At 34.0% G+C, this 54,293-nt stretch overlaps 6 protein-coding genes and 1 pseudogene across 7 annotated transcripts; 4 read left to right on the forward strand and 3 right to left on the reverse strand.

The window, feature by feature from the left end:
* The first annotated feature begins 3,984 nt into the window (after positions 1–3,984).
* Positions 3,985–6,936, forward strand: LOC143529004 (serine/threonine-protein kinase SRK2G-like). 2 transcript variants are annotated; one of them, XM_077024894.1, is made up of 9 exons: positions 3,986–4,350; positions 4,440–4,514; positions 4,762–4,863; positions 5,307–5,360; positions 5,454–5,546; positions 5,770–5,862; positions 5,945–6,049; positions 6,228–6,326; positions 6,431–6,935. In XM_077024894.1, exons 1-9 carry the CDS (start codon positions 4,009–4,011, stop codon positions 6,752–6,754), a joined length of 1,287 nt encoding a protein of 428 aa, XP_076881009.1. In that variant the 5' UTR covers positions 3,986–4,008; the 3' UTR covers positions 6,755–6,935. The 2 variants fall into 2 exon arrangements, with proteins under 2 accessions (XP_076881010.1, XP_076881009.1); XM_077024895.1 differs by lacking the exon at positions 5,945–6,049 and having other exon boundaries at positions 3,985–4,350; positions 6,431–6,936.
* A 77-nt stretch (positions 6,937–7,013) lies between these two features.
* LOC143529005 (20 kDa chaperonin, chloroplastic-like) lies at positions 7,014–9,293 on the reverse strand. The gene is made up of 6 exons (XM_077024896.1): positions 9,129–9,293; positions 8,812–8,988; positions 7,997–8,176; positions 7,760–7,915; positions 7,515–7,592; positions 7,014–7,315 (listed from the first exon to the last, which is right to left on the reverse strand). The coding sequence occupies exons 2-6, from the start codon at positions 8,977–8,979 to the stop codon at positions 7,142–7,144; spliced, it is 756 nt and encodes a 251-aa protein (XP_076881011.1). The 5' UTR covers positions 8,980–8,988; positions 9,129–9,293; the 3' UTR covers positions 7,014–7,141.
* A 4,298-nt stretch (positions 9,294–13,591) lies between these two features.
* LOC143529006 (eukaryotic translation initiation factor 2 subunit gamma-like) lies at positions 13,592–18,954 on the forward strand. Its single transcript, XM_077024898.1, has 9 exons — positions 13,592–13,777; positions 13,850–13,983; positions 14,102–14,163; positions 15,128–15,240; positions 15,327–15,429; positions 16,349–16,576; positions 17,069–17,287; positions 17,367–17,627; positions 18,524–18,954. Exons 2-9 carry the CDS (start codon positions 13,878–13,880, stop codon positions 18,824–18,826), a joined length of 1,395 nt encoding a protein of 464 aa, XP_076881013.1. The 5' UTR covers positions 13,592–13,777; positions 13,850–13,877; the 3' UTR covers positions 18,827–18,954.
* Positions 18,955–23,919: 4,965 nt separating this feature from the next.
* Positions 23,920–28,829, forward strand: LOC143529007 (NAD(H) kinase 1-like). Its single transcript, XM_077024899.1, has 10 exons — positions 23,920–23,993; positions 24,516–24,648; positions 24,740–25,047; positions 25,911–26,024; positions 26,159–26,253; positions 26,363–26,466; positions 26,586–26,659; positions 27,312–27,390; positions 27,725–28,032; positions 28,256–28,829. The coding sequence occupies exons 5-10, from the start codon at positions 26,246–26,248 to the stop codon at positions 28,562–28,564; spliced, it is 882 nt and encodes a 293-aa protein (XP_076881014.1). The 5' UTR covers positions 23,920–23,993; positions 24,516–24,648; positions 24,740–25,047; positions 25,911–26,024; positions 26,159–26,245; the 3' UTR covers positions 28,565–28,829.
* Positions 28,830–31,283: 2,454 nt separating this feature from the next.
* Positions 31,284–36,003, forward strand: LOC143529026 (uncharacterized). The gene is made up of 6 exons (XM_077024915.1): positions 31,284–31,646; positions 33,514–33,680; positions 33,897–34,000; positions 34,408–34,474; positions 35,643–35,735; positions 35,815–36,003. Exons 1-6 carry the CDS (start codon positions 31,358–31,360, stop codon positions 36,001–36,003), a joined length of 909 nt encoding a protein of 302 aa, XP_076881030.1. The 5' UTR covers positions 31,284–31,357.
* A 5,282-nt stretch (positions 36,004–41,285) lies between these two features.
* LOC143529027 (glucan endo-1,3-beta-glucosidase, acidic pseudogene) lies at positions 41,286–42,296 on the reverse strand (annotated as a pseudogene).
* An 8,041-nt stretch (positions 42,297–50,337) lies between these two features.
* LOC143637736 (glucan endo-1,3-beta-glucosidase-like) lies at positions 50,338–52,376 on the reverse strand. The gene is made up of 2 exons (XM_077105054.1): positions 52,132–52,376; positions 50,338–51,626 (listed from the first exon to the last, which is right to left on the reverse strand). The coding sequence occupies exons 1-2, from the start codon at positions 52,187–52,189 to the stop codon at positions 50,668–50,670; spliced, it is 1,017 nt and encodes a 338-aa protein (XP_076961169.1). The 5' UTR covers positions 52,190–52,376; the 3' UTR covers positions 50,338–50,667.
* Positions 52,377–54,293: the final 1,917 nt, after the last annotated feature.

Here is a 54,293-nt window from a genome sequence, read left to right on the forward strand (position 1 = left end):
AAAATTAAAATTCAGGGGAAGCCTAAAATATTTTTTGAAGCTAAGAGTATCCTAATTTTAAAAACAATTTATAGTTAATGAATCAATCTGAATTTTAAAACTTGAAAATTGTTGCAAATAATAGTTGAGGTCATTTTGCAAACAATATAGAGATATATCATCTTTGAAAATTGTAGTTTTGGAAGAGAAAAAAAAGAGGACACATGATTCTTAGCCCCGCCTGATGGCTACTCTGGTCCATTCACTTGATGTTTTCAAATTGCTAAATACAATGTACATAGTGGTTTCGTAACAATTAATGCTAGAAACCTAAAATATTGCACTTCGCCGACAAAGTTGAGTGGTAACCCGGGCAACCTCTAAAACCTTAGTAGATCCGTCCCTGAAAAGAAGAATAAATATTAATAAAACTTCTTTACATGCCGTAATTTCATAACCAATTGGTGCATCTGAATAATCAACGTACATCAAGTCTTGATCACGAGTTGAAGCACGACACGAGTTCGGTTATTTGTAATAATCGTGGTTGCTATTTTTGATTTTTTTAACAAATATTTCGTGTATGTATTGTTTGACCCGTTTAGTTAAGTGGGTCAACCCGTCAAACCAGTTAAAACAGAATAAAAACTTTAAAAAAGGGGAAATATCATAAAAAAACCAACCAACTTTCTCATTTTGCTCACAAAAGTCCCTCCACTTATTTTTGCATATTAAAGTCCCTAAACTTGTTGTTTTTAAACATATTTGTGATATTAACCTGTAATATAGCCTGTTTGTTGCTGACATGGCATATAATCTATAATATATATATAAACGAAAACCAAAAAATCCTAAGTGTCGTGATGTGGTCGTCCCTCTTTTTTTGAAGTCACCAGATTTGCTTGATTTTTAAATGGAGTATTCTCATGCATTTGACCCGAATTCATGGGTATGGGTCTTACCAAACCCAGATATTCCTTAAACGAGTTATAACATATCATTAAATAAAAAATTATTCTCACCAAATTATTGATGTAAAAATCCTATAAAATGGGATATACTAAAAATTAATATCTTATTTATTTTAAAAAAGATATATATATATATATATATATATATATTATTTAAATTAAAAAACCAATTTTATAGTAAAAAAAATAAACGGGTCTCGGGTCTTATCAAACCATAAGTATATTATTAACTTTCATAAATATTATTTATAATTAAAAAAAACAATTCTATAGTAAAAAAAAATAAATGGGACTTGGGTCTTATCAAAACCATATAGCTTTTAAACCGGGTTATAACATCTCATTTATTTGTGAAACAATTTATCATCAAACCATAAATATATTATTAACTTTCATACAATACAAAAAATATAAAATCAAAAATTAAATAAACATTAGAACAAAAAATATAAAACAACCCTCGTAATACGGGGGATAAAAACTAGTTATTATATAATAATTTAAGATCCAATTACAAATTTTGTCCTTTAAAATAAGACGAATTACGGTTCGTGTCCTTTTTTTAGTTTCTTTGCAGGCGGTGTACTTTAAACTTTTTTTTCCTACAAGTTTTGTCCTTTACGCTAACTGGGTTAGAAAAAGTCAGTTAAATACCCTCACGTGAGACGCATGTGAGGGCATTTTTGTCTTTTCGCCTGTACCTGCAAATTTATAACACATTCCCCCTCATTTCTTTCTTCTTTCCCTCTCTACGCCACCATCACCACACCATCACCATATCACAACCACTCCGGCCACCATACCCCCAACCACCCCGTTGCAGATTCCATTCCATTCCCACCGCCGCCGTCAACCACCCATCTACAACCACCACCACCCGGTCAACCATCTAAACCACCCATCTAAACAACCTGGTCGAAACCCGGCCACCACCACCACCGGATCTGGCCACCTCCAACCCATCCACCACCACCGGATCCGGCCACCTCCAACCCATTTCGCCTCTACCTCCACCACCACCAAATCATTAACCCTAGATCTCAAACCCACCAAATCACCCAATTTCTCTAACTCCGGCGACAATCCAACACTGACCCACGAAACCCACACCCCCAATTTTCACCACCACCTCCGCCGCCGCCGTAAACCCACCGGATACCCTGTTGGATATCTATGAGCAGATCCGCCGCCGTAAATCCACCGTAAACCCGCCGCCGTAAACCCACGAAATCCACACCCCCAATTACCGGATAACCCGAACCCATCAAGAACAAGCTCGGATACCCTGTTGGATCTAGGGTTATACCTAACATCACTGTGGTGGATCTGAGTCATGGCCCGAGATGCAGCAGCCTTTGTCCAGAAAATCATGGTGGTGTTGGTGTGGACTGTGGAGACAGGGAGAGGAGCAGAGAGAGAGAGAGAGTATATCTTTAATATATATTATTTATTTTTTACAATAATATATCTGAACCACCTCGTTGAAAAGACCAATATACCCTCACATGCGTCTCACGTGAGGGTATTTAACTGACTTTTTCTAACCCAGTTAGCGTAAAGGACAAAACTTGTAGGAAAAAAAAGTTTAAAGTACACCGCCTGCAAGGAAACTAAAAAAAGGACACGAACCGTAATTTGGCTTTTTTTAAAGGACAAAATTTGTAATTGGGTCATAATTTAAAATAATATACAAATTATAGCTAATAGGCGCTAAAAGTAGCGTTCAAATTTTGAAGTTTGTTGAATGGTTGTTGTTATCCTTTATGGTTAGAGATATTCTCTCCATAATTCATGGTCAAACTTGTGTATATATATTGTAACTATTTTTATGTAAATAAAAGTTTTATCCTTTCAATAGCCTACAAGTCTACAACAACTAATTTATTTATTATATTTAAAATAAAATTGTTTTTAATTTCTTGATTTCCTAGCCACAATCACCATTAACATTGCATCTCTAAACCAAGACCTGTTTAATTTCTTTCATTTGAACAAACACCTGGATTAGCAATGAAACACACAATCACGTGATTGACCCAGAATGAACGTTTACATTGTCGTTATGTTCCCAATCTCACAAACGCAAACGCACCGGCGGTGGAAATAAATGAGTGAGATGCCAAACGCCTCCCTTCTACCGCCGCCAAATTAAACAGAATCGCCGCCCTCTTCAAACGAATGTTCTTTTTTTTCAACAGAACGGAGGTCAAGTGAGGAGATCGGAAACCAAGATTCGGTGGCGGTAAAGCCTTTGAAGTAATTTTGGCGACGATTACGACAAGCGGGGATAGAGTCAGCAGCGGAAGCGCGTTTGATACACGTATCTCTTTCGATCACCATAGCCGTCCTATCATCACCGGACCACCGACCACCGCCGCCCCCGCAGTGCTATCGATCGTTGTTACACACATTCCGTAGGGTTTTGAGGCCAAGGAGGAAACGAAGAAAATCAAGAAATTAAAAATAATTTTCTTTTAAATATAATAAATAAATTAGTTGTTGTAGGCTATTTGTTTATTACTTGTAATTATTATATAATAATTATATGCCATGTCAGCAACAAACAAGACTTTAATATGCATAAAAAATTGGAAAGACTTTTGTGAGTAAAATAAGAAAGTTGGTTTGTTTTTATGATATTTTCCCTAAAAACTATATATTTGATAAGATCAACCCATATTTACAAACTTCTATCACGATAAGAAAAACCTGACTTCAGGGGGGTTTACCACGGTTTTGTGGGCTTCCTCTGAAACTATGTGACGCGATGGTGGTCATTGTACGGATGTACGAGCTTCCCATATGGGGGCATGCTAGACATTGCTAATGTATACCCCTTCGTTATGTTGGTGCAAGTGCAAGTGCAACTTACTCGTATTACTTTGTCGTTGAAAAAAAAAGTACTGTAAATCTATCAACTTGACACCAAAGGTAAAATGAATATTTTATGATTTTATAAAGCCAATCCAAAGGTTAATTATTTTGAACGTTGAAGTAACAGGCAATTTTAAGTTTTAGTATTAAAAAAACCAAACACAATAATTTAACGATTGGAGTCATGGGAGTTTGTGGAAGTCCATGTGAGTTCCCATGCCGACTTCATAATATCCAAGTCTCCTTCCCACGTGTTTTAGACCCCATCTTCATTAACATAGCGTGTATATATAGTTATATACACTACACATCTCAAAATACACACACACACACATTTGAGTATATACGCAAAGTATTGGAAGAGAGGGTTGTCATAGCCCGAAAGAAGCTCATCCAAATCGTCGCCATGGACAAGTACGAGGTGGTGAAGGATCTTGGAGCGGGTAATTTCGGTGTTGCAAGGCTCATGAGACATAAAGAGACTAAAGAACTCGTTGCCATGAAGTACATCATGCGCGGTTCTAAGGTATGTGTGTGGATTTTAATATTTCGTAAGCGAATGTTTATTATTAAGTTTTGAATTTTTGGTGTTAATGTATAATAATTATGATGTAGATTGATGAAAATGTGGCAAGAGAAATTATCAACCATAGATCCCTTCGGCATCCTAATATTATTCGTTTCAAGGAGGTATGTATGGGTTTGTATGTAACGAGTGGTGATGGATCTAAGAATTTTTTAATCTTTTTTTACTGATGTTATTTATGTAAAACAAAATTTGAGCTCAATATGTTTGGAATTACTCATAAATTTAAATTCAAACCCATTCTTTTGCTGTTACATATTTAAAAGTTTAATAATATATATTTTAATTTTCCTAAATAAAGTTCATATAGTTCATTGTTGGTTAACGGTTAGTTAATGAATATGCATAAAGGTCGTTTTGACACCAACACATCTAGCAATAGTGATGGAGTATGCTGCCGGGGGAGAGCTCTTTGATCGTATTTGCACTGCAGGTCGATTTAGTGAAGATGAGGTAAGCCTTTCTTATTTCAAAGACATGATATTTTACAAGCTTAAACCGAGATATATGAAATTACTTATTTTTATAGAGAAATTTCACATATCCCTTGAAATGTGTAACATATTATGTTTCCTTGAAAGGCTGAAACATTTAATTTGAATGATATTTTACAATACTCTTAAACAATGATTTGAGAAAATATAATATTTAGCTTGTTTAGATAAGATATATGAAACTCTTCTTATAGGAGCATTTCATAAATCAAGTTCTATACTTGTAAAATGTTGTATTTTCACATTAGACAAACTTTTGCACATATGTGCTCTTTAGTGAATGATTTACAAAAAATTTTAAAGTTTAAAAGATATATACATTTTCATGTTTTATGCATGTGTCTATAGATATGTATCTATATTTGTTGGGTTATTATTTATATTCATAAACAAATTTGACAGGCAAGGTATTTCTTCCAACAACTGATCTCTGGGGTCTCCTTCTGCCATTCCATGGTACATTAAAGTTCATATATTAATGCTCGATTATTAAGTTATTAACAACATTAAAGTTTCCCTTGCTTAAGGTTTTAATCTTGTTACTTGTAGCAAATATGTCATCGAGATTTGAAGCTGGAAAATACACTTTTAGATGGGAGTCGCGCGCCTCGCCTCAAAATATGTGATTTCGGTTATTCAAAGGTATTTTCTTATTTTGTTGATTGTCATCAAATACAACTATCAAAACATGTCATGTTGTTATACAGGTCGTGTTTGACATGACATGTTTATCTAAATAGTAAATACATCGGTTACTCAAACACTAACACAAACATGTTTAATAAACGGGTTGGAACTTGCAAAACATATTTAACATGATTATACATAACTAATGCAATAACATGAATGCATATATATGTTACAGTCATCGCTCTTACATTCAAGACCGAAATCAACGGTTGGCACTCCGGCTTATATTGCTCCAGAGGTTCTTTCTCGTCGAGAATATGATGGCAAGGTACAAAATTGCCAAGTTTTATATGAATAATATTTAGTTTAGTTCTATCTGTTTAAATTTAACTTTTGTATATCTTTTGTAGTTGGCTGATGTGTGGTCATGTGGCGTAACACTATATGTTATGCTCGTGGGCGCATACCCTTTTGAAGATCCGTCTGACCCCAAAAATTTCAGAAAAACCATCACTGTAAGTGTAACATTTAATCCCACTAGTGATGACGTGTCACATTTACAGATATCATAAATAAAAACTCGGCTGCTATTTTATTTATTTAAATCACAATCCCAAATTTTAAGGGTGTTTTGACTTTTGACCCGTTATCTGAGTCGAACCACCAGTTAACAACTTGCTCTTCGTCTTGCAGCGTATTATGTCGATACAGTACAAGATCCCGGACTATGTTCACATATCCCAGGAATGCAAACAACTTCTCTCGCGCATATTTGTCGCAAATCCTTTACGGGTCAGTAACAAACAAACAAAAATAATTTTTTTGTAAAACTTAATAAAAGAAATATTAGCTTTGTGCTTATTTGTGCTTAAGTTTTATTTCATTATGATGAACAGAGGATTACAATTAAGGAAATCAAGAATCATCCATGGTTCTTGAAGAATTTACCAAAAGAGCTCAAGGAATCGAATCAAACCAACTACTATCAACGAGACAATCCGAGTTTTTCGGTACAAAGTGTGGATGATATCATGAAGATTGTAGCCGAGGCGAGAAATCCTCCACCGACGTCTAAATCTGTTGGGTATTTTGGGTGGGGAGCAGAGGAGGATGATGAAAAGGAGGAAGAAGTTGATGAAGAAGATGTAGAAGAAGAAGAGGATGAATATGAAAAGAGAGTCAAAGAGGTTCATGCTAGTGGTGAATTTAATGTTGTTTGAGCAGCTTATTGATATGTTGTATCGTATTATGAATTTTAATACTAGTTTTTATACCTTTGTATGATTATTTAAAGTGATAAACTTTGATGATTAATGAACAAGTAATAAACTATGATGATTACTGATCAAACATCAGCCTTAACCATACACTTTAGATGACTGCTAAGTTTCATTTGTTATAAGAGCTATCACTAAATATAATTCTTGACACAAAAGTAGTTATTTTATAGCAATCACCAAAACATGAACACACATTGAATTCTCGCAACCGAATCTTGCTTGCTATAGAAAACAGTTGGATAGAAGTCTCAAAGGCGCAATTACATCACTGCAAAACTATGTTAACCTTTTTTTTAAGGAGCATACATTATAACAAAAGCCTAGTAACTATGAAAGAACAGCCATGACATCCGAAGCCGGAAGTGTAATGTACTCTGAACCATCAACCCCCTTAAATTCGTTCCCTGCATATTTTGAGTAAAGAACAATGTTTCCTGGAGATACTGGCAATCCTACTCTGTTTCCTTCTTCATTCAGCGGCCCCGGCCCAACTGCAATCACCTGTGATTCCAAAGCCCACAAACATCCAATAAGCACATTCAAGAGAATTGGTTGTGGCAACTTATTAAGTTATGCATGTTAAAGTTAAGAGTTTTTTTTCAACCCGTATGTGATAAAACACTGCACAACCCAAATGATGCAACTATTACATGTATATACCATCTATGATGCAACTATATGTAGAGGTTGTTTGACTAACCGTGCCAATAGAGGGTTTCTCTTTGGTTGCTTGTGTTAGCAATAAGCCACCAGCAGTTGTTTCCTCAGCTTCCTCAACCTTTCATTCAATGTCAAAATAAGCGAAAATAAGCAAAGTTTTGTCACTTGATGAGAAAGTCAATCAAAATTTTATTGAAATCAAACAAAATAAGATAAGTAATTATCTTGCATCATAATCCACAATCAAAAAGGCATATACACATCAAACCAGTGAACAAGGTCAACCTTGATAAGAACTCGATCATTAAGAGGCTTCAAATCCTTAACATCATCCATTTCAAGGATACCAACAATGTCATCCTCCTTCAATATGAGGTGGCTTGCTCCATTGAAGTCTACCTCAGTCCCAGCATACTTAGAATATACAACTGGAGTGCCAGTCTACAATAATACGCGTATCAGTCAATAAATTCACATCCGAAGTAACTATGTGTAAAGTTTCAAAATCGGTCAAATAATTACCTTCACGCCAATCTCCACCTTTTTATCTCCAATTGTTTTACCTTCTCCAACAGCAACAACCTCGCCCCCTTGAGGCTTTGTCTGTGCAGTTGATGGCAGAAGGATACCACCGACAGATTTCTCCTCTGCCGCCTTGATTTTGACCAGTACCCTATCCCCCAACGGTTTCAATGTAGTGTACTGCAGAATCAAATAACAATTCAAAACACATTCATGCATGAATAAGAATGAACATAAAAAAAACAACAGTAATTCAACCATTTATACATCCTTAAAGCTTGAACATGCTGCAGTAGCACAGTTAGGGGTGTTCACCGGTTCAGTTATCATAAATTCATAACATTCGGTTTTGATTTTTATTCGATAACTTGACAAAGCAAATAATAGAATTCTTTACCGAACAGAATTAGAATTCGAATACGGTTTCTGTTTCGGTTATCAGCTTATTTGATTCAGTTAATTTGGTCTTTACTTATATTCAGTTGTAACAGAAAACTTACCGAACAGAATAACAGGAATGTTAAACCAAACAGAATATGAATTCAGTTACAATTTCGGTTAAAAACCGAACTGATAAATATTACCGGAATGTTAACCAAATTAAGTAAAGTAAATTCTAAAAGTATAGTCAATAACCGATAACCAAATAACTGAATTAGAATTGAATTCAATAATTCAATTAGGTTTTCAGCTTAATCTGTTTGCAACATAATAACAAGCACCACTAACACAGTTAATTAAATTAACTTAACTCTAATAAATGTATAAGCAAATATATTGCAGAAGAATAAAACAAAATGAATGCAAAAGTCAACCTTTGGAGCAACGGTGGTGGCAGCTTTGACGACCAGAGCACGAGTTGACCGGAGAGTGAGGCTTCTGAACGGTGAAGAAACCATAACCGATGAAGGTTTAGAAGTTGAAGATCTTAGACCTTCAAAGGACGGAAGAATACATGTGGATGTCAATTGAGCAGCAGCCATATCCTACACCTGTATATATATATATATATATATATATACACACAAAACCACAAATTAGCAAAGGTTAAGTGGATAATGGATTCAACTGGATATGAAATGAAGAATAATAATGTTGATTTTGAAAGTGGATTGAGATTGAATTCGCATACCTTGATGAAGAGATGATAATTGGAAAGGATAACGAAACCCTAGTGATGATGGTGATAAATTGGAGTGGAGTGGGTGGGGTGTTAGTTTAAAACTATGGGAAGATGTTTCCAGAAGGTTTTGTCTTAAAACGGCCTCGTTTTGATGATAACACTTTCTATTTCTTTCTCAAATCTTCCAAAATAGCAATGATGATAATAATCGAATTTGTAACGGATGCTAACTCCCTTCGGGAGGTCGTCATAACGCCCGAGGTTTCGACGCAGGGAGGACCCGAGAATCAGGTGCTTCGTTATCACAAATTACTCTATAAATAGCAATAGAGGATTAGAATGTTATTACCATTAAACAAAGTGAATCTCAGTTTTATAAAGCACTATTTATCTTAAAACGATAGCATCTGTTATGTCTTGGAGGTTTGACGGTACGACCAACCGTTATATCATCAAATTTGATGACCGAAGAAGGATTATGGTCAAGACTTCAAAGGGCATACTTGTTTGCCTGAACCCATTCAGAGACAAATCTTGGCACTTGGTGTGCCGATGGCCAACAACTGTAAACAGATCGTAGAAGTTGTACACCGTCTGGAGAAAAAACTACATCCACCACAACTAGGGCTGTAAACGAACCGAACGAACGCGAACAAGGCCTTGTTTGTGTTCGTTCGTTAAGGAAATAATGTGTTCACGAACGGTTCACGAACACTTACTGAACAAGATTTTATGTTCGTGTTCGTTCATTAAGGAAATTAACATGTTCACGAACGGTTCACGAACATAAACGAACACAAATAAAATCGGCATATCCTAGAGATTAAAACCGATGTATCATCAGTGTAAATAATGAAAACATGTAAACGAATTGAACGAACACAAACAAGGGCATGTTCGTCTTTGTTCATTTAACTTTAGACGAACACGAACACTTAATCGAACAAATATTTATGTTCATGTTCGTTTATTTAAAAATGGACATTTGTGTTTGTTTGTTTAAAATCTAAACGAATATAACTGGACAAAGATAAATGAACATATATGAACACAAACAAACTTAAAAAACATAAATGAAAAACACTTAAATGAAGAAAAATTAACAAATATAAAACTTTTAGTAGATGACTCATCCAAACAATATTTAATTATTTTTTATTAATACATAAACAAACATAAATAAACAGACAGAAACAGACATAAATAAACGAACATAAACGAACGTTCATGAACATAAATGAACGAACGGAACATGTGTTCATGTTCGTTCGTTTAATTAAACGAACACAAACTTTTTGTTCATGTTCGTTAGTTTATTAAATAAACGAACTTCCCGCCGAACAATTCACCGAACGCTCGGTTCATTTACAGGCCTAACCACAACCACCGAAAGCAACTGAATGGAATTTTGATTAAAAGTCCATAAAGATTTACATTTTATGGGACAATGAAGTCGAAGAACCGTTCGATCTAAGTGAAGTCATAAATTCTGAAGATGTTCGTTTTCTCCAAGAACTTTGCCAAGTTAGATGTAGTAACAGTTACAGAACTTGTGAGATTATTGGTTTAGAGACTATGTTACAAGGTCGTTTAAACTGTCTTTTGGAGGATGGCTACACGGTTGAAGATGTAGTTCCAGTTAATTATGAGGAGGATAATTCTGGTAAAGATGGTTACTTCTCTGATGTCATTCCTAATGCTGAAGACTGGTTCCTAGATTAAACTAGATTCGTTTTTTGCAATCGTTTTTTGCAACTGCTATTATGTTTATGCTAAAGTCTATGTTTATGCTAAAGTCTATTAGACTAGATTAGTTTTTTGCAAGGTTGTTTTTCAAGCCAGGCAAGGTTTGTTTCCTAGCAAACTCCTGGCTAAACCAAACTGAAGAAACCAAGTACTTTGGAAGATCTAGCAAGTTTTATTATAAAACAGTGGTCCCAGCAAGCTTGAAGAATGTTGATAAGGAAATATCTTAAGGACTTATTTTAGCAAGGTTCAACTCCAGCAAGCTACAATGCTACCAGCTAGGGGTGAGCAAATTAACCGTCATAACCGTAAACCGAACCATAACCGACATACCGAACCGATTTTAACCGATAACTGATATAGCCGATGGGTCGGTTTAATGTATTTTTGAAAACCGCCAAATATGGGTCGGTTTTGGTTAATGTTAATTCCAAACCCGCCATAACTGAACCACCCCATTTATGTAACTTTTACACTTATTGTCGTTACACCTATTAAGATTTAGGCCAATAATAATAATATTGGTGATATTGGTTACCATATTCATTCTTATGGTTCATAATTGTTGATCTAAATTTCCGTTTCAATTATTTAATATGTCAATTAGATATGTATATTCCATAAATTGCATTACAAAAAAAGGAAATATATTTGAATTTCACAATACAATTAGCGGGTATTCAGTGTTCGCAATCATACGAAAGGATTGTTTATTTTAATCACGGTTAACCGACTCTATATAACCGTTAAAACCGATTACCAGAAAATGCCATGACGGATCGGTTATGGTTATGGTTTTCTATTAACTACTGTATCAGTTATGCTTATGGGTTCGGCCAAAAACCGCCCCAAACCGACCCATGCACACCGCTACTACCAGCACAGTCTATAGTGTTATCATCACACTTTGGTTTGTTCAATAAGTTATTAATTAACAGATAGTTTAAGGGATTTCTGAAGAACAAGTTTGCTTGTAGGACCATATCGAGCAAAGTTTGCTATGGTCAAGAAGATTGAAGTCTGCTATGTGAATATTTTCTAGGAAAATGACTTGTCTTGTTTGAGTTCGCTAACTTATCGACGCCAAAGAAAACTTTGTTTTCAGCAAGATCGGGTTTGCCATTCAAAAGGGGGTGACAGCGCAACTTGTTGCCCTCTACCCACCTCTCTGTTGTAATTGGATCCTTTTTATTTAGAGTAAACTACGGTTTTCGTCCCTGTGGTTTGTCCAAATATGTGGTTTTAATCAAATAGTTTCAAATATGCGATTTTCGTCCATGTGGTTTTATTTCACTTGCAATTAAACCCGACCCCGTTAACCCCGTTAAGTCTAGTCGTTAAATTCATTAGCGTGCCCCTCACGTGAGGGCAGTTTTGTCCTTTTTTTCTCCCCAAATAAACCACAACCCTAATTCGCAAGCCCCCTCGCGTGAGGGGTTGAGGTGTATTTAGGGAAAAAAAAGGACAAAACTATCCCTCACGTGAGGGCACGCTAATAGGTTTAACGATCAGACTTAACGAGGTTGGTGAGGTTGGGTTTAATTGCAAGTGAACAAGGACGAAAATCCCAAATTCGAAAGTATTGGACTAAAACCATAGATTTAGACAAACCCCAGTGACAATAACCGCAATTTATTCTTTTATTTAATATATGAAAAGTTTAAACAAAAAAATAATAAAAAAAATAATCATGTCATGTCAAACACAAAATGTTTTGCTCTACTCATCCCATTTAATGTGAGCATATACCACTATCAAATATGTTTACATTGAAATTCGAAATTGACCAAACTATCCAAACAAGCTATATCAGTCTGATTATAAATAATATGGTTTGAAAAACAGGGTTTTGTTGTTTGATTTACGGTTTGAGACAAAATAAGTAAACTGAACCTAAAAAACTTGTAATTCTCATCAACTAAATTTATCAAAACTTTACAACGAAAAATAGGTTCATTTTTGTTGTTTTACTTAACAAAACAAATAGAAAATTTATAACATTCAATCAATTCAAAAGACTTCAATCCTTGGTTTTTCACTTCTTGATCACAAATGACATTTTCAAACTATAGATGTATACACTAGTTAGCAAAGGCTGAATCTATTAAAGTAGGGATGAATACATTCGATACCAGTATCAAAATTTTGCGATTTTCAGAATTGGGATTTTTGGTTACGGTACAATACCGATCTCATCCATACATTAAAAACTTGAACCAATTTTAATTCATTACCACTTTCTAAAAAATTATTACTCATTAGCATATTTAATTTGACCAGACTTGTCTTTATTAAATCTAGTTAGACCCGAACCTGTTTTGTTTCATTACCAACTCACCCATCAGTTTAACCATCATACGTATGCATTTCATAATTGAGTTAAATAATATATATAAAAGGGCCTTGTAGAAAGAACAAAAATGATTGAATATTATAAATAAAGCGGGGCAACGAGATTCTCTAATTCGAGGAGTGACAACTTCCAATAAAGTTTTCTAGAGGAAAATCAAAGTCAAAGTGTCAAACTCTAAACTCTAAAGCCAGTTTGAGTTAAAAACCACATAATTTAGTTAGATTAATGCAACGAGACTCTTTGATTATAGCCTACAGGAGTACGTTAAAAATAAAAAAAGAAAGAACAAAAATGTAACCACCCGAATGAACTCTTTCGGGCCGGATTATTAAACCCACCCGGAACGTGGCGGCCAAGTCACAATATTGTCATACGCTCACTACTTTCCACAGAACCCTCAAACCCTAGCTATAGCTAAACTCAATATTATTATTATTATTATTATTATTATTATTATTATCCACCAACACCACCACTGCTACTGCCACCACCACCGCCGCCGGCGTCAAAGGATCACAGAATCTCTATAAGCGATTCGGTGCATCCTCACTGAACAAAGGTTAATTTCACTTCAATTTCAATCCATGTAAAATCAGATTCACGATTTGATTAATTCTGTTCGTAATTGCAGGTTGCGTGATATCGAATAGTGTTTCAATATGGCGCGAAAAGGTTTAATGGAGCAGGATTTGAAGAAGCTGGATGTGGCAACACTGCATCCTCTTTCTCCTGAGGTCATTTCTCGCCAGGCTACGATTAATATTGGTATATTAATGTGTTTGTTTAATATGTGTGTATATATATATATATGTATTAATGGACTGTCTTTTGTAATTGTGAATGTTAAATTGTGAGTGAAAATATATTTATATATGGTAAACAGGGACTATTGGTCATGTGGCTCATGGAAAGTCAACAGTTGTGAAAGCAATATCTGGTGTGCAGGTATATAATAGACTTGGAGTCATGCATTTGTTTTATATTGCAAATAAGAAATCACAGAAAGTTTTAACATTAGAAAACTAAGCTGAAACTGATCATTGTTGAAGTAGTAAGTAGGAAGTAGTAACAGATTATAGTTTTGTTGCTATTCTTGAGTGCGTGTGGTATGATTTAAAGTATAATTATTCTTTGTATATTATATGTTAACATCTGTGTATTGTTGTTTGCCAATTGCCATGCTTTGTGTTGACACCATGTGTGTGAACCACACAATAACTGCAAGTTATAAAAAGCTTGCATGAGCAATTGAATGATGTTTTCAACACCATGGTTATAACGAGGCCAATGAATCTGTTTTTTTTTTTTTTTAAATTTACGGATTATCGTAATTATTTGAAAGCGCGTGATATTTAATTTCAGTGTATAGCTTTTTTTCTTCATTATGCTTAACTAGCATTTGGAAGTGTGTTTGTTATTAGTTAATGTATCATTATCTTTCCTTTACTAAGAAGCCCAGATGTCTTTATCACTAATACTTGGTTACAAATACATTTAAGTTTTCATAGCAACAATAACTTAGAAGATTTTATATTTGTTCTCACAAGTTTTTTTTTTCACCTTATAAAGTTACATTTGGCTACATTCTAGTGATTATTTATGCATGTTTTAAGTATGTGTCTTAAGTAACCACTAGAAGGTAATTGAAGGAGACTTTATAAGGTAAATAGAAGGATCGTGTTGAAGATGAGTATTCAATGAAAGTTTTTGTTATTATGGTATGGGAACTGTGATGTATTTGTAATCAAAGTATTAGTTAGAAATAAAGTTCTCATTTATGTTTTTGTATCAATCAGTCATTAATACCCCGTCCTGTGTGGAGTGCGACATAGTTCTGCCTCCATACTCTTTTAACTTTTATACATATTTTGTTGACTTTTTTAATAACATGGTCATCATTCATTTCCAGACTGTTCGTTTTAAAAACGAACTGGAACGTAACATTACCATTAAGCTTGGGTATGCTAATGCAAAGATATACAAATGTGAAGATGAAAGGTGCCCTCGACCCATGTGCTACAAGTAAGAATGCAATTAAGACAATATTATTGTATCTTACCATTATCATCACCTAGCATGTTATTAAAGATTTGTTTGAATTTTCACAGGGCCTATGGAAGTGGGAAAGAAGATAGCCCTCCTTGTGATGTGCCTGGATTTGAGAACAGCAAGATGAAATTGGTTAGGCATGTATCTTTTGTTGACTGCCCGGTAAGTATATAACAGGCTCTGAATTTTTTCTTAAAAGTTGCATTAATGTGATTAGATTTGTATTTGGTTACAAAACATTCACAACTCTGTTTTGCTATACTTTAGAAATTGTTAGCGACTACCTTTTAGACTTTTGAATCATATCCCTTGAGACATAAATAGGCTTGTAAATGAACACAAACGAATCATGCTAGTGTTCGTTCGTTTAAGTTTAACTGAGCAAACGATCGAACAGGAACAATTAAACGAACATGGTTTTTTTTGTTTGTGTTTGCTTGTTAAGGAAGTTAATGTGCTCTTATGTTCATTCGTGTTTGTTTGTTAGCAGTATAAACGAACGCTTTGTGAACGTAAACGAACGTACATAGCTGAAATTAGATGAACTAACGTAACAGATAGTTATTAAAGTTAAACTAAATGGCAATGGTTCTAAAAGTTTTATTCAGTCCATATACGAACGTAAACGGACAAATTTAAATAAACGTAAACAAACGAACATAAATTAATTTAAATGAATGAACAAGACATGTGTTTAACTAAATGAACATAAAGATTGTTTGTGTTTGGTTGTTTATGATAAATGAAGTTTTCGCTAAACGGTTCACTAAACTTCTAGTTTGTTTCAGGCCTAATAAAAGCAGTGGTAACAGTTTCTGTCTTTCTGATATATGCTGCAACCAGTTTTACAAATTGAAGTATAAGTCCATAGGAATATAGATTATATAACATTAAAACTCATGCTAACATGTATGCAAGAAAAATTTATCAGGCTATTAGTGTATTTAAAACATCATCATGGCTGCATTCCCAGTGAACCCTTTTGCAGAACATATAGTTTACAACATGTCTCACTTTGTAGTTAAAACATCATCATGGCTGCATTTGAAATTTCATCTATTTTCTTTTATTTTTTTTACAGGGACATGATATTCTCATGGCTACTATGCTTAATGGAGCTGCAATCATGGATGGAGCATTACTTCTCATAGCTGCAAATGAAAGTTGTCCTCAACCTCAGACTTCTGAGCACTTGGCCGCTGTTGAAATTATGAGGCTTCAACATATTATAATTCTTCAAAATAAAGTTGATCTTATTCAGGAAAATGTAGCCATTAATCAACATGAGGCCATTCAGAAATTCATTCAGGTTATCTGCCATGATTTTCTTCTCTACCTTTTGTTGATTTCCATGAATTGGTAACAATTTTGGTTCATTTTCTCTTGTGGGTTGATTTGGGTATGTTGTATCAGGTTAAACTAGTTTAGAAAGTATTATTAGCTTAAACGTGTCAAATGGGTAGTATTTTGCTCTAAGTGTTTTTTAATTTCATCAAGCATCCTAATACTTTTGCTTTGAAAAGAATCTTGTTGTAAAAGTTTAGAAGCTTGGACAAAAACCAGTAGGCTGAACCGAACGAAAACATACGGGGCGTGTTTGTATTTGAACAAACGATCAGACACGAACACTTAAACAAATAACATACCCTTGTTTGTTTAGTTCATTGAGAAAATGAACGTGCTCTTATTTGTGTTCGTTAATGTTTGTCGGTTAAAAGTATAAATGGAAACAAATGTACATAACTGAACAAGGTGAATGAACATAACCGAGCGAACATTAATTATTACTTTATGATATCAGGGAACGGTTGCTGACGGTGCACCAGTGATTCCGGTGTCGGCTCAGCTTAGATATAATATTGATGTGGTTTGCGAATACATAATTAAACGAATTCCCATTCCTGAGAGAAACTTCATATCACCTCCAAATATGATAGTAATCCGTTCGTTTGATGTTAACAAACCTGGATCCGAGGTTGATGAGATTAGAGGTGGTGTTGCTGGTGGAAGTATCCTCAAGGTCTGTTCTTTCTTTACTTATTTAGTACTAATATTGGTATTATTCTTTACTTCTTTTGTACTAATATTCTTTTATACAGGGTGTGTTGAAGGTAAACCAGAATATTGAAGTGCGACCTGGGATTGTTGTTAAAGATGAGAGTGGCAACATTAAGTGCACCCCTATTTACTCTAGAATAGTGTCACTGTATGCAGAGCAGAATGAGCTTCAGTATGCTGTACCTGGGGGTCTTATTGGTGTTGGAACAACAATGGACCCTATGTTGACTCGTGCTGACCGGTTGGTGGGTCAGGTTCTTGGGGAAGTCGGGTCTCTTCCTGATGTTTATGTTGAACTCGAGGTAACCTTTCATAACATGTGGGCAATTGGTCATACAATTTTTTTTTCTTTTTGTGGGGTTGATATCTAAAGGTGCCGTTTTAAAATTTCAACACGATTACTAAGAAATGAGCTAAATATGGAATGGGCTAAATATGTTCGATGGGCAGAGTCTAGGAGGTGACCTGTAGTATATCTAACCTGGGTCCCAATTTTGATCAATTTTCTTATGAATTTATTAACTTATGTTAATTTGTTAGTATCAAGCAGGTCAAGTTAAAATTTTAGCTATAAAGGGAATGGGTCAAATGGGTTGTAAGCTACCCCTTGTTTGCACACAACCTAAAATCATTTTTATTTAAAATTTTAATTATTTTGTTTTCGTAATGGTAATTAATTATTTCAAGAAATGGACCTAAAGGGTTTTCTTGGTCAACTCATTCATCTTGCTACTTCTTGTATAACCTTGTAAGGTAGGTCACTTTATTAGAAATATGATTACGTGTACAATAGTATCCCCCCCCCCCCCCCAAACAATAATTAGATATGTAGACGAGCCATCATTTAAAATCCATAAAGGTAACCTCCCATTTTAGTCAACAAATAATGCTTATAAATAACACCAAGATGGGATTAAAGAGTTCAAATTTTAAAAATCACTTAAAAGATGAATAAAAGTTGTTGAATTTAAACGAGCCAAATGTGCGAGCCAAAGAGCCAAGCTTACCTTGGCTTGTTTAAAAACAAGTCAATTACTCATTTTCAAGCAAGCATCGAGTATTTTGAACAGCCTTGTTTGCAATGATATTTAGTGCATTGATTATTTGTGAAACTGGGAAAAAAATGTTGACGGGTCAACCCTACTCTTTTGACCCGGAAAAAAAAATGACCCATGCTATTTGGGCTCCAATTTGTCAGGTGAACTTTTTTCTTTTGCGTCGGCTGCTGGGTGTGAAGACAAAAGGAACAGAAAAACAAGGGAAGGTATCAAAGCTGTCAAAGGCAGAAATACTGATGCTCAACATTGGATCTATGTCTACTGGGGCCCGTGTTTTGGCTGTTAAGAACGATTTAGCAAAATTGCAGCTGACATCACCCGTGTGTACTAGCAAAGGTGAGAAGATTGCTCTGAGCAGGAGAGTCGAGAAGCATTGGCGGTTGATTGGTTGGGGACAGATTCAAGCAGGTCTAACTCTTGAAATCCCACCTTGCCCTATTTAGACACACATTTGGATTCCAGTTTTGTCCATCACTTCTTCCTTGATTCTTATTTCTTGTTTTTGGTTTACTTTACACTATTTGAACCTGTTTTAAACAAATACTTTGCATGTTTGAAGAAATGATCATAAGACTTGTACCTTTCACCTTTAGTTGTTTTTATAATTTTATGATGAGAATTAGACTTGACGATTTTTTTTACTTATGTGTGATGAATTGATTTAAGTTGTATTATAGGCTTGTAAGTTAGAAAGTTTAACAACTTAGTCTTGGGTATGTATTTGTACAACCGATTAGAAATTTATCACGAGTGGGAAACATTGCTATATGCTTAAATAGCCAAACATACCTGCAACAAGGTTGTATGAATACATACGGCAACAAAGTTGTTAAATAGTACATTGTGTTAGTAATTGAGTGGTATGATGTGAGGGGGTCACGCGTTAAGTAGATTTTACTATACTATGTGTTTAAATGTGACTAAAACACCAAACCAATCTCATGGATAGGAACCTGGTTTCAAAGTGCAACATTTGCCACAAAACTAATAAAGTATACATTGATTTCAAATTGGAGATAAAAACCTTTTATGCGTGAACAAAGTTACAAAGCCCTCGAAAATTAAATAAAAACCCATCCTAACTCCAAAATCAAAGAAACACACTTTAAAATCAGATGGCAATACAATATCTTCTTTTAAAGTTCTCCGTCTGTTCTTTTGGAAGCAGAATAGACATAAAATAAAATCACGTGAGATTCTAAAATAAAATACCCCAATTACTGGACATGTCCATTACTTGTTAACATCTAGATGGATTCCCACGTTATACATTAAATACATAAGATACTATTCCCACATTATACATTAAATACATATAAGATACTATAAATGTGGGATACAAAGAAACTATTCCTCAACACTTTTCACATATAGCCGTTTTTTATTGAAAATCATGCATGATACTTTCTCTGTGTTGTTGTCAAATAATGCCCACCGGAGAAATGAATGGATGATTTAAATTGAAGAATAATATATATGTTACTTTCCTATGGTATATGTAATATATTCAAATATGAAAAGGTGAAAATGATGTTATGCATTCAAACTTATATGCAAAACCCATGTTCTTTTTTATTCTTTTTAATAAAATAAAGAAAAATTACAAATTTTGTTCTTTTGAATTATCCAAATTATGGAATGGGTCCTTTTAAAAAATGTCTTTCACTCTTTATCCTTTATTTGCATGTTTGGCTCGGTTTTAGTCCTTTACACTAACGGATGTTAAGTTTTTCAGTTAAGTCATCTCATGTGTAATGAAATGAGGGTATTTTAGTCTTTTACTTTTAAAAGGGCTATTTGTGTAATTAAGTTAAAGATTTTACCCTCCAACTCAAGTGAGTTGATCTTTTATGTCTTGTTCTTAAGTTTTTTAACCAAGGAAATAAAAAGAAATGAGAGGGAAGGATAAGAAAGGGAAGAGAACAAATTTTTTTTAATTAGGTGTGCTCTTGAGTTTGAAGGAAATTAGAGAAAAGGAAATTATAACTATGTTATCCTTAGTAATCATCCTATTTTAAGGAGGATAACTTATTGGAAAAAACATCAAATTAATTCCTCCTAACTCCTCCTACTTCTTTCCTTTCCATCCTAAAAGAACATTTTTTAACTATCCTTAGTTTTCCTTTCCTTTTCTTTCCCTCGTTTGAAAAAAACTCAAGAAGATGAGAATAAGGTAGACAAACACCAAAATTCCTTACTATGGCAGAAACCCCAATTAAAATTAGGGTTTTTCTGTAATCGTTCTTGAAGCTAAATTGAACAAATCGGAGATGGTGGTTGAGTTAGGTGGTTCAGGTCGAAACATTGGTTCGTATTGGCCGGTGTCTATGCATATGACCGGAGAAGATGATCTCAAGTTGTCGTCGGTATTATACGGATGGCGGTGTGTGTATGCAATTGTGTTTATATATTGGAAGTTTATTGGCGATGATGGAAATCGGAGGAGCAAAACAGGGTTGTGATTTGAACGGAGTTTCAATGGTGGCGGCTAGGCCTGTCAATTTTCACCCGAACCCGAGAACCGAACCCGACCCGAATAGACCCGACCCAAAGACACATCCAAACCGCATAACCCGAACCCGAGATACCACGTAACCCGAACCCGATTGCAATAGTTTGGTCGGTTTTTGGATAGGATTTCCTCAATTCGGGTTAACCCGATTAACCCTGAAAGTAGTGATTTGAAATGCCGAAATTTTCTAGGTATGAATCTTTACCTTTTATACATTTATACCTACAATATAATTCAAAGAGAATAATAATATATGTCTGTTTCTTTATCAATCAACTTCAAAGTTCCAATAAAAAAGTTTGCAAAAGGTACTCTCTATCAATATTAAATTGAAATTAGTTGATTTTATATGAATGAATACCATTTATCTAAAAATCAACTTAATAGTATGGTTATTTCTTGTTGAATTGAATTGAATCAATTAAAATAAGAGCTTTTGTGCTGGGTATACTATTCAATTAAAATCAATTGAAACAAGAGTTTCGAAAATAAGAGCTTTTGTGCTCTTAATATTTCTTATTGTTCGATATAATTATTGTTAAATGCTATGTTCATACACGAGGTGTTAATAATACTATTTCAGTGGGATTGCCCACTATGATGATGAAAAAAACTCACCTTTTTTGTAAATCATTTCAGGCCTTTTACAACCTTCAGTTAACCCGAAACCCGAATCAAACCGACCCGATCTAACCCGACCTAATAAACCCGAAAACAGTAAAACCCGAAACTAGAATGGTTTGGTTTTCGGGTTATATTTCCGCTCATAAAAAACCCGAAAAACCCGAAACCCGACAAAAAAACCCGAAGAACACCCCTAGTGGTGGCCCGCAGATGAAGAAAATGGGAGGTGGGGAGTTGACGAGAGGAGGAAGAAGAGTGGGAATTGAGAAAGGTTATCTTGTGGTCCACTTTCCAAAATTTACATAAACGATCCTTATAAAGTAATATGAAAAATTACAACTTTTGATTATTTTACACAAGTAACCCTTCAAGTGGTGAAAGGATTAAAATGTCCTCATGGGCGGTGCATATGGGGTTAGTTAATGAAAAAATTTAACATCCGTTAGTGTAAAGGACTAAAATCGAGCCAAACATGCAAATAAAGGATAAAGAGTGAAAGTCATTTTTTAAAAGGACCTATTTCATAATTTAGATAATTCAAAAGGATAAAATTTGTAATTTTTTCTAAAATAAATTTTAAAAAGGACAACTTAACTTCCATATTTCTTTGATGATTCTAGTTCTTTTATTCTTCATATTTTCCTATTTTTATCCATAAGTACCTTTCACACATTTTAAATCAGTAACTCAACACAATTACTTTTGGTCTTTTTGATTAATTGTGTCCAAATATGAGAGTTTCACATGTTTAATAAGTTTTAATTGGGTGTTAATTAACGAGGCAACTTCACTTGAACTCCACCAACCTGGTGGTAACCGTCATTGTACCTAGATTTCATGTTTGACGTTCGCTGCTCAGATACTTTATAGTTTATACCTCTCCCCCAGGGGCGGACCCACATAGTGTGGATCGGGGTCCCGGGACACCAATGTTTTTTACAAATTTATTAGAAGCGGTATATTAAATTTTTTGAGGACCCGATAAGATTTAATACTTGGAACCCATACTATTAATGTTGATGTGGTCTGGTGGAAAGTCCCTTGTTTTATCTTTGAAATGTCATGGGTTCAAGTCTTACAAGTCTCAGTTTTTGGTTTTTTGTGTTAATTTTTAGTGTTAATCAACCATTTGATTGCTAATGTTGCAATGATAACTTTGGAAACATTCAAACACCTCTAAAATACATATCATTGTTTTCAACTTTATGCATGGTTTTCTTTAGAAACATTCAAACATTTTAAAATATCAGTTTTATTTTTCACTAGTTTAAGTTAATGGTTTTCAACACATGCTTATGAAAGGGTGGATCTAGGTTCTATCTCAAAAATGATTAAGAAAGGGAAAACAAAGTGTTTATGTGTCAACCCGACCCATTTTGACCCGTTCAGGTAGTGATGATTGAAAAGAAAGTTTTATTATGATATTGTTTTTTATTATGTTCTTCGCCTCGACCCGACCTGAACAACGACCGACCCGAAAAATTTGAACACCGAAAATATGGGACCCCATTGGCAAAAAATCCTGGGTCCGTCACTGCTCTCCCCGTCATATGCAAATTGAATTCATTTCAGGGTTTGTTTTGTAAAATGTAAATTGGTATGTTTTCTTTATCATGGTAAATATATTATATATCATGGGTTAATTTAGTTTCCTATAATAAGTTGTATTGTTTTCAAAGTTATGGTTTTAACATAAATAAATAGTTGGCTAGGGTTTATTGTTTTAGTGTGTCATGAATTTTTTTTCTTTGTAAGTTTGTTTAATTATATATAAAGAGTTGCAAATGTTAGTTTGTTTGATATGCTAAACATCGTCTATTTTTTTAACGGTAAGTCGGATACATTTTTCTCTTTTTACTCGTTTATTTTTTCAATTATTCAAACTTGTTAGGATGGCGTCGTTGATAAACAACTAGTTTATATAACTAACTATCCACTAGCTTGGTTTAATGATAAATGTGTATGTCTTACAATCAAATGGTTATGCATTATAGTCTCACTTAACACATAAAGTGTAATATGTGAATTTTTTTTATATAACTAACTATAAACTAAGGGGTATTCTAGAGACACACCATTGTTGCTAAAAAAACCCACAAATACGTATATAAGCCAAGTATAGCCCTATACGAGATGCATCCAATAGACCCCGAATAATACTATATGAGGCTATAGAGAGGTGGACCCAAAACTAACTAACCCATTGATTTGACTCAATAACTGAACTGAACTGAACTGAACTTGAAGCAAAAATAGCTAGGCTACACGCTCGCCGGAGTTGACGTTATCGATGCCGTCAACATCTACCGTAAGCTTCCTACATGTGCGGAGAATTAGTCCCCGATTCCACGTGTCGAAATCACCTACCCCGGTTTCTTTCCTCAAAGTCAATCTACCTGCTACAAATACAAAATCCCCAAATTATTTATTTCATCAATCCAATTCTCATGGCGCTCCACAATTCCAACCCTAACGTACGCTTACTTATTATTATTATTATAATCTGTGTTTTCTAATTGATTGAATATAGTTAGTGTTTATCAGTTTATATATTTGTCTTTAGATTTCAGTTCATTTTGGTTTGATCATGTAATCAGAGTGTACTGATTAGAGTTTTGAAATGGATTATATATAAATACTAGTTTTTAGGTTTTGTGTCATCAGATCACATGGATGAACAAGAGTATTATTGAAGTTGACATTTTTGGACATTACATTACTACTCATTGCTAAAAACAGAATAGCTGCAGTTGTACTGTACATAAAAGTTACAAGTTAAAAAGTTATTACATTTTCAGCTAAAAACATAACAATGGTTGTTTATGGATATTTTGTATTTTTTTTAGAGTAATAACATGTAAAAAGAGATTCTAACTTTCTACTAACTTTATGAAGAATGGTTTTCTTGAGATGCTTTTTTATCATTATTAATATTATACATATTATTACACTATTATTCCTATTTTTGTTATTTTACTTGTATGCTTTTTAAATAGGGTAATGCATCTAATTTGCCATTTGAGGACGGTCTTCTTGTAAACTCTGAGAAAGCTGCAATGGAAATGATTCAACAGCCTCTTGTTGATGGGATTGATGATCATCTTGTGGAGTTTTCAGAGGCCATGCGAAGTATGATACCGTTTTCAAATTATAAAGTTGTTAGAATAATATGCGGTAATGATACTTTTTGTTTATACATATTGCTTGGATTGATTTACAGCTGTCGGTAAGGCTTTGAGACGGGCTGCTGAGGGGAAAGCTTCTGCTCAAGCTGAGGCATCGGAATGAAAACGCAAATATGAATTGGAGAGAGAACGGAATTTACAGCTGGAAAATAAAGGTCTAAGACATGATAGTAACTGTACTGTGAAGAATGTTGACAACTCAGCAAACAGCCTTAAACTCGTGTCTGAAACCGAGGAACCGTCTCGATTGTTTTGTGGAAAAACTGGAATTTACTCTCATGAGGTTCTTCGGGACAGGGAGCAAAATGCGTGTTCTAATATTCATAGCAAGCTTATTCGCAAGGTAGTATGCATATATAAATGGGGATATACTTACATGTACCTGTGAAGCTCTTATTTTCTAGAGGTAGAAATTCGACTCGTCTATCTATGAATAAGTCAAATGGGTAAAATACGAAAAAACCTCAAACCGATCAAAAGTCATCCAAAGGGTATTTATAGTGATCATGCTATAATTTGTAACTATATTCGACATACAAACCTTTATTCAAAATTAAATATTTTTGGAGAAAAGAAATGGTGTTAGGGTAATCCCAATCCACTCTGACCTTGGGTTGCAAACAAGCCAAGCCTAGCTGAGCCTGAACTCGGCTTGTTTCGAGAATTCGAGCTCTATTTCTAAAGCTTGAGCTTGGCTCTTGAGTAGTTTTTCAAGCCTGAGCTCAGCTTGTTTATTATTTGTTGTTGATTTTTATATACATTTATTAAAGTTATATTTATTTATAATTATAACTTTTATATGTAGCATAATATATATTATTTAGTTATTTTTATCATTATATATTTATTATATTGAATAAAAATTGTATTAATGATACGTTTAGCTCACGAGCCACAGCTCGAGCTCAATAAGTAAAGCTCTGGCTCCTTTACTAAGCAACTTATTTTTAGACCCGAGCTTGTTTAAGCTAGACTTAATTTGAGCTTTTAGTGAATTGATCTTGAGTAACTCACGCCACGAGCGGCTTTGCTCGTATACATCCTTACTGACCCATATTAAAGCGACCCGTTTTGATCGGAGCACGTACCAACTTGCCATTTTGTCACCTCTCTAATTCTCTTTTCTGATACATCATGATCTTATTGTAGTGTATAGTTTTACTTTCTGGAAAGCATGACTGAAAGACAAATTTATCCCTGTCACAGGCATCATTCAAGCTACATTGGTATTGCAAAGGTGAAAAGAATGATCAACATAAACATGATATTGTGTCATTTGAAAAAGGAAATATAACAACAGCAGAACGTAGCAGTAAACAGGTATGACACACTCTAAGCGAGATGGACAATTAGAAAACTGTAATTGTCTACATCATAAATAATTCATAATTTCATATAGAATACTGATTTGTTTAAACATGCTCTAATTGGTGTTTTATTGTATTTTATTTCAGATTTGTTTGAAGTGGGAATCTCCTCCGCAGACTGTTCTCATCTTGACAAAACCAAATTCAACTTCTGTTAAAATCATTTGTGCGGAAATGGTCAGGTAGCATCCGTTTGACCCGAATCCTTTTAGCTATATTTATTATTTTACTCATTTGACTTGTTAATAGATATTACAAAACCCAAATCGACTCATTAATAAATAATTTCAGGTGGTTGAAGGAGAATAATTTAAATATTTATGTGGAACCAAGGGTAAGAACAGAGCTTGTAACAGAGTCATCATACTACAACTTTGTGCAGACCTGGAAAGACGGTTAGACATGCAACTTATCCTCGATATATTCAACTTCTAGTGTCATAAAGTTGGAGAATATGTTCTAGAGTGTTCTCTCTGGTCAAATGGTCAAACATTCTCGTCTTGTTAATTGACAGATGATGGCATCTTGCTTCTGCATGAGAAAGTTGACCTTGTTGTAACTCTTGGTGGGGATGGGACCGTGCTTTGGGTAGGATCTTACAATTTCGTTTCTTTGAATATAAGATTTTTTAAGAAATGTTATCTGTCATCATCATCATCATCATCATCATCATCATCATCATCATCGTACTCAGTATATCCCACCAATAGCAAAGCAATGGTAGGGTCTGAGGAGGGTAAGATGTAGACAGCCTTACCTCTACCCCATAGGGATAGAGAGGCTGCTTCCGGTGAGACCCCCGGCTCGATAGTAGTTTTGCATCAAGCCTTGGACATAAGACACATAACACTCAACCATCGGGACACCGACCGATTGGTGCATGTACCCTTGTCTTTCGGCTATCAACGCCACCACATGATGCCTGATTAACCTTCCGCCACTTTTAACGTTATTTTCACGATATTAGTAAAAAACGTCAAAATTAGTGCAATTTCGCTTTTGCCCACCCGAGGGTTCACACATATATACATTATATGCGTGCACCGCAAGCAGGGCGTATGTTATCTGTGTGATGCTTTATTTAGTTCAGTAATACATGATATGTTTCTTGATATCGATTTTCTAGTGTGCAAACTAGTTTATATATGCCTAGCGAGTGAAATGCCATATTTTGGTGTTGATATTCACGGTTTCTAACGTGACCAGTCTTAAATAACTTTGCATTGCTTACTTTTTTCAGGCAGCATCAATGTTTAAAGGCCCGGTTCCTCCAATTGTGCCATTTTCTTTGGGTTCGTTGGGCTTTATGACTCCATTTCGTATCCTTGAATCTTTCTGAAAATAATATTTTTGCTTCGAATTTTGAATCGTGTATAGTGATTAGCATGTAAAGGTGGTAGATGGGATGGTTGGGCTGGTTTGGCTGACAAGTCAAACCGAATTTTGAATCGTGTATTAAGGATTATCATGTAAAGGTGGTACATGGGATGGTTGGGCTGGTTTGGTTGACAAGTCAAAAGGGACCCGGGTTGAAAAGGTTCAGATTGGGTTAACCCATGATCTTATTTTGGAGGTGTTTGACTTCCGACCCATTGGACCCATTTTCATTTGTCTTGCAATTTACCAAAAACTGTGATCTTTAACTTTGATAAGATAGTGAACGATACAAAGAATGTCTGAAATCAATCCTCCAAGGTCCAATTAGCATCACACTTCGACATCGGTTGCAGTGTCACATCATCCGCGAATCGGCTAAAACCGAATACGAGACCGAAGAGCCGATACTCGTGTTAAACGAGGTTACAATTGACCGTGGAATTTCAGCATTTCTAACAAATCTTGAATGTTATTGTGATAACTCGTTTGTCACATGTGTACAAGGAGATGGCTTGATATTATCAACCACTTCGGGAAGCACTGCATATTCCCTTGCGGCCGGAGGTTCTATGGTCCATCCGCGGGTACGTTGCATCCAATATTTTATTAACTTTTGGTACTTGTTTGGATGTTGATTATCTGATAATCAGCTATAACAAAACACCAATTTGATTTAGTAATAGTAGGATACTCAGAGTTTTTTTTTGGACAAATAACATTAGTTCCCGCCACCGATGATATGTGACCGGATGACTGCACTCAATTAGCATATATTATTAATTTACACAACTTAAACAAAACTTGCAGGTTCCCGGCATCTTATTCACCCCGATTTGTCCACATTCTTTATCTTTCCGACCTCTAATATTACCGGAGTATGTAACACTTAGAATCCAAGTCGCCTTAAGTAGTCGAGGTCCTGCATGGGTGTCGTTTGACGGGAAAGGTAGAAAACAGTTGGGTCCAGGTGATGCACTTGTGTGCAGTATGTCTATCTGGCCTGTGCCCACAGCTTGTAGAGGGGATTCCACCAATGACTTCTTGCGCAGCATCCATGAAGGCCTGCATTGGAACTTGAGAAAGACCCAATCTTCTGATGGGCCCCGAGACTTGTAACAGCGAGTCGGGTGGGTTTGAATGTTTGATGGTGTGTGTGGGTCAAGATTATGCATGTAATGTTGTGGTTTAGTCTGTAATTTTATGTGGTTGATGATATTATACGTGGTATATGGTGGGTTTGACTTTTCTTTAGGGACTGGTTAAAGTGTTAAACTAGGTGCTGACCAAGAGTGAAGGAATTTATACAAACAATATTTGCTTATAATAAGTAATCATTATTTCATGTTATTATTGTGTGCCAAGAAAAACTGATTTTAGATAGAGAAATAACTTAAAAACAGATTTATTAAATCTGAAGCAAGTTTAGGTGGCTTATTTCTTGTTTAATAGAAGCAAATCAAGTTTCAGTTAATATATTCAGCATTATGAAATTTCATTATTTTTAAAACCACTATAGTCCTTATAAACATCATGGTGCTTTACATATCTTTTATATGTGGTAAAAGTTTGTTATACTTTCTACTTTCTATACAATATACAGAGAATCAAAGAATTATAAAACTCTTCAAGATGATAGATTACTTGTACTGAAATTATAAGAATATGATATAATCTTACGTCTTTTAACTATAAAGTTCTTGCTCCATACTCCTTGACTCTAATTTGCTAGGTTACAGGGTATTTATAGTACAAAAAAGAGGATATTTGATACGGACCATCTTCAACGGATTGATAATGATTTCTCTTGTATTATTGATAAAGCTTTACTTTTGTCTCCTCAATACCACCCAAGTGGTCCCTTCTTTGTAAGCTTTTATTTCTTTGGCGAGAGTTGGTGAGGATCGTTATATTGTGGTCCATCATGGATCTTCATGCGTCTTCAAAGTTGTTTTTTTTATAAGTTTTTATTTAGTAAAAGATACTATTAATTCTTTTCTTCACCAACATATTTATTTATTTTTTATTAGTTCTTATTTAATCAAAGATATAATTGAATTTACTAATTGTTATTTTAACATAATTTTTTATACATATATATTTTTATTTGTTAGTCACTCATTTTGGATTTGAAAACTCACAACTTGAAAATACAAAGATTAATCCAACACGTTGATATCACTAGACCCAAGACTCTTTTGGTTGATTTATAAATTGTTCTATGCTTGAATCCATCAACGTCCAAAGCAGTGAAGAGTGATTAACGAAACCATCTTCTTGTTAACTAAATTAACCAAAGTGCTATGAAGAAGCATATATATCCCTTCAGGTGTTGAACCAAAATATTCCCTTTTGTCGGATGCGACTATTAACTATCAAGATTGCTTGAAATGAATATGCAAAACAAAAAATTGCAAGCCTCATTACAGGATTGATATCTCCCTATATCTCCAACGTAAGAATCAACATATAGTTTTTCTATTTGTTAAATGTTTAAAGAAATCTTTTTGAGTGTGAATGATAGAGACTGACGTATATCTTGTAACTTTCTTGTACTCATGGTTATGCTTATATGGTGGGTGTTTTTTAGGCATCTAACCGTGTCTTTAATGTTCTCATCATGAGATTGTTTTAATGTCTCACAAAAAAAGGTGACGGAATATTTTGAATCCTCTTAATGTGATGGGTTTAATTATCTGTTTTGTGGGTTGTCACATGGGAACGTCTGATAAACAAATTTGCTATGTGTGTCACCTGGCTCGGTCATATCTCTTCGTGTTTCAATTGAAACGACAAGTTGTTAAAAAAACTAATTATTGGTTATAAATTTGTTTTAGCCCATAATCAAATCTAGTGTAGAAACCAACATGATTATTAGACAATGTGTAGTGAGTTAATGCCCTACTACACATCTTTTTTTATTGAACGACAAATTTCATTAAAACAATTTGTGAGAAGCTAGAAACCAAAACACGACCAAGAAATTATTACAATATAAAATTACACCAATCGATCAATCTAATGCTTTTAAGAGGAGAACGATTCTTGATCCATAGACAACCCAATGATTTAATATCCTCCATTATTTTAGATAAGTAAACCGGTTTGTTGGAGAAGATGTGATCATTTCTTGCCTTCCAAATACACCAACAAACAGAATATATAAAACCTTACTTTTGAGCTGGCCCAAATCACTCGTTTCATGAACTTTGAGGAGATCGGCCACCGAAAAAGCATAAATAGAAGATAGTTGACACCAAGCACTAACTCCCTGCCAAACCACCGAGGCGACGACGCACGGTGTAAAGAGATGCTCACTTGTTTCCTCATGCTCCCCACACAATGCTCCATTGGCTTCATTAGATTCGGTTAGAACATGTGCAACTTTTCTTCCCCCTTAACACTCGTTAACTTTTTCATTGCCCTTACTAGTTATCACTCATAGAATTGATGAATATGACTTGTTACGTTAACCCACTACACATGATCTTGAAATACTCGAGGCACATCCCATTAGACCGTTCTCTATGGGCGCTAATGGGGGCTCCATTGCGGCTTCGATGCCCCTGCACACCACAGAGGGGCGCTTTTGGGTAATTTTTGTGGGCCCCCCTCTCTCCATCTCTCACACATAGATACATACATATGTATATATGTATAATGGGACGTCTAAGAGGCTTTAAACATTATAGGTTGGGGAATTCGATGCCCCCGAAGTTTACGTAACGTTGACGTGACCATGTGAAAGGCATCGATGCTCTCACCAAACAAGCCACCTCATCTCTTGTTAGTGACGTCACAACTGCCACTTACAGAGTAATATTATTACTTTCCAATAATTAAACCCTAGTTCACACTCACTCACTCACTCACACATCGAATCCAACGTCTCATCTGTTCTTGTTTTCATCAATGGCGGATCCCGGAGACGTGCGACAACAACGACTACACGTGATCGAATCCTTCTATTCCATCATCACACTATTATTCATCCTAATCGCCTGCGTTGAGCTCGGCGATGCATCCACCGTCGTTGACGTCTACCGTCTCATTCAGTACGATATCTCCGGTACACCTTTCGGATCTCGTGTCGCATCGGTTAATCACCACGCCGGTTCTTCTCTCTTCGCTCCTGGTTCCGATCTCTCACGTACTGTTGTGATTCTTCCTCTACGTGAATTGAACGAGACTTTTATTAGAGGTAACTGTTGTTTTGAATTTGATGGATTATTTTGCGTTTTAGGTGTTTTTTGATTAATTGTGTTGTGAACGTAGTTTTAGAAGCTAGAGACTTTGATGTCATGATATGTGGTAGGGGTGTGCGTGGTGCGGTTCAGTGCGGTTTTGGACTAAAACCGAATCGGAAACCAAAACTTCGGTTTTTGGGTTTTTTGAAACCGTTCGGTTTCGGTTTTTTGGTTTTCATTTGTTTCCGGTTCGGTTTCGTTTTTTTTTTCGGTTTTGCCATTTAAGCTTAAAAATTTTAGGGCGGAAAAAAAGTTGACAAAAGATAATGAATTTAAGTATAAATAATTTTGTTCATTGTTAACTAATAAACTAATATACTATTATACATTTGACCAATAATATTTGAGTTACATATTTATTATTAAATTCTTATAAATTACTTAAAATAAAAAATGAAAATTTAGGAATTCGGTTCGGTTTTTTCGGTTTTTATTTGGAAAACCAAAACGAACCGTTAGTTTGGTTTTTACAAAAACATAAAACCAAACCGTCGGTTTTTGTTTCGGTTTCGGTTTGGATATTTTGGTTTTTTCGGTTTCTTGCACACCCCTAATATGTGGTACGGTTGATTAGAGTTTAGGTTTTATTGAGTTTGATTATGATGAACTTGATACGTGTGTTATTGATTGGGCGGCTTAGGATTAGTTAGAAGCTAAATGTAACTTGAGAAGCAAGCTAATTCATTGTTTTTGTAAGGATGACTTTCTTTTGAGGTAGCTATTTATTAATTTGATGGCTTGTTTTGCATCTGTTTAGGTATATTGATTTGTTGTGTTTGGAGTATAGTTTTAGAATCTAGAGAGTAGAGATCACTTTGATGTCATGATACATGCTACTGTTGATTAGAGTTTAGGTTTTATTTAGTTTGATTAAGATGTAACTGATACATGTGTTATTAATTGATGGGACGGCTTAGGATTAGTTAGAAGCTGAGTATACCTGAGAAGTGAACTAATTCACTGTTTTTGTATTGAAGATTTATAAATTACAACTTCACTTATGTGAGTAGATTTATGAAACTTTCATTCGAGATAACTGTTGATTTGATGGTTTCTTTTGCATCTGTTTAGGTATTTTGATTAGTTGTGTTCTGAACATAGTTTTAGAGTTTAGAGAGTTGGGATCGGTTTGATGTCATGATATGTGCTACTATTGGTTAGATATTGGGTTTTATCGAGTTTGATTAAGATGAGAATGATTTGGCGGTTTAGGATCAGTAAGAAGCTATGTACGTGAGAAGTTAACTAATTCACTGTTACCTAACGATGATTAACAACTTTACTTATCTGAGCAGATTTATGAATGTTGTGAATTAAAGTTACAAAAGTAGCGAATCGCTTTGCTTTTTGTGTGTATCACTTTCTGATTTGGTCTTGACTCTTGATTGGGTTGGTTTTCTATGAGGGTCAATAGAATATGGGACAACTAAAATTTGATGCAGTTTAGTTACACTTGCATACAAAGTATGACTAAAACAGAATTTAATGGTAGGTACTTGATGTCAAAGAGAGGGAGTGTGACAAATAACTATTCATAGAAAAAAACAGAAGATGAAATGTACTTTGAAGCAATGGGGTGAGTTTGCTGAGATAAATTGACAGATACTATAATATAAAATCTGAACCGGTTATAGGATGACTTATTCTTTTAAATCCAATTTGGTTTAAAGTATTAATTTATCTGATCATAGTTTTGTTAATTTTTTTGCTGTGTTTATTTGAGCATACTTCAACTAGTTTGGGGTAGAAGGCTTCTTATTGTTGTTGTTAATTGTATTATAGTCTGATTCAACTTTTTAATTACTGTTGACTATATGGCAGAATATATTCAGCAGGGAAAGCCTTTAGGGGGCTTATTACTTCTACTTCCTCAATTTTTTCGTTCTGATAACAGTCAAACTGTTGGAGGACATGTTGATAATCATAAGGAGAAAATGAAAGAACTATTGGCTGATTTAGAGCAGAAGCTAATACATTCTACTATTCAAGTGAGTGAACATTATATGTGCTAATCAATTATTAACTATTTATCTTTGTGCATATGCAAGTGAATGTTTCTGTTAACAAAAAAAATGATGTTCATCTATGATGCTTGAAAGTTTTAGTAATAATTTTGATTCTTTATAAGTCAGAAGGTGGGGCTTAATGCCTTGCTGTGTCTCACTTTTGTTATCTTGTGTATTAATTCTGCTTTTATTTTCCAGTATCCTGTGTATTTTGCTTTTGAAAATGAAAATTTAGATGAAGTCTTAGCCGATATGAAGAGAAATGATGCGGCTGGTCAGCCTGCAACAGCAACTACTGGCGGGTTAGTTTATATTATATAAGCATATCCATTCATAGTATACCGCCAACAATAGAAGTTTTACGTCGCATTTACATTGTCCCGAAAACCACGTTTTAACCTTTTGTTATTGTTACTTAAAGGTATAAGGATAATCTAAAACTGCTGACTTCATATGCAAGTGTGCAACTTATCATTACAATCAAAACTCGTGTTATTTTCAACTTTGATTTTCATTATTAAGTGCTTACTCTATCCTTCTGATGATATCTGCGTGCCCTTTTTGTGTATTAGCGTTGATCATCATATATTTCATTAATTTTGTATTTAATTATTTACACAATTAGTTGTTTCAATGCAACAAGCTGAATAGCTTGACCTTACTTGTATATTGGTGGTGATGTTGGTTATACTTCTTTCTATCATTACAGATACAAGCTTATTGTCACGTCACCAGCTCCTAAAAAACTTGCATCTCCTACCATCACAAACATTCAGGTTTTATCTGTAAATTTATTTCTCCAGATTTATATTTATTGAAGTGGGCCCGCAACAGAATGGAACAATAAACCTTTTATCCACTGTTAGTAAGGGAGACCAAGTTTTCCCAATTGAATATAATATAGGAATCTTTACAAATACTATGCTCTATCCACAATTAGTTATTGTAGACCAGAAATAAACTCCTGTTGAAAAAACAGTTGGATGAAACCCAGTATCAATCAATCAATCAATCAATCATACCCAGTGAAGTCCCACCAATAGCATAGCTATAAGTAGGGTCTGGGGAGGGTGGGATGTAGGCACACCGTACCTCTATCCACATGGATAAAGAGGTGGCTTCCAGAGAGACCTTCAGCTCTAAAATACATATGTATGAAGCAATACAAAGGAAATCAGAGTTCAACAGTAGTAGTAATAATAATAATAATAATAGTAATGATGATGATGATGATAATAATAGTAATAACAATAATAATAATATTAATACTATTTATGTAGAGAGAATATTATTATGGTGTGTGCCTAAAATAAGGTAAATAGAAGCCCTAGGGCTTCTATTTTCACAATTTGTTAAGTAGATTAAACCAAACTGAACATACATATAGTTGAAACTGAATAAAAATATTATGGTGAATCAACTAGGCACTATATATAGTGATTATGTGTGCCCTCCAATGTTATAAATAGATAGAACGCTATTCAATATTTCTCTAAGGAGGTAAATTGTTAAAATGCATTTTTGTGATCAGGCGCTAAACAGATAAGGTTTTGATGGATCCTGCATTTCTACAAAACATTGAACGTTACTGTAAACACGTTTTGACAATACTTATTTGATAAATGAAACTGGTTTCACAAGAGAGTTTATTAATAAATAAAAAGGGGGCAGTTTTCTAGTTAGTTTTTGTAGTAGCACATGAATGGATTTAAAGAATGCTTAAATGGCTGACATAGTTTAGGAGTAACGTCAAAACCAAAATGCTTTATACAACATAAGTACATACCCATTTTGACAGGTCTATGTGAAGGTAAAAGATATGTTTGGTGGCATTGATAATCAATCAAGAATATTGTGTAATGCAACTATTTGCAAGTTTTGCTGGTTATTTTTCTTAAAATGAACTTAGCTGAAATATTCTAATACCGAGTTAACTATATACAGGGATGGTTGCCTGGAACAAAAGCTGACAGGAGTTCAAACCAACTTCCAACTATTGCCATTGTAGCATCATATGATACATTCGGTGCAGCTCCGGTAATTTACTAAATTAACCTTTCATTTACTTTTAAAAATTTCTTGACTTTTCCCGACTGTCTTTCATTAGCTCTTATAGGCATTATCAGCTGGAAGCGATAGCAATGGAAGTGGTGTAGTGGCACTTCTTGAAATTGCTAGATTATTTTCAATTTTATATTCCAACCCTAACACAAGGGGAAAGTATAATATACTGTTTGGACTGACTTCTGGTGGACCCATTTACTTGCAGGGTTTAGCCTGCCACAAAATGAAAAAGGAAGTCTAAATAAACATGAGAAGGCGATTAAGCAATTGAAACTATATAACAAACTAATAACCGAATCTTTAATAATTGGCCTGCATGATAAATTAATCAGAACAGCTAGATTTCATCTTTTCAATGTTAAAGCATGTATAAGAAGTCCAGATCCATCAATGCCTAATTTAATTACTCTATGAAATAAGCAACATAAAACAGATGTACATGTTGAGGGATGTTGTAGGGCTTTCCATATTTAGCCAACAAATGTGCATATATAAAGCGTGTCTATGTAAAACCATAAAAGACCGATAATAGATGAACACAAATTTGTTTCAATTATTAAAGGGTATCTATGTCTACTTCAACTTATGTGCATTGGAGTATCAGCATAATTCAAGTTTTGACATTGCGATAAGCGATACAGTACCAACCATCACTTGAAACTCCATGGTCCCAGTAAAGAAGGAAACAGAACCACGCAAAATCATTTTTAGAATCACAACATACAACCAAACTAGCATCGTAGAAACATCAACTGTTAATCTTGTCTAGTAATCGGATACTTCATTTGTCTTCTCCACTTGACACATCAAGAAGATTGAACTGTTATGAGTTATAAACTGATGTTTTCCCACACAACACATGACTTGTAAAGAACATTTGTATTGATACATTATTTACTGATGCTAAATTGAGAAGTTGCAGATCACTCATACCATAATGGCATGTTGTGCGTTAAAAATCGTATGTTGCACGAGTTCAGTATGTGAGAAAGACTCGTAGATCTGGCCACCTCCGAAAAAGGACATCCTAGACTAATATAAGCAATTAACTTGACAAAAAGATGCTATTTTAGTGGTCTTTAGTTCTCTTCATTCATCCAACTTCAAGTTGGAACTATTTTAACTTCTGTGTAGTGCAATTGTGCAAGAATTATATCGCTTATAATTCCAACCTTTTGAACTACTTCATACTGAAGGAAAAAATTGCAAAATGAAAAGGTGGAAGAAGCATGTTAAAAAGAAGACGCGAATGCAAAATTACAAAAGTGACATGAACTTTTAGAAAATTGTTTAAAATGATGTTTTAAGATGTACATTTCACATTTTCAGTCTCAATTCAACTTAACTGTCGATTCTCAAGAACTCAAAGTCTCAAAGAAAAAGAGGCTGAGCGCGCTTAGCTCCCCTCCAAATAATCCGACCCGACCTAATGAGAATGATCTTCTCCCTTTGGTGCATCAAGTGATCAATTTTACTTTCATCATTTGACTTGCTAGAAATATGCTTATCATTTTTTATGTTGCATCTTAGTTTAATAATCGAGAACTCAGAATCAAAGTTAAACGTACTATTTTCATACAATATAACCTAATTTCACAAAATTCTGGCTTTAATAATAACATCCTAAAACAACAACAATAATGATAAATTGATAATAATAAAAACTAATAAGCACTTAATAAAGCTAATAATAACGAATAATAAGACTTTAGCAAAATCGGTGTCCGTGAAGAACCACTCCATTAAGGTTATCCTTTGCTCGTCTGGCATCGACCGGGTTCTTCATGTACACAAAGGCGTAATTACGTAACGGATAACACGTCACGCTGTCCACACCACCACCACCACCACCGTGTGTCTCAAATATAAGCTTCAATTCGGAATCCGATACACCGGCAGCCAGGTTTCCCACCCATAGATTACAGGACATGGTGTCCAGCAATATGTTCACTCTAACTTCACCACTATGCTACATGCTCGATTGCTTTGATATATACCCAAAACCCTGTCTGACGTGGAATTTGTCACCATTACAAAAATCGGATTTTGCTATTATAATTAATGACTTGTTAAATTAATACTTCTTTAAACTTAGACAACTTTAAATTCTAAATTAAATAATCCTGGCGTTTGTTCAAATTATATAGAATCAACTGGTTATAGGTTTTAGTCTCATATGTAGGGCTGTCACTTTTACCCGAAACCTGACCCGAAAAAACACGTACCCGAACCCGAACTAACCCGACTCGAAGAACCCGAACCCGAGAAAAGACTAACACGAACCCGAACCGAAGTATTTCGGGTTGGTTCTCAGGTTTGATTTATAAGATTTGGGTCAACCCGAAAAACCCGAATAAACTTTTTAGTTTTAAAATTAAATATATTTTTGTATAATATGTTAAGTCTTAGCCACTAAAATTATCAATAACTGGCTCTAATTGGTTGTTGTCATTCTACTATTATGGATCGATTGCTTATTATTAATTTATGTTTTCCGTTTATTACTAATAGCAACCATAATCGAACAAACAAACACGACCGATTGAATACGATTATCGTTCGAGTTAGATTTACTCGTCTTTTGAATGGTTTTATCAAGTTAGGTTAGTTTATTATTTGATTATTTGTGTTATAAGCCAAGAAGAATATGATGGTTTAATTTTAGCATTGTAGTTATTAAAAATTTTGTGGTTTTGTGTTTTTTTATAGGATACCCGAAACCCGATTAACCCAACCCGAAAAAACCCGAACCCGAATTACCCGAACCCGAAAAACCCGTGAGAGATTTGGGTTGGGTTTCGGGTCAAGATTTAAAACTTTGAAACCCGAAGAACCCGACCCGAAAAACCCGAAACCCGAAAAACGAACCCGAAGAACATTAATTGTTTAAGAAAAAATATATAATTCTTATTGAAAATTGATTGATTTTTTTATTTTAATTTGAATATTCTATCTACTACATTTACAATTTGATCGCATTCTCAACCTTTTTTCAAAACCATATACCTTTATTTGTTTATGAAATTTTAATTGCAAATAATTCACATTGTTTCTTTTAATTTCAATTAAAAATCAAAGTTAAGGTAGAAGAGGTTATTTTTTTATTAGAATGAGATTGCTCTTTGCAACAAAACTGAAAGTTAAAGATGACTAAATTGGCTTGGCTAATTATGTGGGTTGTTGTTTTATAATGTGGTGTTTTTTATAAAATAATTAATTATGGCAAAACAATTGGCTAGATCGGGTTGGTTATCGGTTTCAAGCTGAAACAAGTATGTAGTGTCCATATTACATAAATATAACGTGTAATACATCATACGACATATGTGTAATGTATGGTATTACATATTACATGGATATAAAACGTCATATTACATATATGTAGTATGACATATTAGATATATATTACGTGTATGCAATAACATCATTTAACATGTCAACTTTATATAAAGGTTTTCTTAACCCGCTAAGTTTTGAATAAAACTTTTATCGGCGAGTATATAAAAAACATGTCTCGATGCATTATTCGGGATTTTGCAAAACTTAATATTTTAAAAGTTATTAAAGAAAAACTAATTGTGAGTCAAATTAACTATAATAATATAATATTCAGAAAAACACCAAAAAATTCATAACAAACTCGTCCAACTATTATTTACTTAAAATAGCCGCCCCGACAATTTTTTTAGCTTAGCTTAAAATAGTTGTCCCAGCTAGTTTAGTGCTACAAGCTACTTATCTCGCCAATTTTCTTAACCTAAAATATTTGCCCCGGACAGTTTTACAAAATACTCGTTGACTTTTAGTCGTTCCAAGATGTTTGTGGTGAGTATCTGGGTAATAGTTTGCAAATGATAGGTAAAACTTGAAACCCATTTATGAAACGGGTATTTGAAAATTTTCCCTACATTTTTACCCGGGCTTTCTATTTATTTTACAGACGGGTATTCAGCCCAGACCAGACCAGACCAGACCAGCCCAAGAGAATTAGATACCCCATTCCACTGATCCACTCCAAGTCTCCAATCACCCTTGTAAACTATAAAGCCCATGGACATTTTAAACCCAACCTGTTTTGACGAGAGATCATATTTTCCAATAACTAGCCCACCCCTTTTAAGAACTCTAGAATAGTTGCTTATGTTGTAAAACTGGAACAAAATCTCCCAAAATTTGTATTAACTTTTAGCTATTTAGTATAAACATAATAATGTGTGTAGAGCCCATCTATAAACAATTATAAGATTTATTACTGAAGGTCGAGAAAATTTTTTAAAAGAACAAGTTCATGGGTTGAAGTGATGTGACATTAAGTTACAAATTTGAAGACTTTAAAAATGTCCATGAAGCTTTTGTATTTGTGTTTAGCTTCTTCCTATCAAAACTTGAACGTATTTGAAGAAATTTCGCATTTACTTATCTGGGTCGTGTCGTGGTAAGTATTTGTGTCTCTTTAACAAAAAGATCAGGTTAAAATGCTAGTTTTATTTAAATTAATTAATAGTAATGCTTTAAGCACCAAATGACATTTACCCGGATGATATCCTAGTGTGTTTTAAGATAGTCTTATAGGAGTATAAGTTTTCAAACAGGCCACCAAATAAGAAGTTGTAAAGCCTAATAAATGGCCCTGATATAACCGGATTACTTGTTCCAAAACAATTGGTCATATATTATAAGTCACCTTACAAGGCTTACATAATCCAAACATAATTTCTTTTCTTTAAATCATGTATTCAATGGAATTTTATGAAACGAACAAAAAATAAATATAGCAACTTGTACCCGGAAGAACTACACTTGCTGTTTTTTTAATCTATTTAATATAATGAGGCTGCTAGTGACTAATTAACCAAGTCATGAATGCTAATCACCTAGGGATTGGTCACAATCAGAGGCGGACCTAGCCTTTGGTCTACGGCGTCACCTGACAACAAGTTTTTTCTTTTTATTTTTTATCTGATTAATAATATAATGAGGCCACTAGTGACCAGTGAGTAATTAACCAAATCGTGAATGTTAATCACCCAGGGATATGCCACAACCAGTGACGGACCTATTCAATGGCATCACCCGACAACAAAGTTCTTTTTTTTTCTAAACAAAAATATACCATGCATACAACTGTAATCTTTGTGACACCATATATATTTGACCGTGAGTAAAAAAATTAGCAAGAATATAACAAATTCGACATGTATTGCAATGGTTAATTCACCATCCACTTCCTCTTTGAGAAACTTATAGATTTGTTTTAGGTTGTTCGAAAGGAAGCATATCATGTAACCTGACATGAATTACTTTCACTTAAGCACAATTAACTATGAAGCTCTACTTTCATTATTGAATCCTGATCATATGAAATATGTTTCAACTCTTTCAAGACCTTAGTGAAATCTAGCATTGAAGTATATCCATTACATATTTAACATCAAATACATTAACAAAGATAACATAGAATTAATAGTTTTATTAAATTATTTAATCATTAATTAAGACAAATTATTAAATTAACCACACAAATAAATCTTGTAATTAAAAGCTTAGTTGATACTTTGAAGTTTTATCAGGAAAGAAAACCCCAAAATGCTTCTCTGTCTCTTCTCCTGGTTTCAAATTCTCATCAAACATTGCAAACAAATACGTCTCTATGGAACTTCCAGGCCTCACGGGCGTCCCAGTCGAACTTTTCACATGTGAAATCAAATTTCTATAATACGTTCCAGCGTTTGCACTTGTCGCTGCGTTTTCACCAGCCGAAGGCCATCCAGTCTCCGTCACAACAATCTTAACATCGCCCCCACCAAGACGTGCTTGAGCCGCATAATGAGCATCATACATGGCATCAAAGAGGTTAGAGTACGATCGACCTTGATCAGTATAAGCCGGCGTTGAATTGGTAAATAAGGCGAATGAGATATCAGGTAACACGGGTGGACCAATGTAAGCAAAGTACGGGTAGATGTTAGCTAGCATTGGTGAACCATTTTGAGCTAGGAATGCGATTATTGGTTGGATATAACTCAACACATTATCATGAAATGCACCTTCACTAGGTGGATATGATATGTTTAACAGGCCAGTGTATGTTGCGGTGGACACCTTAATATCATCGTGGCCTGCGGCTCTAAGGGCGTTATGAATATTATTCATTACCGGAAGAACAAAGTTTGCGAACTGGAGAGTGTTGGCATTATTAGGATCAACTTCATTTCCGACAGAAATGTATTTGAAGTGGACATCAGGGTAGTTTAAGATGTTTGTGACCCAAGTGGTTGCGGCATTTGGATCGGTGAGGGGTCGAAGATCAACGTTGGGTATGTCAATGACGAGTTCGATATTGGTTCCCCTGAGGGCGTTAAGGATGGCTGGATTTGGAGCGTAGATTCGCATCCCGGTTATGCTGTTGGCTGTGTAAAGGTTTATTACATCTTGTGGGGAGGGTAAATTGTCACCGTTTACTCCATAGCACACGCCTACTGATTGGGCATCTGTATATTTTACAATAAGAACAAAATCATTAACAATAGGAGTTTAAAACATAAAAATTATAGGGGTGAGTTAACGTACAATAATGGCTTATCATACATTAGGTACGCGACATTCTAGAGCGTTTGATTAAAAAACACGCGGTGGCAATTTCGTAAATAACCCAACAGTAGTTCGCGATCAAAATTCGTCGATTACAAATCAACTCTGATCCAAATTCGGAACTTGTCGCTCAATCTAATCTAATTTCTAAGTTCTAATCACAACTTACAGTATGAAATCTCAAAAGTCAAAACTCAAAATTGAAAAGAACGTCACTGAACATTAAAAATCTTCAAATTGATCAAAAATTGATGATTTAATCAATCGAATTGATGTGTAAGAGGCTTTAGAATCATCAATCGATTATGAAAATACAGATTAACACACTTAATTGAGCTCTGATTAGGGTTCATGTTTAAACGTTCTGCTCAAAGTTTAAACGTTCTGACCAAAATAAACACCAAAATGATGATTTAATCAATCGAATTGATGTGTAGAAGCATTTAGATTCATCAGTCAATTATGGAATTGCAGAAATAACGCACTCAATCGAGCTCTGATTAGGGTTCAAAATATTATGTTTAAACGTTCTGACTTAAAAAGAACATCTTTAAACGTTCTAATACATTCAACGAAGCACTGGGTGTTCAAAAAAATGAACATCTTTAAACATTCTAATACGTTCTAAGAAGTTCAGGTTGTTTAATAAAAAGTTTAGAAGTTCTAAGAAGTTCTGGGTGTTCAAAAAAGTTTAGAAGTTCTGATAAAAAGTTTAGAAGTTCTAAGAAGTTCTGGCTGTTCAGAACTTCTAAAACTAACAAAAAAAAAAAGAAATTAAACACATGTAAACATGAAATTGAACACTGAAATCACTTCATATAATCTCGTAATCATCAAACAAACATCAATCGACTGTTAATTTGATCATTGATTCGACCATATGAGCATAATATGGAACGTCTGCAACTGGGTTTCTTCAAAAACTCAAATTTGATTAATTGAAACTTCAAATTGATGATTAATTGGACCAATTTCAAAGTTTAATTGATCAATTAGTTCAACAATTTCAATTTCAATTTCAATTTCAATTGGACAATTTAATCAACTGACATGTGTCTGAAGAAGATGGTGGTTGAGAAGGTGGATGGTGGACGGAATCGTTGAACGGTGATGGTGAAGGTGGACGGAATCGACGGGAGAAGAGGTTGAAGGAGGCCGGCTCGCGTAATTGTGATTTTAGGTTAGGATGGTTATTGAAGATGGACGCTCCAGACACTCGCGTACCTATTGTACGATAAACGATTTTCGTATTCCATCCTTTACCTATATATATATATACTTGTTTAGCAGTGATAGAAAATATATAATCTCCTAAATAGTCGTTTCACTAGGAATTTTTACAAGATGTTCAAAAAATTTTTACTTATAAAAATAATCAAATTAAAGAGGACCTGATTAAAACTTAATACATAAGTCGTTCGGCATAGATCGATGGCGCCATCATAGTCGACACGGAATAACATACAAAACCAACATTGTACCGGCCATCATCCTACACGTGGTGATCCGACACCCACAAGACCTAAGAGTGAACATAGTGGGCGACAAGTGGGGGTATTTTAGGCGATAGTGGGATACAACACCGCCCCCCAGGCAATATTGGGGCGATAGGGGGGGGGGGGCATAGATCTGTTGCTGGATGTGTGAAGAAAATAATATTAAAAAGGGGTGAAAACATCACTACACCCCAAAAATAAAAATTACTCTTCTGCTGACGTGGCGCCACATGTCAACCTCCCCCGTCCCCCAACCACCACTATTTTGTATCTCTCTACTACACATAGCCTGAGTGTTGAAACTCCGACACCCACGTAGCCAAACCACCCTGCACCTCTCTAGCCAGGACATGTGTATCTCGGCTCTCTTGTAGCTAGGTGTGTGGTGCCAACATGTAAGATGATGGATGGAGCCATGTAGCTTTTGGCATGTACGCTATATAGTACTGGTCAGGATGGAGCCTTCTCTACCGAACGAGTTTAGGTTTATAAAAACTCTTTGTAACATGACAATTTTGAAGATTTTCGCTATATAAAAGTATCAAATCTTGTATAACAAGAGATAGAAAGTGAGAAATATATTTGTGTTGTATTTTGTAGGAACACAAGTGTATTTTTCTTGTAAAGCCAATACTAAAAGATCAAACAACGTAAGCAATTATCATATGGCCGGTGTATCAAATATCAGTGTACTGTATACTGATATATAGTATATGTTAAATATACTAATGCACTCACGTATACGAATACGCATAAGCATGCACATACATGATAAGCTTCAGTTTATATAAGTAAAATAGAATGGATATAGAGGATGACCTGTGGAAACGAAAATGCTTATGAGTATACCGAGTCCCAGGAAAGTTAATGCCATAGCGTTGAGTTTTCAAAACTTTTATATTGAGAGCATCTAACCATCTTGTAAATATATATAGTGACGAGTTTGAGTGGTTAGGAGAGATTTAAATATTACAAGTGCAAAATCTTTAATCATATTGTTCATTTTCTGTAACTGAGTCAACTGCAGGAATGTTTCTCTTGACAAGGTTATATTACAAATTATTTACAATCAGCACTATTAATCCATGACATGCAATAACTCATTTCAGTCCGCATCTTATTCATGCATACCAAACACACCGGTAAAACATACACAAAACGGGTAATTAATTGTGTGGGTGGGCAAACTCTTGAACTAATTAAACCTGTATTTTTTAAAAATAAAAGGACCTAAATTGAAATATAGGTTCACCATGCACATAACCATCACGGTAGGTTAATTTTATTATAATTATAATATAGTTATTATCCATGATCAACTACCTGACTTAAATACCTATTTGTTTTCTGTTCTTTCATGACCATTTCTAAAAATGGCAGTGGAATAGATAGCGGTGTTTGACAGTTGATGAACAACTTACGTTGCCGTAAAGAAAAATAAATTTAAGTGAAAATAGTTAAACTGTTATTAAATAATATTGGTTAAATTTAGTATTTGCAAAATTTCAAATTAATTAAGTTTATCTACTACAATGATTCTTATTATATGTAAAATGACCATACCATACCTAAACAACAAAGTATATATCATATACAAATAAATTATAATGATATATATGTACGTATATACACACACATAATCATATATATAAGTTAATTAGATATGGGTTAGTAATTAAAATAGAGTTCATCATGAGCCTGAGCTTGTTAAACTTCTCATGAACCCATCTCAAGCTTTCATAAAGAACTGGGCTTGAGCTTCAACAACTCGGACTCCGTTTTGCTGTGCTCATTTACACCCTGACTCAAAACCAAAAGTAGAAAACTAAAAGAAAAGAAAAGAAAAGTAAACTTACGTATTTTCTCGTCTAATTCAGTATATATATATATACCGTAAATTTATAACCAAAAATTATATTGGATATACAAGAAGTTAAATTAATTGTTAGTTAAAATTATTAGATGAATGTATTTATCTTACGCAATAATTATAATATACATCTCTTTTTGAGTAATTGACCCTGAAAATAAAAAGCAACTATAATTACTTCTGTTATTAATTGTAAAACAAGTTGAACTCGTCCCAACTTAGTATACTTAATTGTCCTTAATTAAATAGAAAATCTCTCATTTATAAAATTAATAAAAAAAATTAAAAGGTTAAACATGGCTTAATTAAGGTTAATTAAATATGACTTGTTTATGATAATGAAATGCTAAATCTCATATTTCGAGAGAATATTAATAATGTATAAATATGAAATTTAATGCTTTTGAGAAAATAAATTAAGATGCAATATTGATACCGTATAAATATGAAATTTAATGATTTAAAAAAAATAAAGATACAGTATTGTAATGTACAGAGATGAAATTTAATGCTTTTAAGAAAAATAAAGATACAATATTATTGACAATGCATAAATATGAAATCTAATGCTTTTAATATTGGTTATCTTTATATAGTGTTTTTAGTTAAATGGGAAAAAATGATCTTTTAACTAACTAAAAACATACTTCTGTTCTTATAAGTTAACCCTAAAAATCTAGAATATATATACCTATATGGTTTAGTCCAATTGAAAAAAGAAACTCAGTTTTTTATTAGTTACACATAATTGGGAAACGAAACATTTGAGTTTAAAAAAAATTCAGCTAAGTAGGCCACCAAATAAGAAGTTTCGACATAACCAAATGACTCTAATTTGACCGGATTACTTGGTCCAAAAAAACTGTCATATATATGATGGAAGTCATCATATACAATTATCCAAACATAATTATTATATTCTTTAAACGAATTTTATGAAACATAAATTAAATATAGCAACTTGTATATTATATGTAAGAGGTATTCTTCCAAATGATGTTTGATGTTTTATATAAAAATCATAGCGTGTGATGATATTAACTCTCTCATAGGTAATTCATATGATTGTGTAAGTATATGACGAAATTATTTATGTTTAAGGTTCTTGAAAGATTTAGAAGTGAAACTTACTCATCGCATTTGATGAGATTGACACTCACTCAAATTATTCATGTCTATTTGGTTGGAAGTGTTGCTATATACATAGTGAGAAGTTGATGTTTAACATTTTGACGTTTGAACAACGATGCTCCACATTTAATCAAGATGTTGGATGATATCGTTAGTATGGGCATCGATCCAAGTTACACGTATAAAGCACAAGATGAATTAACAAAACTAAAAAAAGCGATGTAGACGTATATTTGTATTTTCAATACATTACTTGTCTACAATGATGTCTTAACTAATGATAAACATAAGGTAATCAAATGCTTATTAAAAACAATATAACATGCAAGTGTTATAAGGTCGTTACTTTTTAATTACAAACAAATGACATAATTAAACATTCTAGTTATATTATTTTCAAATAGGCCACTAATTAAACAAGAAGTTTCAAATCAACACCAAAGTACAATAACTTTTAACCCGTCAATTTATTTGTTCACACATTGAATATAGACTTTATCTTATGTGCATATAAAAAATTGAGTTGTGTAGACACGCATTATTAACTTGACTTGATTATATTACTGATCTTGATTAATATTTAATAGAGATTCTCATTATAAATAATTCATTAGTTTGGAAGATATTAGATACAAGATTAATCTTAAATACTATGAATTGTTACAACAATTTAGGAAAACAGACAGAAGCTATCTTATTTATAAATACAACACTTAAAATAATTAAAATTACATTTATATGTTTTTGGAGAGAATCATCATATTGGGTTCTAATATAACTCGCAAAATGAACGATATTGTGATGAGTCCAGTCTTAGATAAAAAGACTGGTAGCTTCGTAGTGGTTTTTAAGCATGGCAGGCCAAGGGGGTGGCGGGGTAGTCGACGGCCATATGTCCGACACTCCCCTAGACCCGAATTTTATTTTTTTTAAATATATGTATTTTTAAACATGCATGACACCCCGTTAGGACCGTACAATTACATAACCACTAGCTTGGTCTAGTGGCAAAGGGGTATGACATCTAACCAAAAGTTTGTGGGTTATAGTTTTATTTGAGGCATTTTAAGTTTATTTTTATACAAAAGTTTTTTAAACAACTCAAATCATAATCAAGTACACCCATTTAAAATTGAATTATTTAAAAACCAACATGTTTTTTTTACTTAGGGTCCAAAAAAATTTGTTTTTGGCCCAAATTTTTTTCGCATTCTCGGAGCCGGCCGTGCTTTTAAGTAACGGTTTAGTTAGTGCATCGGTAGTTGGTTGTCACCAGAAGTGAGTCACCTGCATGGAACCGTCTTGTACTTTTTCACACAGAAATGAAAATCTAAGGCGAGACGTTTCATGAATGAGTGGAAAAGCAGATTAGTCAAGTAGTGTGTGACACTTAAGCTGTCGTAGCATATTGGCGGTGTAACAGTGGACTTGTAACCAAGTTCGAATAGTAAGGCCGTTAAGGCGTTAACCATCACTTTGGTTCTTATAGAGGCAACAACCGGAACTAAACTCACGTTGAGGAACGGGTAGTCTTGGCTGATGTTAGAGCTCCACGAAATTAGCCGGGTTTGATCCGATATAAACCATGTATTCGGTGGTATATATAGGTGTGTTTATCACTTTCCCAATCTGCATCGGTGAAAGCGTGAAAGGTGCAAAGTCAAGTTATGTCGGATTAGCTAGTAGCCCATGGTGCATGGTTCCACGCAAGTATCTTAATAAACATCTAATCTAATTGCATGTAAATAAATTAAGATCGGTCGGTGTATGCATGAACACAGGGCCATCCTAATAGCTTTATTGGTCCAAGCTAGCCACATGCCCGTCCCCCAGAACGGTAAACAAAATTTAGGCCTCGTGCGAGATGAAAGTTGGGCCTCTTCCTTATAATATAAACTCATCAGTTATATATAAGAAACCATAATACGAATACAATTTTTATATAATAAACAAAACAAAAGTAGTGTATGAAAATGATCAAACTATAATTAAGCGGATTTTGAGGCTCTCCTAACGTTTCGGGGAGCAAAGCTCTCAATTACCTGACCAGATATAGCCCATGTACCCGATTATATACATGATTGTAACCCGTCATAATAATTTTATTTATAATCTATTTTATATATGTTAATATATTTATAAATTATAATATACGTTATTATACTCAAACACTCCGGATACCTTAAAAGACTAAAAATCCAATTAGAAGGTAAGCCACCATTTACCATTTCTTCCTCACATTCGTGTGTTTCTGAATTAATAAGTTGTATCAGGTTTTGGCCTCATGCTCTCGTATATATCTATACTATATATATTATACATGATGAACAAATTAAAATGCTCTTTTTAAGTAATGTACAACCCTTATTACATAAGGTACAACTAGGGGCAAAAATGCATTAAATCTCACAAGCATTTGCAATTTCATCAAAATAATTACAAGTTTCATCCCTTTAAATTACAACATTGGTCCTTAATCTTTTATTTATATATGATTTTATTTTCACTTTTAACCCAACTGCCCCCACGATTTTTAAACAGTCATAACTTTTTCGTACGTTAATATTTTTTAAAATAAATGGCATCATAAAAACGAGCATTTTATTATCTTTAATTTGAGTATCATATTGTTATAGTTTTCGAAGTAAAAAAATTTATGCAAAAGTGTTTGCGGTTTGCTTTTAATGGTTTTAAATTAAACCATGAGCCAATTTTACACGTTTTTTTGTCATCGAAAACCGAAACTAAATTGTTTCTAATTAAAACCAAACTAAACCAAACCATTATCAACGATTAGGTTCCAATATAGTTTGCACTTCGATAAAAAAGTTGAGCTTAAAATTTAAAATAAGAATTATTAATCCGCATATACATTCACTTTAAACTAAGCATTAATTAATACGTTATTAAGAGAATCATAATGAATAAAGATAACTTTGGTCACATAAATAATAAACCTTATTAGAATAAATAGAAGGCGAAATCATAACAAGAACAAAGATTATAAAAAAACCACTGTAAATTTGGCTAAATTAAAGTTGTAGTAGACGAGTTTGCTCGTATTAAATAAAACTTTGGTTAACAATATTTTAACTATGTCTAATATATATTATATCTAATACTTAAATAAGTAAATAATTAATATTTCAATATGTACGGTCAGCTCCGGTTTCAACCGTGAAACCAAACTGGTGAACGGTCTCACAGTTTCAAACGAAATATTGAACACCTAAAAATTTGTTACATGATTATCAAAGTATGTGTTTCCAGTTTCCCGCTGCATCGCGCGGGCACTCTTCTAGTATAGTGATATATATAGAAGTTAAGAATCTTTGGGCCCTTTGATCTTTTGGTCCTTGGTTTTTGCATGGATTGCACAGCCCAAGAACCGGGCCTAAAGCTAGGCCTTCAGGACCCATAAATATAAAGGCCCCCAATAATTGTGATCATTTTAATTTTGGTCATAAATACAATGGCTAATTAATTAACTTTGTGACCGTTTTTGTTGGTTGCACATTTTGGTAGCATTTGCCCATTTATGAAGTAGTACTATGACAAAACAAAACACGTGACGTATCAGATGGATTATATATAAGGAAGTAAACACATAAATAATTGAAGCTTATAGATTGATTAATAGATGAAAATTGCATACATTGAATGAAATTAAACAAACTCTCTTATAGGCATACAAAGGTTCTTAAGATAAGAACCGGACTCATAACAAACTGACCCAGTGCATATAGTGGCACTTTTATTCAAATTCAAAATAACATCAAACTTAAATTTAAACGTACATAGAAATTAATTTTTGTAATCAAAACCTTAGTTGATACTTGGATTGTTGACGAGGAGAGAAAACCCCAAAATGCTGCTCACTCTCGGCATTTGGTTTCTTGTTCTCATCAAACATTGCAAACAAATACGTCTCTATGGATCTTCCACGCCTTGCGGGCGTCCCATTCGTACTCTTCACATGTGAAATCAAATTTCTATAATAAGTTCCAGCGTTTTCAATTGACGCAAAAGGTCCTGCTGCTGACGGCCATCCACTCTCCGACACAACTATCTCAATATTGCCTCCACCAAGACGTAATTGAGCCGCATAATGAGCATCATACATGGCATCAAAAAGGTTAGAGTACGGTCGATTTTGATCAGTATAAGCGGGTGTTGTTCGGGTAAATAATGCGAATGGGAGATCAGGCAACGCGGGTGGACCAATATGAGCAAAGTAAGGGTAGATGTTAGCAAGCATTGGTGAACCATTTTGATTTAGGAATGTGATTATTGGTCCTATATAATCTTGCACATTGGCATGAAATGCACCAATACTAGGTGGATAGGAGTCTTTTAATAGGCCTGTGTAGGTTGCGGTCGATACCTTGATTCGGTTATAACCTGCCGCATTAAGGGCATTTTGGACATTTATCATTGCTGGAAGTACGAACTTGATGAACTGTTTATTCGTCTCGTGATTAGGATCGACTTCGTTTCCCACAGCAATGTATCGGAAACTTACATCAGGGTAGCTTGTGATGTTCTGTCTAACCCAATTGGTTGCGGCATTTGGATTGTTGAGGGCTTGAAGATCAACGTTAGGTACGTCAACGATGAGTTGGATATTGGTTCCCCTAAGGGCTCGAAGAGTGGCTTCATTTGGAGCATAGATTCGCATCCTGGTTATGCCGTTGGCTCGGTAAAGGTTTACCACATCTTGTGGGGAGGGTAAATTGTCACCAACTTGTCCATAGCACACACCTACTGATTGTGCATCTGTTTTGCATCAAGATCAAAATCATTAACAGCATAAATTTGGGTTTTCGACGGGTGCATTGTCAAAATACATAAATATAAAATATTGTACGAATTCGACTAAACACGTTCTCCTAAAGCTGTATACGCTCATGACACCACTTATATATTAGTGTTTGGGAAATTTACCTTATAGGGGTATGCATGAAAACTAATTACATCCTAAAAACGTATCTTTTATCAATGGTGTATTTAGATGTCATAAATCCGTACACAAAACCAAATACCAAGTCTTATATATTTGTACATTTGTATTTTGCAAAATGGATATTAATATATGTAGGTATGTACAGAAATATATACCCGTATATATTTCTGTAACCATATTAAAAATCCTTACCAGAAAACTCACTGGACCCCTTAATATACGTCTTCTAATTATCGTATTTAATTAGTTACGAACATACACATATAGTAAAGCAAACATATATATGCATATATATATATATAGAAATTAATATATTACCAGTAAGAAGGAAAATGTTAATGAGTAAACCACCGAGTAGAAGGAGATTGAATGCCATAACGTTAAGTTCGTTGATGGAATTTGTGTTTTGGGCTTTGGGAGCTAACCATATATATAGTGTCGACTGTCGAGCTTGAGTGGCCCGGTTAGGATATTTTAAAGAATACAAGTCGTGTAAAATCACAACTTAAATATTATAATTATTTATTTTCCACAATTATTTTGTATATTCCACACAAATGGACACAATCCACTTGAGTAAGGTTTTAATTTATGTGTTTTCTTGTCCATTAATATTTCTTAGAATAATAGTAGAATAGAAGATGAAAATAATGCCATTGACAAAAAAACTTTCATTTTTAAAACCAATTTTATTTTTTATTTTTTTAGAGAAAGATTTTTGTAAAACATTGACTAAATTTTGTATTTGTAAATGTATATATAGGTAGTGTTTTTTTTAGGTAAGTGATCTTAATTTGCATTTATTAAATGGTAATGATCAATTGTCTTAATATTATTATCGGTCCGTATATATATTATAGTTTGAATTATTAAAATCAAATTTTATAAATAAATTTCAAATTAAGGTGTCATTTATCACATCATCACAGACAAGTGTAAGTCTTACATGAACTTACCTCACATTGTGTGTGTCTTTAAATTTAATGACATAAACTTATTTTGAAGGTATTTACATGTTTTTTGTAATTAAAATCAATATTTTAAATTGTCAAAAACATTTAATCTGTATCGTGTTCGATTGTACGGTTATTTACATATATATCGGTGTTTTAATGGCATGAATGCCCCGTCAAACAGCCAATGCACTATTCCTCCGTGTGAATAACAAAATCAGGCCCATATATAATTTAACTTGTATGTGGAAAGAAACAACGTTAACGTCTTTTAAGTGTTGAACCTTGTATTATAACTTATAAGTAATGACTTTTATAAGTTTTAATGTGTCGCCTTCAAGTGCTGGAGAAATCAATAGTTAAGGTTGAACAAGTCATCATTGTCTGCTCAAAACTAAATAATGAAAAACTATGCCATCGGGATTCAGTCGCCAGAAAACCGAAAATGTGCCGCACCTTATAGCGTCGCCGCTGTAGGCTTCTTATTTAATGTCGTCGCTAAGTGTCACGCAGCTATTCTTGTGGTGAACTATGCACGTACTAACTTGTCTTTTACTTTTATATTAAAGGGTAAACTACGTTAAATATTTGTTTTCGCGATAACACATTAATTAAATTGTCTATAATAATATACATATCTTGCATAAGTTATATATGGAAGAAAATACATATATCGAGGTCGAGAGAGAGACATATCGATATTATAAAAGAAACATTCTTTCAAGTTTTGTTACATACAATTAGTGCATGTATTGACTCGTTCACCCCAAATATTAATCGAATTTTATAGTTAAATGTGAAATTAAGAAATTAGAACAAAACATAGTTGACCTAACGACTTTCTAGTTTCTGTAGACAAAGTTAGTGTTGTGGGACAAGTTTTAATATTTGGATGGAGTGTCCATTGATTTTATTGACCCTGTATACGTATACACACGTACAGTCATCACATATTTAAGTATTTAACAGGCTGGTTCTGGAAATTGATTTTCCCATGCGATTAATACGTCATTAAAATGGAGCACACGTACGACAAAGAAATGTGTGTATATTTACGTATACGTATTATACCTACGCAAGTTATATGGGGAAAGGTTCATGTACATTTTAATCTTAACATGAGAACATAGGAAATAATACTAATTTATAAAAAAAAATGAGAGCGTAAGAAACAATACCAACTACAATACCAATTTCCATAAACAATGATTTATAATAACAAAGAAAAAAACCTAAAAATTACAACAAAACAATCAAAATCAATAACAAAATAATAACAGCATAAACCAGCAAATACTTATAACAGCAAAAAAAATCTAATAATAACAACAAAATATAAATCAGCAAATACTTATAACGTGTCATAATCGAAAATTAGAAGGTACGAACAAAAAATAATAGCAAACATCTATAAAAATAAACCTAATAATAACAACAAACTAATTCTCACTATTTTCATGTTAAGAACAAAATGTATTTGATCATGTGTGTATATTTAAGTAATGCTATAATAAAAAAAGTAACTAT

The sequence above is a fragment of the Bidens hawaiensis genome, unplaced genomic scaffold (genome assembly GCF_021521415.1).
Source record: "Bidens hawaiensis isolate Kalapana, Puna unplaced genomic scaffold, B.hawaiensis_p1.1 tig00008407_1, whole genome shotgun sequence".
NCBI classification, from domain to species: domain Eukaryota; kingdom Viridiplantae; phylum Streptophyta; class Magnoliopsida; order Asterales; family Asteraceae; genus Bidens; species Bidens hawaiensis.

Bases quoted from the DNA above. Each gene is read 5' to 3' on its own strand.
- LOC143529004 (XM_077024894.1), top strand. From the start codon at position 4,009: ATGGGAGTTTGTGGAAGTCCATGTGAGTTCCCATGCCGACTTCATAAT. The intron at 4,351-4,439 runs GTATGTGTGTGG...ATTATGATGTAG, and splicing joins ACATCATGCGCGGTTCTAAG to ATTGATGAAAATGTGGCAAG. The intron at 5,863-5,944 runs GTACAAAATTGC...TATCTTTTGTAG, and splicing joins GTCGAGAATATGATGGCAAG to TTGGCTGATGTGTGGTCATG.
- LOC143529005 (XM_077024896.1), bottom strand. From the start codon at position 8,979: ATGGCTGCTGCTCAATTGACATCCACATGTATTCTTCCGTCCTTTGAA. The intron at 8,177-8,811 runs GTTGACTTTTGC...TTGATTCTGCAG, and splicing joins CCACCACCGTTGCTCCAAAG to TACACTACATTGAAACCGTT. The intron at 7,593-7,759 runs GTTGACCTTGTT...ATTGAATGAAAG, and splicing joins ATGATCGAGTTCTTATCAAG to GTTGAGGAAGCTGAGGAAAC.
- LOC143529006 (XM_077024898.1), top strand. From the start codon at position 13,878: ATGGCGCGAAAAGGTTTAATGGAGCAGGATTTGAAGAAGCTGGATGTG. The intron at 15,430-16,348 runs GTAAGTATATAA...TTTTTTTTACAG, and splicing joins TATCTTTTGTTGACTGCCCG to GGACATGATATTCTCATGGC. The intron at 17,288-17,366 runs GTCTGTTCTTTC...TCTTTTATACAG, and splicing joins CTGGTGGAAGTATCCTCAAG to GGTGTGTTGAAGGTAAACCA.
- LOC143529007 (XM_077024899.1), top strand. The intron at 26,467-26,585 runs GTTAGACATGCA...GTTAATTGACAG, and splicing joins TGTGCAGACCTGGAAAGACG to ATGATGGCATCTTGCTTCTG. The intron at 27,391-27,724 runs GTATCCTTGAAT...AACTTTGATAAG, and splicing joins GGGCTTTATGACTCCATTTC to ATAGTGAACGATACAAAGAA.
- LOC143529026 (XM_077024915.1), top strand. From the start codon at position 31,358: ATGGCGGATCCCGGAGACGTGCGACAACAACGACTACACGTGATCGAA. The intron at 31,647-33,513 runs GTAACTGTTGTT...ACTATATGGCAG, and splicing joins GAACGAGACTTTTATTAGAG to AATATATTCAGCAGGGAAAG. The intron at 34,475-35,642 runs GTTTTATCTGTA...AACTATATACAG, and splicing joins CTACCATCACAAACATTCAG to GGATGGTTGCCTGGAACAAA.
- LOC143637736 (XM_077105054.1), bottom strand. From the start codon at position 52,189: ATGGCATTCAATCTCCTTCTACTCGGTGGTTTACTCATTAACATTTTC. The intron at 51,627-52,131 runs GTAATATATTAA...GATGCAAAACAG, and splicing joins TAACATTTTCCTTCTTACTG to ATGCACAATCAGTAGGTGTG.